We start from the raw sequence: 72,089 nt of genomic DNA on the forward strand, positions 1-72,089 counted from the left end.
TAAATTACTCAAAAACCTCAAGAACATGAGTTTACGGTCCAAGAACACCTTCATGGACCGTAAACACTCATAAATGGGGTTTAATGCTCAAAAATCCTTCCAAACCACTTATGGAGCTTAGCAATGACTTAGAGGCTTACAAGAAAGGACTTAGAACACCAAAATCGGGACAAATGGGGAGTAAACATGAGTTTACGGTCTAAGAACATCCTTAGACCGTAAACCTGTAACATCCCGAAATATCAAGAGTAGAGTTGAAGGGCTAAAAGAGTAAATTAAAAAAGGGAACTCGGCGAGTCCATGGGTGGACTCGGCGAGTAGGGTCGCGAATGGCTTGCGTGTTAAGTGGCCGACTCGGCGAGTCAGCGGCTAGACTCGGCGAGTAGGCGCTGAGTGGAGAAAACCCTAATTCTCGGGCTTGAGCCCTATATAAAGATCATAACATCCATTCCCCCAGCCTCTTTACTCTTCCACAAGTCCATAAACCCTAACCTTCGTGTGTGAGTGGATCAAGTTGCATTTGGAAGCTTGGAGAAGCAATTGTTGAGGAAATCTTGAAGGGTAGGAGGCTTGGAGCCAGGGGCTTTGCTTGGATTCGAGTTTCCTTGCTGTTGGGGCGTTCTTTTGAGGTATTATCTCGTTCTTGGGCTGTTACTCATATAGATTCTTCATTTTTGGAATGGGTGAGAGGTTTGGCTTGTGGTATCTTGGGATTGAAGGATAGATCTGAGGTTGCTACCTCAGATCTAGTAGGGAGAAGGTCTATAGTGCATTAAAGTCCCTGTGTTTGAGTGTTTAGTGAAGCCATCATGTCCTAAACCCTAGCCCTAAAGTGTAAAAGGCTTAGATCTCTTTGGATTCACGTAAAGTTTGCCACTTTACGTGATGGATGGGTTGTAGGAGGCTAGATCTACATTTTGGATCAATTGCATGGCCTGGAATGCTTCTGTATGGATTCAGACCGGTGGTACTCGGTGAGTCACATGGGTAGACTCGATGAGTTGCTTGAAGATGAGCTGGAACTCGACGAGTTGGAAGAACAACTCGGCGAGCTGGATGAAGATGGTCTGGAACTCGGCAAGTTATAAGAACAACTCGGCGAGTAGGTTGAATATAGCCTCAGACTCGGCGAGTCTGTTCTTGGACTCGGCGAGTCTTGTCGAAGAGTCCCAATCTTTTCTGGTTGAGCCGTGAATCGGTGAGTCAAGGGATGACTCGGTGAGTTGTGTGAGTGTGGACTCAGAGTTGTTGGACTCGGCGAGTCTCGGGGTGACTCGGCGAGTGGGGTCGCGGATTAAAGGAATGCTGAGCATGGGGACTCGGCGAGTCATCGGGTTGACTCGGCGAGTAGAGTCAGTCAGGGGTTGACTTTGACCTTGTCCTTGACCAAGGGTTGACCAGTTGATTTCCAAGGTCATTTTGGTAATTGTTGGATATTGTTTTGAGTTCAGTGCTTTGGGGGTTGTCCAGTGGTGGAGATCGTATCAGTGATCGGAGCAGCTTGGGTTATCTGTTCAGTCGGCAGTTTCAAGGTGAGTTATCCTCACTATATCAACAGGGTCTAAGGAACCAAGTCCGGCCCTTATCGGATTGAGATCCGGGTATTTGTTGTTATGTTATTGCTTGATATGGTTGCATCCTGGTAGCTAGGATGGTATATGTTAGAGACCTGGTTGAGATCAGTACCTTGAGAGATAGGGTGATGCTATGCTAGTGACCGGTTAGGTCGGTATCCTGGTTAGGATGATGATATGTTATGTGATCTGTTTGATCTGCTTCTTGACTGTGAATTGCTATATGATTGTATGTTTATGTGCACATGGTTGTTTGGACTGGAGTTGGGTTGAGGCGGGTCCTGCTTTGGGTTGTAGGCCAAGATACCCAGGGCGGAACGGTTGTCCCGAAGGCCCAGCGAGCGGTCCGGATAGGCTGTAGGCCCCAAGAGGGCGGACCAGACGTGCCGAGGCTCGGAGAGTGGACCAGGCCGACTGAAGGCCCGGTGCGGCGGACCAGTCATACAGTAGACTCAGAGAGTGGACCAGGTGGATTGAAGGCCCGGTGCGGGCGGACCAATCACACTGCAGACTCGATGTATGTGGTTAGATTCGGAGAGTGGACCAGGTGGATTGAAGGCCCGGTGCGGGCGGACCAATCACACTGTAGACTCGAGGTATATGCGTAGATTCGGAGGGTGGACCAGGTGGACTGTTGGCCGGTGCGGCGGACCAGTTCCACAGTAGACCCGAAGTGCATGGCTGTTATGTGATCGGATATGTATGGCATGTTATGCGTGTATGGTATATGTGGTTAGTATTTTGGGGATATCTCACTAAGCTTTCGGGCTTACAGTTGTGGTTTAATGTTTTTCAGCTTCTTCAGGAGACCGTGGCAAGGCGAAGGCGTGATCGTACCGCTCCTCGTGTTTGTATTGTGATGAGATTTTGGGAATACTTAAAATAAATTGTATTGAAAACCTATTTGTAATAACTTTAATGGAATCGGGTTGTTTTCGAAATTTTTTAAATTGGTTGAAATTTTTGGTCGTTACAAAACCCATCTTCATGGACCATAAACACTTATTTAAGTGTTAAGCTACCCATTAAACACCTCCAAGAGCTTCCATGAACTTCCTTGAGTGCATAGAACCTTATTTTCCTTCATGATATGCACCAAAACATACAAATATATGTCACACTTGAGTTTACGGCCCAAGAAGGTTCTTGGACCGTAGACACCCATTCTTAGACTATAAACACCCCCAAAGGGTGTTAAAGTGCCCTTAACACTTTGTATGGCTTGGAATTGGACCTAGAACTTCGTATGCTTAACCTACAACCACCAAAACACATGATTTATGGACTAACATGAGTTTACTACTATAAACTCATGTGTTTAAGGTAGTAAACCCCCCAAGAACATCTTCTTAGACCGTAAACACCTTTCCAAGGTGTTTAAGTGCCATTAACACCTCCCTATGCTCATATAAGTGACTAGAACCTTACATGCATGAGTTAGAACCACCAAACAACCAAAGAAATGGGAAAGGATGAGTTTACGACCGTAAACTCATGTGTTTACGGCCGTAAATTCCACAAGGCGGGGGGGTTAATGGACCGTAAACTCCCTAAAATGGTCCATTTGGAGCCTAAACCACTTCCTATGCCCTAGAATTGAACCTAGCCTAGTTCCATAAGTGTTTTAAGACCTTAATGCATCCAAGAACACACCACCCATGAGTTTACAGCCGTAAACTCATGGGGACATGGTCTTAGGGTCGTAAACTCTATAAAGAGTTTACTCTTGAAGAGTAAACTCCCTATCTAGACCATACACTCCCTTATTTGCAACCCAAAAGCCTCCTAGCACTTGACCAAAGTGTTTTCCGCTCGTTAGGATGCATATACGTGTTTAATTAGTATTATAATTACTAATTTTATGTAAACATATGTCATCATATGTTAATAGGTCACTAAGCGTGTTCAAGTCTTTACTTGATACCGAGCCACCCAACCGGCACTTTCGTTCAATCCGCTTACAACAGGTGAGTTCATACCCCTGAATTAACCTTTTAAATGTTTTTACATGCTTTTATGGGGTGGGGGGAATACAAGTTAAAACATGCTAGTTATCATATCAATCATATGTGATTGATAACCCGCATGCACAAGGATTATTACACTGTCAGCTGTTTTACCAAGTATGGTACTATAAATGGTTTTCCAAACGCCTTTACTTGTTTAAATCTTTTCTCAAATTGACTCTCGCTCGGTATGTTTTACTACAAAACCAGTTACAGCAGTATTATAAACAAAGGTTTTTTTTTTCTTTACTTATATTTGTTTTATCAAAATTACATTCAAAACTGTTTATGAAAGGTTTTCAAAGGATTTCTAAAGGTCTTCAAACTTATTTTACAAAAGGATAACAAGTCACAATTTTATTAAGTGTAAAGGTTTTCCAAAGTTTTCGTTAAAGTTTTCTTCTATGCTTCTATACTTCTGCTTCGTTAAATACTTCTACTTCGTTAGATGCTACTACTTCGTTAGATGTTTCTACTTCTTTAAATGCTACTACTTCGTTAAGTGCTTCTACTTTGTTAAATGCTTTCTACGTCGTTAAATGCATGCCTGTACTTGTATAGTTATATAAATAATATTTAAAGGACTTAGGAAGGCTTGTTCGCCCTATTTCCTTTTCCTCGTTGGGATATGATCTGGTGGGTATCGGATATCCGTCCGAAGGCCGTTTAAACATTAATTATATATTATGTATACATGTATAGACATAAAGGTTTACATCGATCAGTTCATTTCCCTTGGGTAGCAAGGGCATCCTCCCACTCGTCACTCATAGATAAGAGACACTAGTAACTACTATAGGAATAGTTAGGAGACTCTATCTCTCACTCTATCTCTCACTCTATCTTTCACTCTATCTCTCTCTCTCTCTCTCTTACTTTAGAATATGACACACTATTTCCCTCTACGGCGCTTCAGTGCACCAACGCCGTGTAACCAGTGTCTCCGGGAAGGAGAGCGAACATCATGTGTATAGATCTATACGGGACTGACACTCCCACACTCTGACTACTAGCTACAGTCCGTGCCGGTAAGGCCCATGGGTGACATAAAGCCACTACTACTACTGCCACTACCTCTACGCGTGACCTGGAGGGTCAGCGGATACTCTAACGTCGATCAGCATGGTTCCATACGAGTTCACATTCACCCTTTGTTTTAGACCTTGCTAGCTGTATCGTTCATTTGATACTGTCTGGGGTCTGTGTTCTTTTTGTTTTAGACCTTGCTAGTCGTATCGATCATTTGATACCGTCTGGGGTCTGTGTTTACTTTAGTTAGACTGAGCCAGACGTATCATTCATTCGATACTCTCCCTGGAGTCTATGATTTTCTTTTGCCTTAGTCAGCAGTATTTTTTTGCTGAGGAATATGTTATTTTCCCCTAGTATTTTTACTATTGATATTCTCCTACTTTCTTTAAATTCATATACCATATTTTGGGTAATGATAGTACTTCGGGAAAATTATTCTTAAAAACATAACTCTGTCGAGTCTTGGTAGAAGACTGGTTTTATTTAGAAAATATGGGATTTTCTGGAAAGGACTCTAATACACTATAGACTTTAAACTACTACTTTATATAAAGTTATTTTGGATAAAATGCTTACTTACACAAATGACACTAAATATTTATGAACTTGCCAGCATTTATAAAAATGTTGATACTCGCTTTCAAAATAACTTGTATTCTCAGGTCAGCAATAGACAGGTACATCCCAGGAGCTTTTGTGGAGACAGCCTAGTACCAAGCTGCACATATATTATTACTTGTATTACTTTGATGTTTCTATGCAATGTAAACTATGTAAAACTATTACTATTAATGCAATGGTTATTGTACTTTGATTACTATACTGCATATGTTGTGATACTTGACATGACGTCATCCACCCCAAAACGTTTCCGCCGTTCCGGTTTTAGGGTGTGACAGATTGGTATCAGAGCATTGTTTATAGTGAGCTAAGTATATCAATTCATAAAAGATATACAACCTATAAATACATAGGGATAAAACACTCTGACCAAGAATTTTACTTTAAAATATAACCATATTTACCAAAGTATAAGAACATCCAGAATCTAAACACTCGAACACAAGTATCACAAGAAGAACAAGAATAAAAGTCTTCGGATGTTGAGCATTACCGTCAAACCTGGGCAGTTATGTAATCGTAAGCTGGAGTAAATGTAACCTGGTCAACTACATTTATTCGAGATGCGATGAACGTGTGCTTGGGAGTGATAGTGGTGTTGCAACAGGTCTGAAACTTACCAACTAGGAATGCCAGAGCCAAACATAAAGTTTAAAATACTATGGGAGTATTTTGGAATACTAAAAGACTCACATTAATCCCATAATCATATTCAGAAGTTAAGAAACAAACAAGAAATTAAAATACCATAGGGGTATTTTAGGATCCATAGCTAACCTTGTGTGAAGAACTAAAAAGATCCTTATTGATATACCTACAATTACAGAGGGTATACTCCCAAGGTTATATATAATAAGGATCCCATAGGCTAAGAATGTGTGGTTTCGCTCTACTTCCTTTTCCTCGTTGGGATGTGGATATAGAGTAGTATCACATATTCGAAGGCCTATCGGATCTAAGTTATATATGATTTGTGTACCCTATGTAATCGTAGAAGGACTCGATATGGATCACCCAACGAAATGTTAATAATCTCTTAGGATTTTTTAGACATTTCCATTCTCGCACGAACCCTATAGAAAACCTTATCCACTTCAGTACTCGACAGAAGACTTAATTCAGACCCCGAAGAGGTTCATTGAGAAGATTTCTAGTTCGGAAATAAATGAACTAGGTCGAGAATATTGAAATCACCAAGTGCCTATATCTTTATAGGGACATCGGTGGGAAATTCGCCTGAACTTCCGAGATTTCCAGTCATCCATCATGAAGTGATGACACCCAGAGTCGGAATCGGAAGTAAGACGGAGTAGAAATTCAATAGGTCTATAGGAGAAGAGAACTCTAGGTAACTACCCGAAGGAAACCAACGCCGGTCCCAGTCAAAGATACGAGGTAGACAGAGGGAGCCAGTACATGGAACCCGATAGGTGTCTTTTCTTCGTGTTCGTCACGCTAATACACCCATAAAATAATACAATTTAGTGAGTTAGTGATTACACTACTCATGCTATGTGTTAGGTAAATCGCCTTTTCCCGTTGCAAGTAATATGATTAGAGCGGATCCCAACACCTCTATTGAGAGTGTTTAGCCATAAGTCTTCATGAGCCTTTCTTCCCGTGGTTTTCGTTCCGAACTGTTCTTAGATCTTTCCACGTCGGAGAGTGAACCTTTCCCAGTATAAAGGTAACTTAGTAGGAACGACTCCCATCTTATGGCTTTTTCCGATACTCATACTCCTACCTTGAATACCCGGACTACATCATAGGGATGTAGGTCGACACTCAGACAACCAATGATCGAGGAACGGGAAAAATTTATGCCTAATATAGTAAGGATAGATACGTCCAGGGTTAACCATCGTCTCTCATCAGCTTGTGTTCCTTTCCGTGTAGGAAGACCATGCCTCCGAGGAAGCGTAACCTATCCGCCGGCAAGAAACCGACTCTCCTATTCGATGAAGCTACGTTCCAGGCTGCAGTCTCGGCAGCCGTAGCAGCTGTCATGGCTCAACTGAATGCTAACAACACCAATGTTAGCAAGAGCCCTATCGGGACTTCCGATCCTAGCAATGGACAACGGCAACCAACACTTGCATACCCAACCACCCAAGAACCTCAGCCAACTCCACTAAAGAGAAAGCTCAAGAACAAGGAAGGAAGTACCTTGGCTCAAGGACCTTCCGAAGGGCAACGAGCTGAGACAGTCAATACCCCTGCCAACCCTTCCATCCCGACTTCAAGAAAACCATACCTAGGAAACCTTCTCCACTGCAGCAAGTGTAGCTACCATCATCATGGTATATGCCGGGAACTCTTTTGTGCTAGGTGCAACATGAAGGGGCATACTGCTCACGTCTGCAGAACCCCGGTTGAGTTTTTTACATCAACCACCAATGTGGCGACCAATACAGTTTGCCGCCTATGTGGTGAGATTGGGCGCCTAAAGCGAGATTGCCCAACAGAAAGAAAAGACAAGGACACAGGAGGAGTCTAACTCTAATGCTTGGGGAGAAGCATCAAGGGACCTGGTAGATTTTTGGTACGTCTCTCAATCTCAGATAACTAACCGAAAACATTAAAAGGCTAATTCAAAATGTAATTACTTCCCCGTTAAGGCGAGAGTCGCAGCACTGCTATAAAATTTAAAATTTCATCAGGTAAAACTATAATGGCTAGACATATACGTTACATCCATGTATAATTGAGATGGATAGACCTAGAGTGAGTGAGTGTCGCCTTATTTCCTGTTCCTCGTTTGGTTGTGGATTTAGGGCGGAGTCGCTCAGTCAACAGTCCTCCCCACCTTAATTATACATGACTAGTATATGTTAGGCGATTATAGAAAGGCCTCGTGAAAATCCATTCATGAAAGGTACTCTACTCAGAAACACTCAGGACCCTCTACAATTCTGCGTCGACTCTATCGGTCCAAGTATCCGCGACAGTGATACACGGGACGAAACCCGAGACGCCAAGAACTGGTGTGCCCGTTTAACACATGACCCTATCTATCCTCATTCTATGTCATGTCGATGTATGCCAACTTCGACACCTCTCTCAATCATGGTTCGACTTCGTGCAACCATGTGTAAATCCTTAGTGCTGTGTAAAAAGAACTTTCACCGTAGCCATTTCGGCAATTAAAGGTTCTTCCGAACCTAAGAAAATAAAAGTAATAAAGACTAATGCAATCCTTCAGTCGTCACTCTTATTTCAAAACCTTCCGAAGTACCCAGGAGAAGGGTACCGCGCGCTGTTAACCCACCCTTCTTAGACAGATAGAAACCGAAGCGAAAGACACTGCAGGTATTCCAGAAGACGATAACCACCCGAAGCATACTCCGTAGATCCCCCAGAAAGACCCTTCGCACCTCGCAATCAGGTTCGTGAATCAAGAGGATAGAACTCATGGGACTGACCACTATAACTGAGTATATGCATAAGGGTGGTATATAATTGAGATAAAAAAGATTTAAGATGTGTGCTTCCTCCCTACTCCCTGTTCCTCGTTGGGTTGTGGGTCTGGGGTGGAGTCGCACAACTAAACATCCTGCCGACCTCAATTATATACGGCTTGCATACACCAAGTATTAGTGGTTAAGCCAAGTATGAGCTCTACCACGAACCTCATAGTAAAACCCTTCATCCTATTCCATAGAATAGGAGCTAGAGTCAAGAGAACCACGGCGGGTTGAGCTACTATAATGACCGCAAATCCGAAATTTGTTGTCATCCCGGTTAAGCCAACATAGTAGCTAACACCCTCGGTTGATAAAGAAATCTGAGTCGTAAGAGTCAAGGACATTGACTACGACCATCCACTCACGCTTAATCCCATGAATTAAGCATCTCAGTGGATATCCCGGAAATCTTGAAGCTACGATAAGTTAAACTCTGAGAGGATTGGATGAGGAGATTAAAGTTCCGAGTGATGGAACCATATACTCACTAGATTTGACCTAGATCGAGAAAACTTAGAACCCTCGGATGAGTAGTTGCAGAAGATGTTCGCACTACCCAGGCACTTCGTCCACCCCGTTACCGACGAGTATTTCCTAGGACACTCCGCCCCCTTACGTGGAAGAAGTCACCGTCGCCCTGTAGACGATAGACTACATTCTCTGAAGTGAACACTAGAATACCAAGAACCACAGGATAACCTCCGCAGCCATGAATACTTGAATAAAGTGCGAGAGTAGGTTGCGTTAATCCTTATAACCCAGATCCCGAAGAGATTATAGACTTGACACCAGTCTAGGTGTTAGTCGATGGGTTATACAAGAGCACGCGCTTTCTGCAACTAAAATAAACCAACGCATTGGAGAGTAGGACATGTCTTAGAGATTCATTGGACTACTAGGTGTCCCACGAATACTATCTCGCACAGAAATAGTAGAACCACCTCCCGAGATAGTCCAACACTCGTCTGGTGAAACCCTATCTCCCCGACCCTGAGGGTTTCCGTTAGAAATATCTCAAGAATCAGAAGTGCAGGTTCATTTTGCACAAGATTGAGATAGACACTCTGCAGCAAACAGATAGCCGTAGACACGCAATCCATCCGATGATCTAGAAAACCTCGGAGAGCCAATCAACAAGGAACACGAATCTAAGGACAACCCGAACTTTCTAAGAAACAACCTGAAGGACTAGACTTCCAGTATGAGAGAGAATGTTTGGAACTTCGGAATGGCGATCACGCCAGTGATGATATCGCCATAGAAGTACACTATGTTCTAAGTAATGAAAAGCTCTACCCTTCCGAGAGCTTAGGACCATCTGAGATTCTTTACGAAGATTGGTCCAACCCTCGTCAGACCACTACTACTTTCGGAAGTTCCATAAGTTTCACCCCAGATCAATCCACTTCTTAGACTTGATAAGTGTTTGCCCGACGTCACTCTTTGTATCCCACTCATCTTGATAGAAACCATTGGGAACCCTAACTTCGTAGACGAACCAGTAGGAATCGCTAACTGCACGAATCAAAATCCGCATCCCGTAAGTGAAGTTCGTTAGAACGCCAAGCAAAGGCCAGAGTTCACTTGGGAGTGCGAGGACCAACCAAATAGGAAGTGCCCTCATACCTCTACTCGATCATTCATACCTACTTCCTTGCCTAAACCTGAATTTCGGGATGAAATTCCCTCTAACGGGGGGATGATGTGACAACCCAAAAATTTTCGTTAGTTTTAACGTCGAAATTAATTACGTCAAAAATTAGTCAAATTTATCCCAAAAATCTTTTTGACCGGAATAAACCCATTGGAATATTTTAAATAATATTCGTCAAGCGAACCAAAATTAAGGTGGTATAATTTTAAAATGTTGCCGTGTTTAACGGTAGTCGTTAAAAACCCCGTTCGCGGTTGGTGTCAGGTGAACCCCAACCAGGCCATAAGCTCCACCCTATATAAGGGTTGAGTGGGTTTCACTCCCACCTTTTTCCCCACCATAGACACTCTCTCTCTCTCTACTTTCTCTCTCTAAAAAATGGGTTTTGGTAAAAAAAAATCGCCCCTTCGAGCTCCAAATCGGTAAGTTAACCTTCCTATCTTGTTGTTTATCTTATCTAGCTTACAAATTTGTGTTTAAATTACCCAAAACCATCAAGAACATGATTTTACAGTCCAGGAACACCTTCATGGACCGTAAACACTCATAAATGGGGTTTAATGCTCAAAAACCCTTCCAAACCACTTATAGAGCTTAGCAATGACTTAGAGGCTTACACGAAAGGACTTAGAACACCAAAATCGGGACAAATGGGGAGTAAACATGAGTTTACGGTCTAAGAACATCCTTAGACTGTAAACCCATCTTCATGGACCATAAACACTTATTTAAGTGTTAAGCTACCCATTAAACACCTCCAAGAGCTTCCATGAACTTCCTTGAGTGCATAGAACCTAATTTTCCTTCATGATATGCACCACAACATACAAACATATGTCAAACTTGAGTTTACGGCCCAAGAAGGTTCTTGGACCGTAAACACCCATTCTTAGACCATAAACACCCCCCAAAGGGTGTTAAAGTGTCCTTAACACGTTGTATGGCTTGGAATTGGACCTAGAACTTCGTATGCTTAACCTACAACCACCAAAACATGATTTATGGACTAACATGAGTTTACTGCTATAAACTCATGTGTTTAAGGTAGTAAAATCCCCAAGAACATCTTCTTAGACCGTAAACACCTTTCCAAGGTGTTTAAGTGCCTTTAACACCTCCCTATGCTCATATAAGTGACTAGAACCTTACATGCATGAGTTAGAAACACCAAACAACTAAAGAAATGGGCAAGCATGAGTTTACGACCGTAAACTCATGTGTTTACGGCCGTAAACTCCACAAGGGGTGGGGGTCAATGGACCGTAAACTCCCTAAAATGGTCCATTTGGAGCCTAAACCACTTCCTATGCCCTAGAATTGAACCTAGCCTAGTTCCATAAGTGTTTTAAGACCTTAATGCATCCAAGAACACACCACCCATGAGTTTACGGCCGTAAACTCATGGGGACAAGTTCTTAGGGCCGTAAACTCTATAAAGAGTTTACTCTTGAAGAGTAAACTCCCTATCTAGATCATACACTCCCTTATTTGCAACCCAAAAGCCTCCTAGCACTTGACCAAAGTGTTTTCCGCTCATTAGGATGCATATACGTGTTTAATTAGTATTATAATTACTAATTGTATGTAAACATATGTCATCATATGTTAATAGGTCACTAAGCGTGTTCAAGTCTTTACTTGACACCGAGCCACCCAACCGGCACTTTCGTTCGATCCGCTTACAACAGGTGAGTTCATACCCCTGAATTAACCTTTTAAATGTTTTTACATGCTTTTATGGGGTGGGGGGGGGAATACAAGTTAAAACATGCTAGTTATCATATCAATCATATGTGATTTATAACCCGCATGCACAAGGATTAATACACTGTCAGCTGTTTTACCAAGTATGGTACTATAAATGGTTTTCCAAACGCCTTTACTTGTTTAAATCTTTTCTCAAATTGACTCTCGCTCGGTATGTTTTACTACAAAACCAGTTACAGCAGTATTATAAACAAAGGTTTTTTTTTTCTTTACTTATATTTGTTTTATCAAAATTACATTCAAAACTGTTTAAAAGGTTTTCAAAGGATTTCTAAAGGTCTTCAAACTTATTTTACAAAAGGATAACAAGTCACAATTTTCTTAAGTGTAAAGGTTTTCCAAAGTTTTCGTTAAAGTTTTCTTCTATGCTTTTATACTTCTGCTTCGTTAAATACTTCTACTTCGTTAGATGCTACTACTTCGTTATGCTTCTACTTCGTTAGATGTTTCTACTTATTTAAATGCTACTACTTCGTTAAATGCTTTCTACGTCGTTAAATGCATGCCTGTACTTGTATAGTTATATAAATAATGTTTAAAGGACTTAGGAAGGCTTGTTCGCCCTATTTCCTTTTCCTTGTTGGGATGTGGTCTGGTGGGTATCGGATATCCATCCGAAGGTCGTTTAAACATTAATTATATATTATGTATACATGTATAGACATAAAGGTTTACATCGATCAGTTCATTTCCCTTGGGTAGCAAGGGCATCCTCCCACTCGTCACTCATAGATCAGAGACACTAGTAACTATTATAGGAATAGTTAGGAGACTCTATCTCTCACTCTATCTCTCACTCTATCTCTCACTCTATCTTTCACTTTATCTCTCTCTCTCTCTCTCTCTCTTAATTTAGAATGTGACACACTATTTCCCTCTACGGCGCTTTAGTGTGCCAACGCCGTGTAACCAGAGTCTCCGGGAAGGAGAGCGAACATCATGTGTATAGATCTATACGGGACTGACACCCCCACACCCTGACTACTAGCTACAGTCCGTGCCGGTAAGGCCCATGGGTGACATAAAGCCACTACTACTACTGCCATTACCTCTACGCGTGACCTGGAGGGTCAGCAGATACTCTAACGTCGATCAGCATGGTTGCATACGAGTTCACATTCACCCTTTGTTTTATACCTTGCTAGCTGTATCGTTCATTTGATATTGTCTGGGGTCTATGTTCTTTTTGTTTTAGACCTTGCTAGCCGTATCGATCATTTGATACCGTCTGGGGTCTGTGTTTACTTTAGTTAGACTGAGCCAGGCGTATCATTCATTCGATACTCTCCCTGGAGTCTATGATTTTCTTTTGCCTTAGTCAGCAGTATTTTTTTGCTGAGGAATATGTTATTTTCCCCTAGTATTTTTACTAGTGATATTCTCCTACTTTCTTTAAAGTCATATACCATATTTTGGGTAATGCTAGTATTTCGGGAAAATTATTCTTAAAAACATAACTCTGTCGAGTCTTGGTAGAAGACTGGTTTTATTTAGAAAATATGGGATTTTCTGGAAAGGACTCTAATACACTATAGACTTTAAACTACTACTTTATATAAAGTTATTTTGGATAAAATGCTTACTTACACAAATGACACTAAATACTTATGAACTCACCAGCATTTATAAAAATGTTGATACTCGCTTTCAAAATAACTTGTATTCTCAGGTCAACAATAGACAGGTACATCCCAGGAGCTTTTGTGGAGACATCCTAGTACCAAGCTGCACATATATTATTACTTGTATTACTTTGATGTTTCTATGCAATGTAAACTATGTAAAACTATTACTATTAATGCAATGGTTATTGTACTTTGATTACTATACTGCATATGTTGTGATACTTGACATGACGTCATCCACCCAGAACGTTTCCGCCGTTCCGGTTTTGGGGTGTGACACCTTGGGACCACTTCTCTTTGCCATTGTGTTGCACCCGCTCTTGCATAAGATTAGAGACAATTGCAAGCTTCTTCTCCATGCATGGTACTTAGATGATGGCACACTTATCGTAGATTCAGAGGAGGTGGCCAAAGCATTGGACATCATTACGGTGATTGGCCCAAAACTGGGCCTTCAGCTGAATATCAAGAAAACTGAGCTCTTTTGGCCCTCGTGTGATGGTAGGAAGTTACGGGAGGGGCTATTTCCGGTGGACATCGGGAGGCTGCCTTTGGGGGTGAAACTTCTTGGGGGAGCTGTTAGTAGAGATGCTAGTTTCATTCACAGCCTAGCCATAAAGAGAGCCGAAAACGCTGTAAATTTGATGTGCCTTCTTCCATAATTGTCTGACCCCAGAGTGAGCTCCTTCTTATTCGGTCTTGTATGGGTATTGCTAAGCTTTTCTTTGGGTTGAGGACGTGCCAACTCGTTTACATGGAGGAGGCGGCAATGGACTTTGACAATGGATTGCGCGGGCGATTGAGGACATTATGGTTTGTGGGGTCCCTTTCTTTGGTGACAAACAATGGAGAATTGCTTCCTTACCCATTAGGTTTGGGGGTTTGGATTTATACTCGGCAGTAGAGGCTACCTCCTATGCTTTTGTTGCCTCAAGGGCCCAATCTTGGGTATTGCAAGACCACATCTTACGGGATAGCGGTATACTTGGTATGGATTCCGATTATGATTGTGCCTTGGCATCCCTTCGCAACAAGCTTCCAGATTTTGACCTTAACAATTTTACTACTAAAGACACCCCCCCCCCCTAAATCCCAGAATACACTGGCGAGTGCCTTTTTTCGTAAAATTGTCCAAGATATGGAAGTGCATTTCGACATGACGGCTCGGCAGAAAGCGGTTTTCCAGTGCTTACGTGTACCACATGCTCAATATTTTCTTCTGGCTATCCCTATAGATGGGCTTGGCCAACACATGTCTCCCGTGGAGTATCGTACTATTCTCAAATATCGACTCATGATTCCTATTTTCCCACCTGACAAGATATGTCCTGTGTGTCGCAAGGCATGTTTGGACTCTTTTGGGGAGCATGCAGTTCATTGTAAAGAACTCCCGGGGTTCAAATACAAGCACAATATGGTTAGGGATGTTTTGTTTGACATATTTAAGCGTGTCGGGGTTTCCGCTAAGAAAGAGGCACCTGTTAATTTCTTGACTGACCCGACAGAAGGAAGGTCAACCCTCAGACCAGCTGACATTTTGATTTTTGGATGGGTCGAAGGGAAACATGCATGTGTGGATCTTACAGGGGTATCCCCTCTCGTGGGACTGAGGGCTGGGGGTTTCACAGCGGGACATGCTGCTTTAAAAGCAGCCACAGGCAAAGTCACTAAACATGAGAGATCGTGCCTGGAAAATCAACATGTGTTCATATCATTTGTATTTGATACGTTTGTTTTCCTCGCACCGGATGCGGTAGAGCTTCTTAAAAGAGTACAACGAATCATGCATAGTAATGTTATATCTCCTAGATCTTCGGATGTAGTCTTTAAAAGAATTAGCTTTACCATTCAAAAAGGTTTAGCGGCACAACTTGTTGCCCGTTTGCCATCTCACTCATTGTATGATGACTTTTAATTTTTTTGATGGAAAGTATAGAAACTATTATTATTATTTTGATTCAATAGATACATCAATTTGATCAATGGGAAATTAGAATAGCAACAAGCAAACCTATGTATATTCATTAGCATCTGTCTCAGATGTTGTTCGTCAAAGCCCTCAAATTAACGACAAAAAAAAAAACTTACTTTTGAAAAGATACTAGAGGTCGTCGGATAATATGCATCGGAGGTCATGAGTGGTGGAAGATATTGTTAACTGTTGGTTACCGGAAACATAACAGAAGGTGACGATGAGTGTCAATAGGCGAGGTGTCAAAGCAAGGAAACAAGGCGTTGGTTCAACGCAACAAATTACCTAAATTAATGATTTAAATTAAGATATAATTAATTTGTTATTGTGTTATTTTACAATAATGCCCTTTTCTAGGTTTTAAATTGATTGGTTGAGAATGAGTTATATATTTACACAATACTTGTTAGGTTACATATGATCTTAGCTCTCTCTCTCTCTCTCTATATATATATATATATATATATATATATATATATATATATATATATATATATATATATATATATTATAAGTTAGTAATTCGTATGAGAAAAAATATATTAGAATTTATAAGATAGTTTTTTTTATTGGGAAGGTCACTATAATTTGTTAAAACCATAAAGATGTATCTATTGATTTTAGATAAAGTTTCACAAATGGTCTTTTTTGCTTTTTCATTTGTCCCTGAAATGGTTCTTATGAAACTTTTTTCCCTGATATGGTCCCTACGGCACAAACATTGCACACAAAAGGCCTTATAACTAAATTTGTTAGTAAATTATGTTATGTGTTTGTGAAATGATGAAAATACCATTATTTTTGTTTTTTATTTATTTTGTATATTTTGTCATTTTTTAAATTTAAGGGACCAACTTTTACCTATTTGGTCTCATAACCTCAGTCGCTACATCTCTCTCTCTATAATTCTAGGGCTTCTTTCTTCTTTCATTTTTTCTTCTCCTTGATTTCATAGTAATCATACCATATTCGAGATATGTGTTCGATTTCGCTCCCCGATCCTGATGAATCAACTCAGTTGTTGTGCAAAGCGTTTGATTCCAGTGATGGTTGATTCAATTTTGGGGAAGTTGAGGGTTTTGGTGACGAAGAATGTGAAGAAGAGTACCAAAGAGACTGCTAAGAAGTGGAAGGAGAGTTTAGACCAGCATGGTAGTATTGAGAACATTAAGGCTCCTGAAGTCCATACCTTTTTCTAGCATTTAGTGGCAAGTGGTATGGTGGCAGGTGGGTGTAGTGGCTATGAAGTTCTAAAGATAAAGAGAAAAGGGATTTCGATCCTGATTGAATTGTTCTTCAATGTAATCGACAAAAGATTGTAACTCAAAGAAGGGTATTTTCGATCCTAGGATTTAAAGGCAGAAATTAGAAATTTGTCCAGTTTCCCCATTATTGAAGAACTTGTGGGTCTTGAATTTTGTTGAACTTGAAAAAGGATTCTCAAATCTCCTATATTTATTTTTTTGTTGAAAATTGCCCGATTTGCATTTTCTAATACAAATAGTTTCCTTATTCTTGAGGATATTAAATAGCTAGACATGGGCATACCTTTATATCTCGCATTTGATGGATAAAACAAAATATTTATCCAAATTAGAGCCAAGAACAGGAAATTGTTCACCCTGATCGTCTTTAGAGACGAATCAGTTACTTCAGAAAATTTATCATCGTCATTCACCACAAATTGCAAAGGTCTTGAACTTCCGAGCACATTGGCAGTGTCACACCTAAAAACCGAAACGGGGGAAACGTTCGGGGGTGGAGGATGTCATGTTTAGTATAACAAGACATGCATCATAGTAATCAAAGTAATAAACAATCATTTCTTTAGAAAGAAAGTGTTTACAATGTGTGTGTTCACAAAACATAAAATACATATGTAAATAACAAAACAAGACTCAAAGCTATTATGCTCCATCTTCTGGATTTCCAGTGCAAGTACCTGTCTACTAGGTTCCTGAGAATACAAGTTATTTTGAAAGAGTTGATCAACAATTAAGCTGGTGAGTTCATAAGATTTTAGTAATGTAATTATGTTGTAGAAAGTTGTAGTAAGTTTGTAAGTTTTGTTTAGAAAAGTTTGTCTGTTCCCCCAGAAAATCCTATATTTCTTGCTTTAATGAAAGATAAGTAAAAATGACTCTACAATCCTTTCTATGAGTACTGAATGGATACAAGTTATATAAAACTCAGAGTAAACAAACAATCGATTGTGTGTATCTACCCTAAGCCCACAACCAAACAAGGAACAGGAAATGAGGCGGATGGCACACATCCCATTGGTTGTTAGATCATTGTTGTATATAACCCTGTTGTATTCACTTGGTACTCACAAAGTTAGCTGTAATAGTTCCTTTATATTTGATAAGAAGATTCTTTAAGAAAACCCTTATTTCTTATAATAAAATAGTAACCATAGTGGTTTCTTCTATAATCACTTAGTTTATACTAGCTATATATAATCTAATATCGAATAGATAGTTAATTGTGTGAATCTGCCCGAAGCCCACAACCAAACAAGGAACATGAAATGAAGTGGAAAGCACACATCCTATTACCTGTCAGATCCTAGTAATATATATCCCTTGATGTATACATTAAGGAATCATAAGGTTAGCATTATGGTCCCTTTCTACTGAATGTGCTAGACCCGACTGTTCTGTTTGTCGTTTGTAAAATGTAAGTTTTCCCTAGTTTATAACTATCTTGACTCAAAAATAGTTTGCATTCACTTTCAAGTGGAACTGTCACAATATGAAAGTAATAGGAAAATGTAAGTACACAGTTGTCTTTTAAATTGACATCTTGACGTATTGATTACCTTAAAACATGTATGTTTTATTAAGGTCATAATGTGAAGGCTAGTACCCATACTATACGCTCTCCTTGTCAAGAGATTCTGGGAACCAAACGCGACTTCAGCAAACCAGTTGCTAGGCCGTGTAATCCACATTAATGTTATGTGATCATGTATACCCAATTTAATTATCACCTTTTGTTTAGAACAATGAGTTAGCGATTCATTGGTATAATTAGATCATGTAGTTGTTCCATGCCATAGCATCTTAGTATGTTCGTTCTGTTATAATATCTTAGTATGTTCCTTCTGTTACCATGTATGGTGTATAGTATGTCTCTCTGATGTAATGTATCTACCTCCCCGTTTCTCTTTATAGTGTGCTCTAGTATCTAGTATGAACTGAACCTCTAAACTATACCCCTTATAGTTTACTAGTGTTTTACTTGAACTGTTATTGAAAAGACTCATTTTACTACTAAGTTATGCTTGTACTTTAAAAACGAAGTTTTGTTAAACTATACAGTAACATAACTTTAAAAGAGTTTTTGAAATGTTTTGATCACTTATAAAAGACATAAGCAATCTTTTGAAAGATGTTTATAACAAACATTTACACAATTAACATTGTGTTCAACTTGTATTCCCCCCACCCCTTAAAAGCATTTAAAACAATTAAAAGATTCATTATAGGGGTATGAACTCACCTTATGTGGGTGATTCAAATGAATATGTGTGTAAGGATGAGAAGTTCCACGAATGAAGTCCCGAGACTTAACGGGTCCTAAAAGATATATAATGGCATATATTGGCATAAATATAGTGTTTAGAAGCAATCATATGCAATGAAACACCTTTAGGGACTAGGAAACACTTGTAACGAAGTGTTGAATCACATGTGATTGATCAAAGAAGGGTTCACGGCCACCATTAGGTGTTTACGGCCATGGGTTTACGGCCATGGAGTTTGCGGTCGTAAACTCATGGTAAAAGGTGCATGAAAAGGTGTTTCAAGGTCTTACAAAGCACAAGGGAGTGTTCTAGACTCAATTCTAAGCCTTAGGAAGAGTTTAAGGCTCAAATGCACCACTAACTAGGGTTTACGGCCAAGAGAGATGCTCTTGGCCGTAAACACCTCATGTTCTTGGGAAAATGCTTGATTTCAAGGAGTAATTCAAGGGTCTTTACAAGGTAGTAAGTATATAAGGGGATACTTACAATGTAGAAGCTAGAAAGGGTAGTTTTCGGCCCAAAGAACAAGAGTGTTCTTGATGTTCTTGAGGATCTTGAAGATCTAGACTCAAAAGATGAAATTCATGGATGAATTCAAAGATGATTCAAGAATAAGAGATGTATCAATGATTCAAGGGAAGAACACTTACAATCTTGAAGATCCAAGAGTAAAAATCAGATGCTAGTTGAGAGAGAAATCAAGTTATTGAGGTTGAAATAGTAAAAGTGAAGAAAGATGGCCAAACTTCATACTTATAGCCTAGAGTTTACGACCACCATGAGTTTACGGTCGTAAACTCATGCGGCCTGGCCGTAAACTCCTCATTGAGGGGTTTATGGCCTGAATGTTGCATAGTCTCTAGCAGGTACTTCCTAACACTCATTTCTTGAATGTATTAGGCTTAAAACACTCAAACAGACTCTAAAAAGTGCTAAATGATAGCAGGAGTGAGTCTAATTTAAGGTTGATTGGCTTGACTTTACAAGGCAAAAATTTTCAGGTTGTCACAGACAGTCATCAGAAACCGCTTGCTCTTCACACTCTGGTTACAAGCAAGTCATGATGGGTGGTTCTTCCATTACATCTCCTTCATCTGCAAAACACTAAAAAACAGGCTTAAATATTATCTTTTTTTTCGATGATGGTTATGAAGTTCTAAAGAGAAAGAGAAAAAAGAGTACACTAATGGTGGAAAGGTGGTAGCGTGTGGCTGTTGGATATATATATATATATATATATATATATATATATATATATATATATATATATATATATATATATATATATATATAAACAAAAGGTATTTTTGTCATTCATAATAACTTAACATAATTGGTTAACGGTGTTAGTTATACGGACCATTTATGTTCAAAGTTTGTTTCGTGTGGACTATCTCAAAAGAAAAAAATTCATAGGGACCATTTCAAGGACAAACGGAAAAGCAAAATGACCATTTGTGAAATTTTTTCTTGATTTTATTTTACAAGGGACCAAAAATACAAATTGGACTAAATGATAGGGACCATTTCTGTAATTTACTCTATATATAATTTATATATAATTTGGTTAAAAGAATGTAAAAAAGGGTTGGCTAGAAAAAAGCAAAATAATGAGATGCTTAAGGTATTATTTGGGAGGGGTTGGCTAAAAAGACACTTTATTTTTCCATTTGGACATCCTATTTGATTTTTAAGGTTTTTTTATTGGCTAAAATTGCATTGTTTTCTGAAAAAGATGATTATAACTAGTTATCTATAGGTTTACTTTTGATAAATGTATGTATAGTATGTCTAAGGGGTGTTTCTAATTAGAAGGTGTAGGTATCATGAAAAAGAAGCACGGTTTCTGCAAATGTGATTTGGGAGCATCATTTTGCCGCTAATCAGCCTACCCTGTGTGTGCTTTTCGGTGCCCCAAGAAACTTTTTTTAACATAATTTTCAATTAATAAATACAAGAATTCTAAAAGTAAATAAATATTTGTGCATTTTACTTATCGAGAATTCAAATTAATTCAAACATAAGTTGGAGTTTGAAAGTAATTTAACAAATGTTTATCATGATTCTCTTAAAAGCTTATAATATTATTATCTTTTAAGTTGTGCTAGCAAAAATATGAAAAATAATCATAGTATTATAATCATTTACATATCATGAATACATATCCTATAAAAGTTATTGTAGATGATGCCTTTTTATACAATTATACACCATTAAACACGATTCAAACGAAACTTGTGTTTTTCAAATTAAACGAGTCTTATTAATGCTTTAATCTCTTTTTCTTTTCTTTTCTTGCTCGTGCTAGGAGAGTAATGATCATGTGACCTATTAGTAGCTTAATAGACTTTATTTAACATTTAAAGCTATGGTAACAATCGACCATTAAAAAAACAGTTTTCATCAAATTAGAAAACAGAGTGAAAACAAAGAAAAGAATTTTGTGCAACAATTTAATTTAAAAATAAAAGATTAAAATTTGAAGAAGGCTAGACACGTGTCATAAGGATAACACTAGTCAAAGGGTAAAGATCGAAACAAGAACACAATATGAACATAATATGAAGGGATAGGATTTGAATCCTCCTTCGTCTTTGGTCACCTACATACAACGGCTCCACACTGTTTGAGTCGACTTCTAAAATATAGATTTTTTTTTTTCTAATGTCATTTTCTTTATTTCAAGACTCAATTATCGTCATCATCTTCTCCTTGTTCTTCCTTAAATTCTGCCAGACTTTTCAAACAGCCACAGTTGCAACTCTTTGAGGTCCCATCTTATCTTCTTCCCTAATCCAATTTCATCTCGAAAAACCCATAAATTCCCATCTGGGTTTTCTCTTTTTCTTGAGAAAAAACCCAAAGAAAGTCGTAGATTTCCACGATTTTAGCTAAATCTCCTGTCACGTTTCATTGTAAATCAGAAACCCGCCGGAAAAGTTTTGAGCTTTACTGATAATACACAAATCTCGATCTAAGATGAGCAGTTACCATGATTCGAATGTGGTAGAGCTCGCCGGAAAAATCTTGATAGTGTCAATCGTAGTCTTGTCTGTGGTTTTGATCTTCGTTTTCTTTATTCACCTCTACACCAAGTGGTTCTGGCACCGCCGTGAGGAAAACCAGAACGGCTCCAACACCCTCCGTCGCCGTCGTCGGGGAGATTTTACCGCGGGTCACCAGGAACAGCAGTCTGGTGTCACCGTTCTCCGTCGTGGACTGAACCCCTCATTCTTGAAAACGATACCGGTTATTCCGTTCGACCCGAAAGACTTCAAAGATGGATTAGAATGCGCTGTTTGTTTATCAGAGCTCGATGAAGGAGAAAAAACTCGAATTCTACCAAAATGTTGCCATGGATTTCATGTTGAATGCATTGATATGTGGTTTCATTCACATTCGACTTGTCCGATTTGCAGAAACCCTGTTTCCGATCAGATTGAAATTTCAGTCGAGCATTTACTTGAAATTCGTCAAACACAAGAAGAATCAACAGAAAATGGGGATTCACAAACTTTCCCAACAAATATCTTGTTTTGGGGAGATGAAACTGAAGTTAGCACGTTGACTTCTCAATTCGAAGAAGCCAATAATCATCATCAAACACCTATTTCAACTTCCGAACCATCTTCTTCTTCACCATCAAACGCCATTAACAACCAATTAAGACCAGTTTTAGTGATCGACATACCACAACAGATTGACGATGATGAAGATCAAAAATCACCAGTTTCTTATCGAATGAGATCATTAAAAAGAATTTTGAGCGGCAGTAGAAGGTTTATTAACCCCTTTGGTCCCGCTACTACAAATGTCGAACAAAGAACCAGAAGCGATCTATGATCAAAATTTCTTTTTTTTTTTTTTTTGAATATTTTTGCCCAATTAGCTGGTGAAGAGGATACTGACTCGGTTAACCTCTCCTGCTATGTTTTCTTCTTCTTCTTCTTAAACAAGTCTGTATATGAACACATTGATTAAAGATGTTCTCTTGAGGTATTGAATATATTTTAGCTTAGAAATCATAGTTGTATTCTTGAATCTTAATCGAAAATTACCCTCTTTTAGCTATAAGAATGAGTAAATTTGAATTGCTTGCAAGCAACGGTTACATTGTTACGTGTGGAATCCAGGGAGTTGACTCGCTACAATCTCCAAAAACTAACCTTTCACTATCTCAACTACATCAAAAATAAAGATACATAAAAGATTACAAATTTTATCGAATCTGACTTTGATATATTTTCACTATGTCACCAAATATACAGGACCATAATTTGAAAGATTCTCAGGACTCTTATTAAGCTTCCCTAGTGATGTATATGGCATCTGAAACTCTTCCATTTTCGTTCTTTGATGAAATAGACCCGATAAAGGTCCTGAACTTTGTCGTTTAAGTCGTTGAGTTTTGCAGCCTTTGACCCCATTTATTGGGCCTGAAACATACCCTTGTCTTCTTGTGGGTTTTCTGTATTCGGTTTTTATCGTTAGTTGTTGTTGTTGTTGTTCCTCTTTCTTGTTGGCTTTCATCCATGAAAAAATAGAAGCTTTCCATGATCTTTTAGCCTTTGTTTTTTCCTTTGAATCCTTTCGACCTTCTTCTTCTTCTGATGCATGTGTTTTTGCTTCCTCCAAGAACTGATCAAAAGTCAAAACAAACACCACATTTTAAAGCTTTACATCTTATGAATATTGATATTAAAAGATATCATATTGCATATCATGTGAATACCTGTGCAAAATCCAATTCTGGGTCAAACTCGTTCATTATTAACCTGAAAGATAAGATAATGAAGAACAATTGGACCACTGATTCTAGAAAATGATCTTGACAATTCAATGAATGTTTAATGGGCAATTGGGTATAGATAAGAAGTGAGAAGTGACCCTCTGTCTACGGAATTTAATGATATTTAATCAATGAGCTAGACGAAATAGCTTCCCTAGTACAGGAGTTCATGATAACAAATGAGTAATTAATGAACAAAAAAAGGTAGTTGCTTGTTAGTTGTTATGTATAATGTATACCTTTTCTTGGATATCACCAGTACTATGGAGGAATGGGAAGAAGACGAAAGAGGACTGTATGGATTAAGTCGATTGCGTAAATTAGTATGTAAATCTAAATGAGGAAGAAGGTTATAGACTTATAGTGGCATACATAGCTTATTATGCGCCGTAGGTTCCGGTATACAGGACCTTTTTTAGGGGGAAATGGCCCACACTTTCAACTTACATTCCAAATTATATAATTATTTGCTACTTTTATAAAATAAAATAAAATAAAAGCATTCTTTTTCACGAAACGATTTCAAATTTGTTAAATTTCCAAATCAAGTTATCTGGCTAACATTTGAAGAAACAAAATGACGTGCAATCTAACTTGTGAAAAAAGGAATTACCAGAACAAATTAATACCGATTTTTTAACTTTTAAAGGTTATGGGTTTTTGGAGGTCGAGGGTTCTCGTAAAAAATAAAAAAGACATGAGGCTTCCCTTGTACTTTTTGGCTAAAAAAGTACTATGTTTTGCAGAAAATTTACAATGTTGTTTTTAGTGTGAACTTATGTAGAGGAATAAAGAATGACATTTTATTCAAGGAAAAAGATTAACAATGATTATAGTGAACAACATGGGACCCTTCATATAATGCTAATTGACTAATGAAGATGAACAATTAATAGTTCGTTTTTTTTTTCAAAATTATGAACTTTAAGTGAGTTACAAGTTTCCATAAACAAAAATTGAAATGGTCCTTTTTGAACATGTTATATGAAGACAAAATGTTTGGTACTTCATTAGGTAACATAAGAGGTTAGAGGTGGGAGAAAGGTAGTGGAAGAAGTTGTTGATTTTTCAAGTCGATGTTGGTTTTCAAGTGTTACTTTGTTGTCTTATGTCGTTTGCTTTTAACATCATCTTCTTGTTGAAGTATTTGGTGTTAATAAAACTCAAGAATGTTATTGCTAGTGTTCAAGTAAAGACGTTGAAGAAGCTATCGAGGAAGAAACTAAGTTTGTTCAAGTGAAGATGTATACTTATGTTACTACTTGTGTTATTAACGTAGTATATATTGTATCCAATTCAATAAAGAAAAACCTATTAATACATTAATTATTCAGTCGTTTTGAGCACTATGTTAAAATTCCAAACACTGCACGAAATATGCATATACATATACACAACCAAAATCCCAAAAAGAAAAGGATTAAACATATCCAATTCTTCCAACATTATGCAACCGGATTCAACTATTATAATACTAAAATCGGTAGCATTTTTAACTCCATTAAAAACACAAACCCACTTAAGTTTGTAACATCACCAGGACTAGACATCCTGAAGAAACTACTAAATTCTTTTTTCTTTTTTTTTTTTTTTTTGTAAAAAAAAAAAAAAAAAAACATCAAAGTTGAAGCAGAGGCAAAGCCATTACAAGACCAACAAATGAAACTAGCAACAGCAGCATCCAAGTCGGGAATGACTGTTTCCGGGCTTGTTTAACTTCCTCCTTTGCCAATTCCATTCTCTTCACCTCCTTTTTCTCCACCAATGGTTGTAAATTCTCCTCCTTCCTTGCAACCACAGGTGATCCCTCCACCTCTTCCACAACAGCTTGTTCTGATACCCACTGTTCTTCATATTTCTCCACATATTCAGGAAACAGTTTCCTAAACGTTGGGCTGTCAACAAATAAAATGATAAATATTGTGAAATTTTGTGTTTTGGAATGTGAGGGTAGTATGGTCATTTATTAAAAAGGAAAGGAAACTGACTTTTTGCAATTGAAGGCCATAGATGCTTTTGCAAGACGTTGCTTCTCTGCAACAGTTGTATTCACACTACCAGTGGTAGGACTGTTGTCCATCTGCATAAATAAATGAAAATTTATTGGCAAATATAAAAAAATAAAATAAATAATGGGAAAAAAATGAAATTGAAAATGTACACTAAACTCACCATGAAGGACAGGAGTCCTGTAAGGATACTGAATGAGAAATGAACAAAGAAAATGTCATAAAGATGACGATAATAATAATATTTATAGAAAAAAAAAGCATGAGATTTTTTATAATAAATTTTAAAAAAAAATGATTTATTTTAAGTATAATGCTACCTTGAAACAGACCACATAGGGTTCCAACTTTCTGGATGGACTGGAAATGGATTAAGAGAATATTAGTTAATGTAATTATTTATATTTTAAAAAAAAAAAAAAATTTAAGGACTTACAATCACTCATTGATAGGCAGATTTTCTTTTGTGTCATGAATCGACCATTGGGAGTGGTCATGCTACAAGAATGTAAATAAAAATATGAAGTTAATAAATCAGAATACATTCCAAGATTAATAATGGAAGTCTGAGGTCATGTTTTGTAAATACCTGATTCCTGGAGGTTTAAATGGGTAATCTGAAGGGAACTTGATTTTTCCATAGTAATATCCACCTGCAAAAGGGGTTCCCTGGCTTCCCTCCAATACATAATCTGAAATAGAAATAAAAGAATTTGTATCACACAATTGCTATAAATAATGTGCTGAAAAAAATGATGATTATAATGATAATGATAATGATGATCAGATGATGATGATGATGAAACTTACGCCACTCAAGAATGTCATTTGGGGAAGGGCGAGCAACAATATGTGAAACAGGTTCCTGTAATTGAATAGAGAAAGAAGATGAAACATGTTTTAAAAACATAACTTAAGATTTTATAAGTATAATGGATACAAAATACAAAATGGAAGGAAAAAAGGTATACTTTACAAAGTGCTCTATACTCCTTCTGAAGACGCTTTACACATGCTCTTTCAGCCATCTCAAGGATTTAAATGATGGATAAAAACTAGAGGTCGATTGTCCTTTACTTTGGGATTCACCTCAAGAAAATATAATTTCCTGTAAGCATTATACATATTTTTAAACAATTCCAATGTGAAAACATACCTAAGAAAGGATATTGATAAAGAAGCAACTCAGTATTACTTTAAAGAAACTACAAATCGGTCAAAACAAAATAAAGAAAAAAATTAAGTGATGTTATGGGCCTTCAGCTTTCCAGAACTCCAGTTTTACTTCTGTATATTTAGAGGCGTTTTGATGAGGTCTCCAAGTAGTATAAACAGTTCTACCATATGTCATCTGATGATTCATTGATTCTTGTCACACTTTAGCTTCATCAATTCCAAATAACTATTTTAGCAGTGATCTTATCCTAGTAATTGAAGAAATCACAAAATAACATGGGGATAACAAGGATGTGGTAGCCATGGTCAAAAATGGTTATGGTTTTGAACTAAAAATGTCACTTTGTTAAATTACGTTTCGTCTCTGACACAATGATATCATTTCCCCTAAAGACTACAAGGGTCGAAAGGGCTGGTTGTTACACCCTTAATTGCTTGAGTAATTTTCCAACATTGAAAGACAATTTAGGCGATGACGAAAAGGGGGTTTTCCCAATTAACCAGCACACAAACCCTAAAGAAACATATCAATTAATTTCATCACTCCTTAACCCTAGCTAAACCCGTGCATGATGGTGTTTCAAAACTTCTCCATGGTTTTACCTAAATAATTAGGATCGAAAGCGAAACACCTAATAGCAAGTGAAGAAGGTTGGAATTTACAGAAATTAAATTAGAAAATCATAAAGTGCGATTAAGAACGAAGCGATCACCAGAAAACGACGATGATCAAAACCCCTAAGCCAAAAATGGAGACATAGATCGAAAAACAGATAATAGATGGAACATGAGAACAAGATCTACTGTAACTTGAAAACAAGTAAAAGAAGGGATGGATTGAACTTACCTGACATGAATTAATGTAAAATCTACCCAATATTATGAAATTCCCCGAACCTCAATTTGATAAACGGTAGGAAACTCCAAGTCGGGCACTCCTATGGGTCTTGATTTCCGAAATTCCGAAAAGGAGAAACGCCTTTCTTTGGTTGTGGTGGGGGTTATACACTTGTGACAACAAGAATGTGACCTTCCAGGCATGGGATATTATGCAGCAAAAGACGATATTGCCCCTTAAGAAATTTGACTATTTGTTTGCTTTGTTGAGAAAACAATACAACGAATTTATATCTAAACTAAGTAACCAACTGATTTTGTTAAGTTCATCTTTTGTTTCTTTTGTTGTCGACACATAAATAAGAGAAATACATAAAAATAACCAATTTTTTAAAAAATAACCAAAAATTAAGAAATTATCAATCCAAATCTGACCAATGATATCGCAGATGAGCTCTTACCTTTCACGTAGATGTTGGTTGTAGACATAAATTATACGTTATTGAGTCCCTTTTTTTCAAAGGTCAATAAATTGGATAAATTTAACATTTTAATCTCTTTCATCCGGTAACCCTCGTTTTACCGGTTACAAATGTCTATGTGGCATTTTAATGGTGACTGTGTTGTGTACGTTGACTTCATTAGTTTAGGGTTATAAAATAAACCCATTTCGTCTCGTCTCGTTCTCGACAATCCTTCGATTCATCCAAACCCTCATTTAATCCAAAGATTTTGTAGATGGATGAAGTATTTGAGTCGGACACCATCGACGTTTGATTTTTTCAGAAGAAAGCCAGTTTCAAGATGCACAAATGAGTTTCTTAATGTTCTGTGTGAAGAAAGTGATGATAAAGCATTGGGAGGTGAAGGAGGGCATTCTTAAGTGGAGTCCTACGGTGTTGGTGAAGTAGATGATGAGAAAAACACTGAAGAATCTAGTGAGGAAGATAGTGATAAAGATGTATTCGAATATGTCATCCATGATCCGCTGGTCAAATGGAATGTTATGAAACCAGTTCTTGGAGAAAAGTAGGAATTCAGACATCAACTGAAATTATGCTTAACAAATTATTCCATCCATAAGGGTTATAAAATTCGTTTCAAGAAGTGTGATAATGTTAGAGTAGTGGTTGTATGTGTAAGTGGTCCAGAAAATTGCCATTTTATGGTTCGCGCTTCATGGATAAGTACTGAAAAATCATTTTAGATGAAAAAGATGAATAATATGCATACATGTGTTAGGAGTTTTAGTAGTTCATCACTTATGAATCCAACTTGGTTAACAAAGCAATCTGTAAAAGAACTAGTAAGGAAACTAAAGTTAAAATGCAAGGAAATGCAGGCAATAATTGAAAGTAAATTTCAATGCAAGGTCTCATGGTCAAAGTGTTATAGATCAAGGTGTAGGGCATTGTCCTTAATTGATGGAAAATTGATTAACCATTATGCAAGAGTGTTGGACTATGGACATGAATTGACGAGGACTAATCCAGGTAGCACAGTTAGGATTTCGTTAACCTTAACCCTGACCAGACAACAACTTTTCATATAATATATGTGTGTTTTAAAACAACCAAAATGGGGGGGGAGAGAGAGAGAGAGAGAGAGAGAGAGAGAGAGAGAGGATGTCGTAAGGTTATAGGGTTGGATGGTTGTTTTTTAAAGGGACAATGCAGGGTGAGCTACTAACTACAATAGGTAGAGATGCATATAATCAAATTTACCTTAGTGCATGGGTTGTTGTTGAGGTTGAGGTTGAGAACAAGGTTAACTGGAAATGGTTCTTGGAACTAGTTAGTGAAGATCTTTCATTGGATGTTGGCAAGGGATTATGTGTCATTAGTGATCAACACAGGGTAATGACATATTTCTTTATTTACATATCATTTATTACACTTGCTAATAACAGTTACTAATATAGTTGTTAATGTACTAGGGTCTTCTTGAAGCAACAAAGGAATTTCTACCTGTAACACTGTAAATTTCAAGACAATTTTTCTTTTGAAAAACATATGATTCTCAATACACATTTCATAAAACATCATTTGTTTAGTTTACAAAACACAATCCCTTCTTAATTATTTAATAATCCAGGATCCTTGAAACATAATTCTTTCACTGGTGTGTACAATCAAGCTAGTGTCGTCCCGAGATACTACGAAAACCTTAAACACATAACACATAACACGGTAAGCACGAAGCTTAGTGAGTTCCCCAAAATACCACATACAACACATATTAGCCACTCGAGGCTATAACTCTGTGGACCCTCTGGTCCTAACTCTATGGACCCTCCGGTCCTAACTCTGTGGACCCTCTGGCCCTAACTCTATGGACCTTTAGGTCCTAAGCTCGTTGGACCCTTTGGTCCGGTCTATAAACTCCGCATAGCATAAATTACAAAGACATAATGCATAGCATGTCACATACAAACAGGATAACATAATACTCAATGTAAGCACATAAGACCTTTCGGGCACACATAACTACCACTCAAGGTAAAGTATATTGAGAAGACTCGCCTGAAACAGTAATCATAAGATATGGACCACCAAAGTGGCTAATATGGATTTCCAGTCCTCCGAACTCCTAAACCATGCAATTATCCCTTGCTTAGCTCGAAATTTAGATATCACTTAATAACATGTCTTAATACACTTATATTCATCTTTTGTTTATAAAATATGATCGCAAGCCAAATCCATAAACTAGATGACTAATTAAATTTATTTAGTCAAATTATATTTATTTCCCTAAAATGGATTCCATCAAGAAGCTAAAAATGGCCCAACACAAAATCTCCATGGGCTAATTTCATTAAACTTAAAACAAAGCCTACTAGATTGATTAATTAGCCCAACATCCAGCCCACTTAAATGAGATAGTCAATAAGGTCAAAGGGTACCTCACTTTATTCCCCATCGTGCAACAGATGTGCATCCAAGGGATCTTCCGGCGAGTAATAGGTCTTCGGCGACGCCCCCTACTCCGGTGGTGCTTTCTTCCTTCGGCAACAACAACTCTCTTCTTCTTGTCTCTCCATCGGAGCTCCTGATATTAGCCCCTCTTCTGCACTTGATTGGATGAAGAGAACCACAATCTCAATTTCAATGGAGACATCCTACATAAATCCCGATTATTTCTCTCTCTTTAGGCAGCTGCAAAATCCACAACAGAAGGGATTTCAAGATAAACATGGATATGATCAAGACTTTTATTGAAGGTGCTTATGATCATCTTATAGATAGAGACCCTCAATCTATGGCATATTTTGGTGGTGGTTTGGCATGTAAGGCTGTAGAGAATGGGATGGCAAAGTGTTTTAATGCAATCATTGTAGATGCTAGAAAGAAGCCTCGCATGGCTATGCTTGAAGAAATAAGACTCTATATGATGGAAAGGTTCTACAACTTAAAAGAGGAAGTACAGAAATGGGACGGTGATGTGTGTGAAGCAACACTTTTGAAGATGGAGGAATTTGCTGAGGATATTAGGTATAAATTGTATTTGATATATAAATGTAGGCTTTTAATTGACTATTTATACTAACTTAAGTGCTTCTATTTTCAGGACTTGGTATGTAGTGCTAAGTGGTGTCAATTCATATGAAATTTGGAATAGCTTTCAGAGTTAAGGAGTTGACTTGGTAGGCCATTACTGTAGCTGCAAACTGTGGAAGATATCACGAATACCTTGTGTGCATGCACAAGTAACAATTTTATACACCAACCAAGATCCAAAGGAATTCATAAGCACTTGGTTCAACAAGAGTAACTACCTAGCTACATATTAGTCTAACATGCTTCCAGTCAATGGAAGTAACTTGTGGAAAGTTCCTAACTATACCAAGCCCCTTCCACCTATAACAACAGGATGCCATGACGACCCAATGTCAAAAGAATGAGACAGAATCTCAAAACTGAAAGCTTCTATTTGCCCGGCTCCTAGAGACCTCAAAGTCTTGCAAACATTCCCTAAATAATAAGAGAAATTTGGGCTAAAGAAGTAAAAACTCGAGAGATAAGGATAAGAGAAGTGTGGGGATAGAATGAGTTGAAACAATCTATTTATAAGGTTGAAAACGACCATGCACGCCGCGCCCATCAGCCTTGCTAGCTCCCAGTACCTTTTGTCATGTGTCGCCGAATTGTTGCTCCACAACACCCCTTTCTAGAAGTTTCCATCTGGAGTGTTCCTATGGAGCCATGTTTTGGCCTTTTCATGGTGCCACATCACCATGTCTTAGAAGAGGGGGCACCGAATAGGTCACGTGTCACCTCTATAATGTGCCAAATCATCAGCACAATGTATTTTTGTAGATCTTCGAATGACCATATTTTTTGCATACGAGCTCCATTTTCGACGTTCTTTATATCCCCAGAATCCTCTCGAAGAGTTCTACAACTTTCATTATGTCTTCAACATCTAATTCTTGCTCTGGCAAAAAATTCATTTTTACATTGGTTTAGATTGTTAAAGTCCGTGCGAAATTCATAACTTCTTCTTACGAACTCTGTTCTCGACTTTCTTTTTATCGACAGGTTCATATTCACAAGATCTTCAATTCTCATTTAGATTGTTTCGGCTAACAATAGACCGATTAGAATTTTGATTTTAGTGCCTGCACTGTTGCGTTGAAATTTTAAAAAATCATAACTTCATCTTACAAAGTCATATTTGGACGCCCTCTATATGCACGCTCTCGATTTTATAATTACTACGACTTTCATTTAGATCACTAAGGCTAAAAGTAATTTATTAAAAAATTTACTTTCTTTGATACACAGAGTCGTGCTAGTTTAATCGCGAAACTTCAAAGAAGTATAACTTCTTCATACGAAGTCGGATTTCAGCATTCCTTACATCTCCAGAATCCTCATCTCGACTACTTCATCTTTCATCAAGGATATTTGTCCTAATTATTGTTGTATTTTGATGCGTATTTTATTCCTATTTTTATTATATCATTATAAGTACGTATATTACATATATATATATATATATATATATATATATATATATATATATATATATATATTATATATGCACAAAACACACAATACTCAATAATCCCTTTTATTTATTCCATATAAAAGTTACAATTGTTGACACTAACTATTACATCATCTTATTAATGCCTAGCGGGAAACGTGGGCATTACAAGTACCCCTAAGTGTCTTCCAAGGGAAGAATTGTACAGTGCAAAAATTTTCTAGCTTCTTGCAAAAATCCAAAGGTTGTCCTTGACCCAAAACCCAAAAAGAAAATAGACAGGCCCAGGTTGGATCCTGATTTGACTAACTAGATAGGATCTAGAAGAGGTGATAGAGGTGTAATTAGAGGCATGGGTAGTGGATCTGGTGGAAGAGGCAATAGAGGTGATGGTAGGGGATCTGGTCGAAGAGGGAAGAAAGGTGGTGGTATGGGATTTGCTAGAAAAGTGAATATAGATTTTGGTGAGGGAAGTTCTTGATAAGTTTTATAGGTTATAAGTGAAGGGTTTCAGAGGTTATAAATCTACTCACGAGGCAAAAAATTACTTAACTCTTAAGTTCACATGCAACCTATTTGGATCTATGTTTCCCATATTGATAGCAATAAACTTTGAACATCAAGAACCCTAATGGTAACCTATTATATTTGAAATATACATAAGATTAGGGTTACATACCTCTTGATTATTGTAGCAAATAATCACACAAATATCCTTCTTGAAAACCTTGGAAAACAAGCACCAAACGTTTAGTGCCTCTAATGGTTTGTACCCAAAACCCTAGAATGAAGAGGAGAGAGATGAGAGGGATAGAAATTTCGTTCCTAATAATGTATGTAAAGGTATGAGCGAAAATAGTGAGCCAAAGGGGTCCTATTTATACTTTAGGTAATGTAACGCCCGGTATCTAGGTAAATTCTTTTTAAATTCAAAGCGTTTAATTATTTTACATTTGTGCTAATTATGCTAGGCATAATTAAGGTACACAGGGAATACCTTGTCGAGTCTTGGACATGGCGTTTTCCTCATGGTATTTTGGGTGTACCTAGAGTATGCAGGGTGTACTTGAGTCAGGGGCAAACCTAAAATTTAGATTTCGGACCCTATATAAGCACCTTATAACCTGAAGACCTCTTCTATTGTAACAGCCCGGATTTCCAAGTATCTTTTATGAATATATTTTTGGTGTTATGTGAGGGGACTCGGCGAGTTGGAGCTCAAACTCGTCGAGTAGGATCGCGGTTCTGGACGCGGGTTCGCGCCTGGACTCGGCGAGTCCAAGGGATGGACTCGGCGAGTCCACGCTGTTTAATGAAACCCTAATTTCTCGGGTTTGGGACCTATTTAAAGGGCCTTAAGGCCGTCATTTGTGCTCACCAGTCCCCTGAGTGAAACCCTAGCGAGCTTGAGCGTTTGGAGTAAATCAAGTAGCCATTATTGACCTTGGAGGTGTCATCTTGCAAGGGAAAGGAAGCAATAGCCAAGGGGAATCAAAAGGAGCCACTTCCTGAAGATTTGAGGTCCAGAACATCACATTGAGGTACTACCTTCGAGCCATTCTTCGTTATGTTGATGTTTATATTGATTTAGGGCTTATTGAGCCCTTTTATGGCTAGATCTAGTGCTTCCTTGGTCCCTTAAGCGAGTTAGGTTCTAGATCTGGACCCTTGGAGGTCCAGAGTGTCCCTTTGCCCAAGCTTTTTATGAATCCATGGGGGTTTTGGATTGGGGTCTTTGTGCTTAAGGTCAAAACACCATTTATGAGTCATGGGGTGTGTTATGAGCACCAAGACATGGACTTTACATGATGAATAAGCTTAGGAGGGCCATATCTATGAGTTGTTGGAGCAGATCTGACCTCAGAAGCAAGTTTGAGTTGATGCATGGCATGGACTCGTCGAGTCTGAAGAAAGGACTCGGCGAATAGCATGAAGATTGTCATTAACCACTCAGTGAGTGGTCCTGCCGAGTTATGGGTTGACTCAGTGAGTCAGGGAGAGTTAGAGAGGGTTGACAGGTGGACTGAGTCGAACTGGAACTCGCCGAGTTGTTCTTGAGACTCGGCGAGTTGAGTCGGGGTGGCCCCACGATTCATACCAGGTGGAACTCGTCGAGTCAGGGGAGTACTCGATGTGTCAAAAAGGGAATCCTAGAGAGTTGGTGAAAACGCTTAGACTCGCCGAGTCGCTATAGTGCACTCGCCGAGTCCGGTCAAAGTTGACCGTTGACCGTTGACCATTGACCAGAGTTGACCAAGTGTTGACTTGTAGGGGTAGTCAACCTTAGTGGTAAAAGTGTTAATTAGAGACATATGATGTTATAGGAAGATTATAGCTCGGAGGATCGAGCACGAGTGATTTCCAGGATTCGCGAGTTATCGAGATACACGAGGTGAGTCTTCTCACTATACTATACCTGGAAGGGTTTGACTGTGTGACCGGAAGGTCGGATATGGTATGAGATATATGTGTTATGTGTGATAAGTTAATCGTTATATGTGCCATGTATGATATGCTTGATATGGGCCGGAAGGCATTATGTTATGGGCCGGAAGGCGAATATGTTATGGGCCGGAAGGCGTTGTAATATGGATCGTAAGGTTGGTGTGGGTAGGACCAGAAGGTGTACCTAGTCGGGACGGAAGTCCCCTGAGACACATGGACCGGAAGGTCAGGGCCTGGAAAGGCGTATGTGCGTAGGTTGTATTTTGGGGAACTCACTAAGCATTTATGCTTACAGATTTTGTGATATGTGTTTCAGGTACCAGCGAGGACCGTGGGAAGGCGCCGGCGTGATCTGTACACACTGATGGAGGATTTATGATCTTGGGATTTATATGATTTGTATTATGACATGATACATTGGATCTTGATGACTTATTTTGATGAAAATATATTTTAAGAAATGAAAATTTTGTTTTAAAATTTCCATTGTTACATCTATCATCAGCTTCCTTCGTGCCAAAGTAGTTCCTACGTAACCCTGCCCCCTTTTTAGAGAGTATTGAGTCTCTTGTGTGTTTTGGTGCATCTTGAAGTAAGAAGAACACTTTGGAGAAGCACTTGTTGAATTGAAGCTTGTAGATCCAGACCTTGCTCACCTTGATCATTGTTTTGGAGGTATAAAGTCTCAACCTTGTTGATTCATCTCTTATATCTATCTAGTTTAGGTTTTTTGACATATTTTGGTCGCTTGGGTTAATTCGTGTGAGTATAAGCTACTACAGAAGCTTAAGATAGTAGATCTTGATGTTTTTGAGGTCCCTAATGCATAAAAATGGCATCTTGATGGATTTAACTTAATCATGCATGAGTTGATGACGATAATATGAAGTTAGAATGTTAAAAATGGGTATTGGACCTCTTTGAGCCATGTAAAGGCATCAAGTTGATGAATTTATCATTTAAGACGTTTCCCAGCAGAAACATTTGTGATTTGGATGTTTGGACTTAAGGCATTAAGTGATTAATTTGATTTTTGTCCATCAGGGGGTACGCGAGGCGTACATATGCATACGCTCAGCATAATGCATTCAACCTCGTTTCCCCTTCGTTGTTGAAGCTTGTACGTCGGGCTTAAGATGGTGGTATGCCTAGCATACTCACCAAAAGATCTTTAGGACATTATTGGGGCTTTAGGTCTTTATGGGTTTGAGTCATTGTTGGTCCTTAGGTCTTTAAGGACTTGGGTCATTGTTAAATGGGTAAATTGAGAAAAGGGTAAAATGGTATAATATCCTTAGCATGAAGATGATAATCTGGGCCATTTATTATGGGTTATTACCCTGATTATTTATTAGGGTTAATTTGGATATGTTTAGTGTGAGGAGTCATGGTAGCAGCAGCCCAAGAATGTGATTTTACTATCTTCAGATTGAGGTGAGTTTCCTCACTGTACTTGTGGGTCGAAGGCCATAATGTCGGCCTATTGAATTATGTTGTAGAATAGTAGTGATCTTGTGTGATACTTACTGATAAGTCTGTATGTGCTTTTTGTCTTTGTGACTGTTGCTAGTATGCCTGTATGCTTAGGTGTAGGGGTGAAACAGACCCGTACAGGTAAAAAGATACCGAAGGAGTCGGAAGGGACTCAGGGGTGAAATAGAAATGTTACATGTTTCATTATGATATTTATAATTGATGTATAGTATGTGGTAATTGGGGAACTCACTAAGCTTTGTGCGTATGATTTAAGTTTAGGTTTTAGGTACTTCCAGTTCGAAGGGGAAGGGACCGGCCTGATCGCAGCGTATCCACCCATGTTTCTACAATTTTATGATTTTGGGATTTGTACTTTGATAACTATTTTCACATTAGCATACTTAGATGGTTTGATTTGATGATTTGATGGATTTTGGTTGATTTAAAAATAAAACTTTTACTTATGATTTTTGGTGCGTTACACGTTTGTATTAGAGACTTGGTTTGAGGGATTCAAACACACTCTTGTGTGTGTGTCTGAACTCAAACTGAGTGTTTGGTAAGTTTTTCATAAAAAGGAATGATTTTATAAAGAGATTACTACTAGAAAGAAGGGGTTGTGATGCATGCAATTGGTCGAGCTCAAGTGAGTGTTCTGAAAATACCTATACATGTTTATTGACTCAGTATGTGAATATGTGAATAACATGCTAGATTAAGGCTACGGATCTACTCATGATTTTTATCATAGGAGAGATGCATTGTATGCTTACTTTATGAGTCCATAGGACTTTATGCTAGTATAGATTACTGATATGTTAGGACGGTCTGTTAGGCAGTGCTCTGGTTAGAACTCGATGCTCGAATGTTGCTTGCTTTGTGCTTTCAGGAACCATTCCTAGTGTTAGCTGACTATCAAGTGAATATGCTAGGTTACATATTGCAGAAATTAGGTAATTTTAGAAGGTTAGGTTTAATGCTATTGTGCAGCTCTTGTTTGAGTCCAACCGTTGTAGTGTAAGACCTTGTTGTCGAAGAATTATCTAGTGTTTGTTGCATGTAATTATATTCGTGAGGTAGTTAACGGGTGTTAGTGGGGGTTTCTTCTGCAGTTGATGGCGGAGAGTGGTGGGAAGGGAATCCTAGGAGAACCTAGAAAGGATTTATCATTGGCATATGCGTTGTTTAGGGAGTCACTTAGGGGAATCGAGACGACTCTTGAGGAAAGTACAGATAGGTGTGGAAGGTAGTATTAGGCCCGTACTAATGGAAGCATAGGATCCGTACTCGATTCAAGAGAGTCGCAAGGATACTAAGGAATTTGCTAGGTGTGAGGTTTCTCGAGTGTTTTCTGCTGGTTTGCTTTATTTATTTTCAGTATGGTGGTCACTCGAGGTGGTTCGGGTTCTAGTGAGGGATTGAATGTAGGCTCTAGAGTCGGATCCTTGGATGATTAGATGTGGGTGTTCATTTCGTATGAGATTACCCGAATTGTTCTAGAGTAGACTCCTGTGAACTTTGGTTCGATCCAGGAGGGAATTATGGAGTTGATGAATGAGCGTCTGAGCGCATTCCATACTGAGATGGTGGTTATAGTAGGTGCATGCTCTTTGACCTTACGGGAGTTTTGTGCTTGTGGGGATCCTGAGTTCTTCGGGAAGAGGACCCCGTTGCTAGTAGACAGTGGTTGACAGACATCAAGAACGCCTTCTGGTTTACTTCCCGAGGAAGCGAATGTTAGAGTTGCATCATGTCTTCTAAAGACGGAGCCCGTGACTGGTGGGAGGAGGCAGGCTATTTGGGAGTCAAGGATGTTAAGGCTATGACTAGGGATGATTTTGTTTTGAGGTTCAAGGCGGAGTTTATACTAGTAATAAAGGTCCAATAAATGGCAGGGGAGTTTCAGGACCTTCGGTAGACTACTGAGTCAATAGTGTATATTACTGCCATGTTCAGGGAGATGCCTTGCTAGTTATGCATTATGTCTTGGACGAGGAGATGAAGAAGGCTCGGTACCATGATACGTTAAAGGATGAGATATGAGAGTTTGTGAGCATGTCAAGCTACAAGACATTGGAGGATATGATAGCTTGTGCTCACGAGCGGGAGATTGATTTGGAGACCGTGAGGGAGGAAGCTGTGACATCCCCAATTTCACGGCCAGGAAAGACCGATTTTTTTTATGCTTTATAAAAGTCAGAGTACCTCTTTTTAATAAAAATGTGCGGAATTTGTTCCCAGTGAAACATGATAAATACGTTATCAGGGCATTTCCGAAGAAAAGTATTTTTTATTCATTTAAAAACATTTGGGATGTCATTGTCAATACAGAAACATCAGCATAAACATAACTTACATTCATTATCACTAGTGATTTATATATCCTTAATCTCTCAGTGTAATGTGACTTCATATCAACACCTGTGATATAAATAAACTGAGTGGGTCAGGTTGGGAATACTGGTGAGTACATAGGGTTTTCAACCCACAATAATATAATTATTATGTTTAATCATCAAACAGTTAACCCAATTACCCATCCCCATTATCTTCTTTACTCTTAAGGATCTACCCTAAGAATCAACTATTTCTCTCTCATTCATTCCTAAGGAATAGGTACGAAGTCCATCGTTGTCAATGACACAACTGCTAGTTCTATCACTTAGGCGCAGCTGCCAGAATTGTGACATTCTATGTGAGGCGTAGCTGCCAGTATTGTCCTTCGAGCACATCTGCTAGGGTTATATCGTTTATTGACAGTATTGTTTTTGAGAGTCCACTCGCAATACATGTCAATGGGTTTTTAGAGTACACCGGTGAACACATTGTTCAAAACACCTATAGGTTGCGAGCCTGCTAGTGTTCCACTGGACTGTCTAGAATAGTCTGTGGTTGTCATCCATACTCTACTAGATGACGGGGCCAACATTTGGGAACAAGGCTTCTCACATCGTCCACCTCTCACCCTTACCTCATGGTCTATATCACCTCTCAACTCATCATCTAACTCATATTTCATCTACCCTTGTTTTACCCAACATATTACGTAGATATAAATACATATACAGTTTAAATCATATAAAACTTGTATAAAATCGTTCATCTAGCATAGATACCAAGTATACAGATAATATGCACACATAACACGTAGTTTATATAAAATACTTCATATCTATGTGTAAGATGAAAGGGACCCTACACTCACTTGAAAAGGTGGTGATTCCGAACTCAGACAGCGCTTCGCTTCTTAAAAAAAATAATTTTCTTCGACGAAGGCTAGTATTATTTGATGGGTTTGAGCCATAAGAACACTCCTATGTGCACATACAAACCCTAATTCTTGGATCTAGGTTTCTCTAATTGAACATGCAATGTATCCAAGACTTTGATGATAGATCTAGTATAATAACACAAGGAAAAACAGATCTGAAAGATTACCTTAAGTTCCTTGCTTGAATCTTCTTGTCCTTGGAGCTTAGAGTCACAAATGTCACTCCTCTAATGGCTTACAAACACCAACTTAGCAAGAGGATGATTAGACAGAGAGAGAGGAGAGGGGATGAAGTCAGCCAGGGTTTCTTCAAAAACAAGAGTGCCGATTTCCTTGACCCCAAGGGTCTATTTATACTAGTGAGGCTCCTAGGGTTTCACCCTTAAACCCTAATTGGATAACTTAGGCCCTAAGCAATCCAATCCCCTTATGATAAGCCCTTGGACAAATTCTAGGCTCTTCCAAACCCTAAATTCATCCACCCTTTATCCCTAAGGAGTCACTGCTCAAAATACAACTATCAAACAATTGACAGTTTATACCCCTTTATTCAATTAATCTCTTTAAGTCACCAAATTAATTCCTAATTAATTTATGACTTATATTAATCAAATAACAATATTATTATTCCTTATATTATTCTCATAATATATTAATAATATTTCTTCTCTCATTATAAATCATCATGTCAAGTTGCTATGGTGAAGGCAACCCGAAAGGACCATGCACAACCGGGTCAAATACTTGCCTAATATAGTTGCAGCCTTAGACACTATTCCAACAGTCTCCCACTTGGATAAGTCTAGTAACTATATACACAAGCACAATCCGATTAGCAATCGTAGCTCTTAAAGACGCTGTCAAACTCTGATCTTATCAATCTTGTCCTTTAGATAAGGGATCGTACAGTCCTCTGTTTAGATATCATGTGGACAATTCTATGAAACCAATTTGTCCAGCAGTTGGTTTCTCGATCTCAGATTTATTTGACATGGAACTTAATCGAACACATCAATTCAGTTCTGACCGGGCCCGACACATAAGTCAAATCAAATCATCGAGCGGCCGAGATATCACTTTTACCCTCTTAGTATAAAAGTAACAGATAAACTTCGACTTATATGCATTTACTTATTCATTAATCAATTATACACAACAATGCATTTTATAACATCAATTTACTGATGTGGTTTCACATTATCAATGTACAACCAATTAACAAACAACAAACCATATATCTAGGTTTTAAGACCATATGATATTATCGTCTTGCGATCAACCTTTTCGTCAGATTCCATAAGGTGATTCCAGCAAGCGCGGGTTTGTTCCAATGCTCAAAACTAGTTCATAAGCACTCATGAACGTTGCAGCAAACTTTTGCTATGTCTAATACCATTTAGAAAATCTACACACCAATTCATGACAATCTTCATTCATACCTACTTCCAAAATATGAACAATTGTGGACTGTTTGAATAATTCGATTATTCTAAATAAACTCAATTATTCTGGAAGTCAAAACATGCAAAGTGAAACAATAGTTAAACAATTAACATAAGACAGTAGCTTTACTTATAAATAATACTCCTTTATTTAATCATCAAATGTTAATTACATTTATCTATTACAAGTTTCTAAAACTATCTAATCTAATCTAATATCATCTCTCAGTCCAATACTCCTAGCATGCTACAAATGCTTAACCCTACTCAGTCCTTTCATAAGCGGATCTGCTGGGTTATCTTCTGATGATATCCTCTTAACCACGAGTTGTCCTTCTTCTACACGATGTCTAATAAAGTGATACTTTTTGTCGATATGACGAGATCTACCATGATCCCTTGGTTCCTTGGTCAAGGCAACCACTCCTTCATTATCACAGAAGATTTCCATAGGCTCCTTTATGGCAGGCACAACTCCAAGATCACCAATGAAGTTCTTCAACCATATTGCCTCCTTCGATGCTTCGCTCGCTGCAATGTACTTTGATTCGCACGTTGAATCAGTTACGGTTTCCTGCTTGGAACTTTTCCAAGTTACTGCTCCTCCACTAAGGTTAAAGACCCAGCCCGACTGCGAACGGTAGTTGTCCCAGTCGGTTTAAAAACTGGCGTCACTATACCCTCGCACCTTCAAGTCATCACTCCCCCTGAGGACTAAAAACCATTCCTTGGTCCTCCGAAGGTACTTAAGGATATTCTTGACCGCAATCCAATGGGCTCTGCTAGGGTTCCCTTGATATCTACTAACCATGCTCAAAGCAAAGGCTACATCAGGGCGAGTACAAGTCATAGCATACATTATTGAGCCAACTGCGGAAGCGTATGGTACTCGGCTCATTTCTGCTATTTCGGCTTCGGTACTCGGACTTTGAGTCTTACTCAACTTGGCATTAATTTGTATCGGTAATTCTCCCTTCTTCGAATTTTCCATACTAAAACGTTTTAGTACTTTATCTAAGTAAGTGTTCTGACTAAGTCCTATTAGTCTCTTACTTCGTTCTCTCACTATCCTTATTCCCAGAATATAGGAAGCCTCTCCGAGGTCCTTCATAGCGAAGCACTTCCCGAGCCAGGACTTAACCTCCTGCAGTGTCGGGACGTCGTTTCCTATGAGTAGTATGTCATCGACATACAGAACGAGGAAACTTACTATACTCCCGCTGGCTTTGACATATACACACGATTCATCTTCGCTTTGTACAAATCCAAACTCTTTGACTTTCTCATCGAAGCAAAGATTCCATCTGCGAGATGCTTGCTTAAGTCCATAAATGGACTTCTCAAGCTTACACACTCTATTTGGATGCTTCAGATCAACAAAACCCTCTGGCTGAGCCATGTTAACATCCTTAGCCAACTTTCCATTAAGGAAAGCGGTCTTGACATCCATTTGCCAAATCTCATAATTATGAAATGCGGCAATAGCTAGCATCACTCTAATAGACTTTATCTTCGCAACTGGTGAGAAGGTCTCATCATAGTCAACTCCGGGAGTTTAAGTAAAGCCCTTCGCAACCAATCGAGCCTTATATGTGTGTACGTTTCCATCCACGTCGGTCTTTTTCTTGAAGATCCATTTGCACCCAACGGTCTTACGTCCGGGCACATTATCAACCAAATTCCAAACTTGGTTGTCATACATGGATTGGATCTCGCTGTCCATTGCCTCTTTCCATTTCGCAGACTCCGGGCCTACCATGGCTTCCTTATAGCTATTAGGTTCATCTAGATTTATTAGTGTACCATCACTAATATACGTGTCCCCTTCGGTAGTAATATGAAAACCATAAAACTGGGGTTGAACTCTAACTCTTTCGGAACGTCTAAGAGGTAAGGATTCGTCAATCGACTCAACCAGAGTTTCCTCCTCTGGTTGAGCACTAGCGGTAGAGGTTCCTTCATCAATCGATTCTTGAATCTCTTCAAGCACGATTTGCCTCCCACTGTCTCCTTGGCTTATGAGTTCTCGCTCTCGGAAAACTCCTCTCCTCGCAACGAAGACAACATTGTCCTTCGGTCTATATGTGACAACCCGATATTTCAACTCTTTGTAATGGCCTAATAATTCAAGTATTGTAACCACTTTTGAGTTAAAGAAATTAACTTTGATAATAAAATGTCCAAAAAGTTTCTATTTAACTACCTACTATGTTTAATATCATTAAACCGGGATCGTACGTAAAAAGAATGCCCAAATCCGGCATCGTATATTGAAGTTAAGATTTTTCCAAGTTTGGCTTAGCAGCAGACAGCTAAAAACTCGAATCGGAGATCGAGCGACTTTTGGCCGGAATGACCTAAATGAGAATCGAAGGTCTCGACAATGGTATTTCAGCGGTGAAAAGTCTGGCAAAAACCGACGTCAGATAAAGAAGTTATGAACTTTTAAAGAAATTCCTTAATCACATCATTTTATAAATAAATAATAAAAATAATTTCGGAATTTGCCAACGGAGTCTAAACGAAAGTTGTAGAGCGTAGTCTCATCTACGCGTGGATATAAAGACCATCGAAAACGGAGTTCGTATGAAGAAGATATGATTTTTTGAAGTTTATTAAATAAATTATATATAAATTTAATTCAAAATCCGGTAATATCCGAAGGAGTCAGCATCCTCATCCGAGTTACGCGCCTCGTAACCTCGTACGCCCCGCGTACGCGAGGGCCTTGGTCTCGGTCCGTCCACGTCGCCCCTATGCGAAGCTACCCCCTTTCCGTCCCATCCGAAGCCGAGGCAGTCGAGGACTCGGTCATGCATGACGTACGCGTACGCGCTGCGTACGAGCGTACGCCCCGCGTACCGAGGCGGTTCAGCTCCCTATAAATAGAAATGCGAGGGTTCCTGGAAATTTTGCTCATTCTCTCTCTATTTTCTTGCGTTTTGCCTCGTTTTCCGTGCCCGCACTACCCCGAAGCTCTGGTTTTTTTGCTCAAGTCCCGAGGGTCGATTTTACTCCCGAGATTCCCGAGAATCCCGAGAAAAATCCGTTTCCCGAGACGAAACTCTGCCCGGTTTTCCATCTCGCTATCTTCAAAACCTGACACCTTTGAAAGTGCTAAGGAACTGGCACAATCTCTGATTGACTACGGAGGTCATCAGAACTCAACCGTTTCTGCATCAGAACCACAGAAAGGAAACAACAACAACAACAACAACAACAACAACAACAACAGGAAGAGAGTATGGAATAAAGGGAAGGGTGGGTCTTCCCAAGAATCCACAAAGAAACAACTGGTTTCAGTGAATGCTGCCACTGTACCTACTACAGTCCCTACAAATCCCTACCCCACAAAGCCTTATGTAGGTAACCTTCCAAAGTACACCAAATGCACTTACCACCACCATGGACCTTGTTGGGAAATGCAGTGCGCCAACTGCAACAGAAAGGGACACACAGCCCGTTTCTGCAAGGACCCCGCAAAGCTGATGACTCAAGTTCCCAGTGCGGGTGTAGGCCAGACTTGCTACGGTTGTGGCGAGGTGGGCCACTACAAGAGGAATTGCCCTAAGGCAGCAGGCACCGGCGGTGTGGGACGAGTTTTGGCGATAGGCCACGACGAAGCTGTAGCTGACCCAACTGTAGTTGCTGGTACGTTCCTTCTCGATAATTCATATGCATGCATATTATTCGATAGTGGAGCGGAGAGAAGCTTCGTGAGTCAAAACTTTATTCATTCACTTAAACCTAAACCTAGCAAGTTAGAAAAATCATTCACTGTAGAGATGACCAATGGAAAAACCGAAAACACTAATTGCATATACATGGGTTGTACGTTAACTTTAGACGGCCATCCTTTTCCAATCAATCTCATGCCAGTCCAAATTAAAAGTTTCGACGTCATAGTCGGCATGGATTGGTTGAGTCTTCTTCGCGCCGACATCATGTGCTTTGAGAAAGCAGTCCGTCTTAATCTCCTTAACAAGGAAACATTAGTTATCTACGGCGACAAATCAAGTACAAACCTTCGCATCATTTCGTGCATCCAAGCTCGAAAGTGCTTGCGGAAGGATTGCGAGCATTCCTAGCGCACATCGTTGATACAAGTCAAGAACTGAAGGACATCAAGAACATTTCAGTAGTACGCGACTTTCCCGATATCTTTCTAGAAGAACTACCAGGATTACCACCACAACGCCAAGTCGAATTCAGAATCGACTTAGTTCCAGGGGCTACCCCAGTAGCGAAGTCGCCTTATCGTCTCGCACCAGCAGAGATGCAGGAACTTTCCAGTTAACTTAATGAACTCCTTCAAAAAGGATTTATAAGACCAAGTTTCTCACCTTGGGGAGCACCGGTCCTGTTTGTAAAGAAGAAAGACGGATCGTTCCGTATGTGCATCGACTACAGAGAGCTGAACAAACTTACTGTCAAGAACCGTTATCCTCTACCCCGTATTGACGACCTATTAGATCAACTTCAAGGAGCAAACTACTTCTCAAAGATAGATCTACGATCCGGATATCACCAATTACGAGTTCTAGAGGGGGATATTCCAAAGACAGCTTTCCGAACCCGTTATGGACACTACGAATTTGTAGTGATGCCGTTCGGATTAACCAATGCACCAGCAGTATTTATGGACCTAATGAATAGGGTATGCCGTCCTTACTTGGATCAGTTCGTCATCGTCTTTATCGATGATATACTTGTCTACTCCCGAAGTGAGGAAGAGCATAGTCAGCACCTACGAAAAGTCCTAGAAACACTGTGAACGGAGAAACTCTATGCGAAGTTCTCTAAATGCGAATTTTGGATTCGAAGAGTCGAATTTTTAGGCCATGTTGTTAGCGAGAAAGGGATACACGTGGACCCCTCCAAAATTAAGGCCATTGAGAACTGGTCGGCACCAAAGACACCTACAAAAATTCGTCAATTTCTAGGTCTTGCTGGCTACTATCGCAGATTCATAAAGAACTTCTCTAGCATTGCGAAACCTCTTACTATATTAACCCAGAAAGGCGTGGCCTTTGACTGGGAGGCGAAACAAGAGAAGGCGTTCCAGACGCTAAAACAGGCCTTGTGCACCGCACCGATACTATCCCTCCCCGAAGGGATAGAAGACTTCGTAGTGTATTGCGATGCGTCAAATCAAGGACTTGGTTGTGTTCTTATGCAGAGAGGGAAGGTTATTGCTTATGCCTCCCGACAGCTTAAGACACACGAAGTGAACTATACGACACACGATCTTGAGTTAGGAGCAGTGGTATTTGCTCTGAAGATCTGGAGACACTACTTATACGGAACAAAGAGTACTATTTTCACCGATCACAAGAGCCTTCAACACATTTTCGATCAGAAGGAACTCAACATGCGACAACGAAGATGGGTTGAGTTACTAAATGACTACGAATGCGAAATTCGTTATCATCCTGGCAAGGCCAACGTGGTAGCTGAAGCCCTCGGTTGAAAGGAATACACTGGTCGGAGGGTCAAATCTCTGACTATGACTATCCATTCCCACTTATCCACACAAATTAAGGCATCACAAATGGAAGCTTTGCAACCTGAAAATGTGGCGGGTGAATCCCTGCGAGGAATGGAAAAGAATCTAGAAGTCAAGGGTGGCAGAGCCTACTATCTCATGGACCAAATCTGGGCCCCGAAACATGGTGGTTTCAGAAACGTAGTCATGACCGAAGCACACAACTCAAAATATCCCGTTCACCCAGGTTCAGATAAAATGTATCTGGATCTTAAGAAACTATACTGGTGGCCTAACATGAAAGCAGAAATTGCAACCTTCGTAAGTAAATGCCTTACTTGCGCTAAGGTTAAGGTCGAGTATCAGAAACCGTCAGGATTACTACAACAACCGGAGATACCAGAATGGAAATGGGAGCGGATTACTATGGACTTCATAACCAAGTTACCCAAGACGATAAGTGGACTCGATACCATATGGGTCATCGTCGACCGATATTAAAGGTCTCACCGTGGAAGGGTTTAATACGCTTTGGAAAGCGTGGGAAACTAAATCCAAGATACATAGGGCCTTTCGAGATTCTTGCCAGAATCGGCCCTATGGCTTACAAGCTTAACCTACCGCGTGAACTTAGTAACATACATCCAACCTTCCACGTCTCGAACTTGAAAAAGTGTCTGTCCGATGAGACTCTTGTTATTCCACTCGACGAGATCGAGATCAACGAGAGCCTCAACTTTGTGGAAGAACCGGTAGAAATCATGGACCGAGAGGTCAAGCAAACAAAACAAAGTCGCATACCCATCGTGAAGGTTCGCTGGAACGCCAAGCGGGGACCTGAATTCACATGGGAACGCGAAGATCAGATGAAACAAAAGTACCCTCATCTCTTTCATGTTCACTAGTATCTTTACTACTTTAAATTTCGGGACAAAATTCCCTCTAACGGGGGGATGATGTGACAACCCGATATTTCAACTCTTTGTAATGGCCTAATAAGTCAAGTATTGTAACCACTTTTGAGTTAAAGAAATTAACTTTGATAATAAAATGTCCAAAAAGTTTCTATTTAACTACCTACTATGTTTAATATCATTAAACCGGGATCGTACGTAAAAAGAATGCCCAAATCCGGCATCGTATATTGAAGTTAAGATTTTTCCAAGTTTGGCTTAGCAGCAGACAGCTAAAAACTCGAATCGGAGATCGAGCGACTTTTGGCCGGAATGACCTAAATGAGAATCGAAGGTCTCGACAATGGTATTTCAGCGGTGAAAAGTCTGGCAAAAACCGACGTCAGATAAAAAAGTTATGAACTTTTAAAGAAATTCCTTAATCACATCATTTTATAAATAAATAATAAAAATAATTTCGGAATTTGCCAACGGAGTCTAAACGAAAGTTGTAGAGCGTAGTCTCACCTACGCGTGGATATAAAGACCATCGAAAACGGAGTTCGTATGAAGAAGATATGATTTTTTGAAGTTTATTAAATAAATTATATATAAATTTAATTCAAAATCCGGTAATATCCGAAGGAGTCAGCATCCTCATCCGAGTTACGCGCCTCGTAACCTCGTACGCCCCGCGTACGCGAGGGCCTTGGTCTCGGTCCGTCCACGTCGCCCCTATGCGAAGCTACCCCCTTTCCGTCCCATCCGAAGCCGAGGCAGTCGAGGACTCGGTCATGCATGACGTACGCGTACGCGCTGCGTACGAGCGTACGCCCCGCGTACCGAGGCGGTTCAGCTCCCTATAAATAGAAATGCGAGGGTTCCTGGAAATTTTGCTCATTCTCTCTCTATTTTCTTGCGTTTTGCCTCGTTTTCCGTGCCCGCACTACCCCGAAGCTCTGGTCTTTTTGCTCAAGTCCCGAGGGTCGATTTTACTCCCGAGATTCCCGAGAATCCCGAGAAAAATCCGTTTCCCGAGACGAAACTCTGCCCGGTTTTCCATCTCGCTATCTTCAAACTTTCAAGTGAGTTCATACCCCTTTATTAACCCTTTTTAATTATTCTAAATGCTTTTATCTGCTTTCTAAGGGGGGGAAATACAAGTAAAACACACGACTACTATCGGGTGTTATATATAAAGATTTTTATACACTTTTATTAAGTAGAATCATATGTGATTTATAAACTTTATAGGGAACTCTTGTATACAAAATATATTACAATAGAATCCTATCTTTAAAAATATAAATTGTTGTAATGCATGTATAAACTAAACATTTTCTTAGATTATATGTATACTTGTCTATCTTAGGCTCTACAAAAATCTATACATTTATAAAAAAAAGTGATTCCTTTTCTAGGCATTTTCTAAACAAACAAGTCACACTTTTAGAAAACTATAATAGGTATAGTTTTACGAGGATATTGCTAACTTTTACATACTAGAAACATGATTTTCAAGAAGTCACTTTCATATACAAGAACAAACGAACATTTTAACACGTAAATCTGTTTTTGTACCACGGTTTTGTGAGACATTAACTTCACGTACGTTTGAGTACACATTTCAAGTCCTGTATTATATACCAGAATCCCTTGGAGGGGGAGCATGGTGTTTGTGTATAGATCTATACGGGCTTGACAACCCGCGCCCTGACTGTTAGCTACAGTCCACCATTTGGGGTGACAAACGTCATAACATTCCAACGCCTGAAGAACGTTGTGTATAGGCATTCCGAGTCAATAGTATGGTTATAAAACTCACATGGGGTATTAAAAATGCATTGATTTACAAGGTTTTCAAACACATTGGTTATTTTACACTTACATACATTTTAAAAACAAACATTGGTCTTGAGAGAAGGCTACTTTTATACTAGTAGAAAATATAGGATTTTCTAAACACAACACAACCAAGGACAAAACATTTCATTTCATACAAACATTGTCATTTAAATACTTATGAAACTCACCAGCTTAAATGCTGATCTACTCTTTCAAAAATTACTTGTATGTCCCAGGGATTCAGTAACTACAGGTAACAATACGCTTTTGAAGAAGGGACGCTGCGGCGCCACTTAAATCTCACATTTTGACATCATATTGTAATTGGTTTTGAACATGTACTTTTTGACAAATGTAAACGTTCAATTATATATATGATGGTTGTATTGCTTTCTTTACTATGTATTCAATTGTTACGTTACCACATGAAGTCATCCGCCACCGAACGTGTCGGCCGTTCAGGTTTGGGGGTGTGACAGATTGGTATCAGAGCAATGTTTATAGTGAACTAAGTATATCGAACCACATAAGATATACAAACTATAAATGCTTAAGGGACTAACACTCTCTGACAAAACATTTTTCTTTTTACGCTTGAGCAGCGTTACGTTTAACTTAAATTGATAGTTCATTTAAGTACAATTACATGCATACAACAAATTATTTTCATGATATCTAACTATACAACAAGTATTTAGACAAGTTGACACTACGATTAAGACTCGATATATGTAATCAGATTTTGGACAAATATAGCGTGATCAACTATATTTGCCCGAGATTGGACCAACGTATATCGAGGAATGATCGTAGTAAGTAACAAGTCAAAACTTACCAAACCGTTACTAGAATCAAACACAAGAATTTAAATACTATAGGAGTATTTGCTACCTAAACTAGTTTAACTTACATGTTTTGCAAGTTTCAACTTTATTCAACTCTTATAACCCTATTTCTCGTACAGTCAAATGGCTGGATTTCACCACCCCGGCGACCCCTACTTTCCCAACCAAGGCAACGGAGGATGGGTCGAAGATGATCCCGAAGAGGACGAGGAACCCATAGAAGTGGATGATGACTCTGGTACCGACTCAGAACCGGAAGTGATCAATCCATCACCCGTTCAACCTCCCGTCTTCGTAAGGAACTTTCAAGGACCTACTCCCGTCTGGGGAAGGCACCTCCATCATTGGAGCCAACAACAGAACTTACGCCCTCCATACGGTATGTTCCGGGACTTCTATGATGTCCGCGGTGGAGGTTCGGTTGATCGGGCACTCCCAGTAATGGTGGGTAAGCTAGCCAATCAGTCCTATCAGTCCGGAGTTCAAGCTAGCCGACTCCGGGATGTCAACGTGGAAGTACAGGTTCACACTTCTGACATCCGTAGGCTGGACAAGATACAAGACAATGCTCAACTCCAAACCGAGGCATTCCAAGCACAAATGATTGCAGCCCTCGTTGAACTGAGGGAACAACAAGCCGCTTTTGATAGGCATCTAATGGAGTTGAAGCAATCAGATGCAGAGTCAAGCTCCAAGCGCAACCTACATCGCAAGTAGTGCTTGTCAAAGACTCAAATTTTGTTATAGCTTAGGACCTCGGCTAAAAGTCTTTAAATTTCTCGAACTTTTTAATCGGAGACCCTTATAGGGGTCAAATTTTCATGATCATTGTATCAACTTTTATATTAATATAAGCGACACTATTATTACTACGTTGAGTATTTCGTTCAAACCTTGAAAAGTCTTTGAGAAACCAAATACTTGTTTCATACTTTCAGTCTTACAAATAACTTTCATTCTTCTATTTTAAGACTCATACTAGCATCTGTTGTTGAACTATAGCAATTTAGTTCATGAGACACATTAATTTTCTATTCTATGGAATTCTTATCTTTACCTTTTCAACCAATAGTTGAAGGATGCCTCCGCGTAGGAATCCAAGGCGAAGAAACGGTGGGGAAGCACCTGTACCACCACCACCTCCACCACCTCAATTTGATGCTGTTATGTTCCAAGCAGCAATCACCGTAGCGGTAGCAGCTGCCATGTCACAGATCAATAACTCGAGTACTAATGGCTCGGGATCTGGCACACACCCATCCAACCATGGCGAGAGTCATGGACCACCCCGAGAATGCACCTATAAGGACTTTACTAATGCCAAGCCCCGGATGTTTTATGGATCTGGTGGTGTGATAGCCCTGAGACAGTGGATTGAAAGGACAGAGTCAGTCTTTGAAATCTGCTCCTGTCCCGAGCACAACAAAGTCAAATTTGCAACTTTCACCCTTATTGATAGAGCTTTAACTTGGTGGAATGGCCACGTTAAAGTACTTACCCTGATAGTGGCAAACTCCATAAGCTGGGAGAGCCTAAAAGCCATGATGATGAGAGAATACTGCCCACGGGGAGAGATTCAAAAGCTCGAACACGAACTATGGACTCTCGGAATGGTTGGTACCGACATCGCAACTTATACCAACAGATTCTGCGATCTGGCAATCCTTTGCCCATATATGATTGCTCCCGAGAGCAAGAAAATAGAGAGGTACATCTGGGGACTGACGCCCCAAATACGATCAAGCGTGTTAGCTTCCAAACCTGACACCTTTGAAAGTGCTAAGGAACTGGCACAATCTCTGATTGACTACGGAGGTCATCAGAACTCAACCGTTTCTGCATCAGAACCACAGAAAGGAAACAACAACAACAACAACAACAACAACAACAACAGGAAGAGAGTATGGAATAAAGGGAAGGGTGGGTCTTCCCAAGAATCCACAAAGAAACAACTGGTTTCAGTGAATGCTGCCACTGTACCTACTACAGTCCCTACAAATCCCTACCCCACAAAGCCTTATGTAGGTAACCTTCCAAAGTACACCAAATGCACTTACCACCACCATGGACCTTGTTGGGAAATGCAGTGCGCCAACTGCAACAGAAAGGGACACACAGCCCGTTTCTGCAAGGACCCCGCAAAGCTGATGACTCAAGTTCCCAGTGCGGGTGTAGGCCAGACTTGCTACGGTTGTGGCGAGGTGGGCCACTACAAGAGGAATTGCCCTAAGGCAGCAGGCACCGGCGGTGTGGGACGAGTTTTGGCGATAGGCCACGACGAAGCTGTAGCTGACCCAACTGTAGTTGCTGGTACGTTCCTTCTCGATAATTCATATGCATGCATATTATTCGATAGTGGAGCGGAGAGAAGCTTCGTGAGTCAAAACTTTATTCATTCACTTAAACCTAAACCTAGCAAGTTAGAAAAATCATTCACTGTAGAGATGACCAATGGAAAAACCGAAAACACTAATTGCATATACATGGGTTGTACGTTAACTTTAGACGGCCATCCTTTTCCAATCAATCTCATGCCAGTCCAAATTAAAAGTTTCGACGTCATAGTCGGCATGGATTGGTTGAGTCTTCTTGGCGCCGACATCATGTGCTTTGAGAAAGCAGTCCGTCTTAATCTCCTTAACAAGGAAACATTAGTTATCTACGGCGACAAATCAAGTACAAACCTTCGCATCATTTCGTGCATCCAAGCTCGAAAGTGCTTGCGGAAGGATTGCGAGCATTCCTAGCGCACATCGTTGATACAAGTCAAGAACTGAAGGACATCAAGAACATTTCAGTAGTACGCGACTTTCCCGATATCTTTCTAGAAGAACTACCAGGATTACCACCACAACGCCAAGTCGAATTCAGAATCGACTTAGTTCCAGGGGCTACCCCAGTAGCGAAGTCGCCTTATCGTCTCGCACCAGCAGAGATGCAGGAACTTTCCAGTTAACTTAATGAACTCCTTCAAAAAGGATTTATAAGACCAAGTTTCTCACCTTGGGGAGCACCGGTCCTGTTTGTAAAGAAGAAAGACGGATCGTTCCGTATGTGCATCGACTACAGAGAGCTGAACAAACTTACTGTCAAGAACCGTTATCCTCTACCCCGTATTGACGACCTATTAGATCAACTTCAAGGAGCAAACTACTTCTCAAAGATAGATCTACGATCCGGATATCACCAATTACGAGTTCTAGAGGGGGATATTCCAAAGACAGCTTTCCGAACCCGTTATGGACACTACGAATTTGTAGTGATGCCGTTCGGATTAACCAATGCACCAGCAGTATTTATGGACCTAATGAATAGGGTATGTCGTCCTTACTTGGATCAGTTCGTCATCGTCTTTATCGATGATATACTTGTCTACTCCCGAAGTGAGGAAGAGCATAGTCAGCACCTACGAAAAGTCCTAGAAACACTGTGAACGGAGAAACTCTATGCGAAGTTCTCTAAATGCGAATTTTGGATTCGAAGAGTCGAATTTTTAGGCCATTTTGTTAGCGAGAAAGGGATACACGTGGACCCCTCCAAAATTAAGGCCATTGAGAACTGGTCGGCACCAAAGACACCTACAAAAATTCGTCAATTTCTAGGTCTTGCTGGCTACTATCGCAGATTCATAAAGAACTTCTCTAGCATTGCGAAACCTCTTACTATATTAACCCAGAAAGGCGTGGCCTTTGACTGGGAGGCGAAACAAGAGAAGGCGTTCCAGATGCTAAAACAGGCCTTGTGCACCGCACCGATACTATCCCTCCCCGAAGGGATAGAAGACTTCGTAGTGTATTGCGATGCGTCAAATCAAGGACTTGGTTGTGTTCTTATGCAGAGAGGGAAGGTTATTGCTTATGCCTCCCGACAGCTTAAGACACACGAAGTGAACTATACGACACACAATCTTGAGTTAGGAGCAGTGGTATTTGCTCTGAAGATCTGGAGACACTACTTATACGGAACAAAGAGTACTATTTTCACCGATCACAAGAGCCTTCAACACATTTTCGATCAGAAGGAACTCAACATGCGACAACGAAGATGGGTTGAGTTACTAAATGACTACGAATGCGAAATTCGTTATCATCCTGGCAAGGCCAACGTGGTAGCTGAAGCCCTCGGTTGAAAGGAATACACTGGTCGGAGGGTCAAATCTCTGACTATGACTATCCATTCCCACTTATCCACACAAATTAAGGCATCACAAATGGAAGCTTTGCAACCTGAAAATGTGGCGGGTGAATCCCTGCGAGGAATGGAAAAGAATCTAGAAGTCAAGGGTGGCAGAGCCTACTATCTCATGGACCAAATCTGGGCCCCGAAACATGGTGGTTTCAGAAACGTAGTCATGACCGAAGCACACAACTCAAAATATCCCGTTCACCCAGGTTCAGATAAAATGTATCTGGATCTTAAGAAACTGTACTGGTGGCCTAACATGAAAGCAGAAATTGCAACCTTCGTAAGTAAATGCCTTACTTGCGCTAAGGTTAAGGTCGAGTATCAGAAACCGTCAGGATTACTACAACAACCGGAGATACCAGAATGGAAATGGGAGCGGATTACTATGGACTTCATAACCAAGTTACCCAAGACGATAAGTGGACTCGATACCATATGGGTCATCGTCGACCGATATTAAAGGTCTCACCGTGGAAGGGTTTAATACGCTTTGGAAAGTGTGGGAAACTAAATCCAAGATACATAGGGCCTTTCGAGATTCTTGCCAGAATCGGCCCTATGGCTTACAAGCTTAACCTACCGCGTGAACTTAGTAACATACATCCAACCTTCCACGTCTCGAACTTGAAAAAGTGTCTGTCCGATGAGACTCTTGTTATTCCACTCGACGAGATCGAGATCAACGAGAGCCTCAACTTTGTGGAAGAACCGGTAGAAATCATGGACCGAGAGGTCAAGCAAACAAAACAAAGTCGCATACCCATCGTGAAGGTTCGCTGGAACGCCAAGCGGGGACCTGAATTCACATGGGAACGCGAAGATCAGAAGAAACAAAAGTACCCTCATCTCTTTCATGTTCACTAGTATCTTTACTACTTTAAATTTCGGGACAAAATTCCCTCTAACGGGGGGATGATGTGACAACCCGATATTTCAACTCTTTGTAATGGCCTAATAAGTCAAGTATTGTAACCACTTTTGAGTTAAAGAAATTAACTTTGATAATAAAATGTCCAAAAAGTTTCTATTTAACTACCTACTATGTTTAATATCATTAAACCGGGATCGTACGTAAAAAGAATGCCCAAATCCGGCATCGTATATTGAAGTTCAGATTTTTCCAAGTTTGGCTTAGCAGCAGACAGCTAAAAACTCGAATCGGAGATCGAGCGACTTTTGGCCGGAATGACCTAAATGAGAATCGAAGGTCTCGACAATGGTATTTCAGCGGTGAAAAGTCTGGCAAAAACCGACGTCAGATAAAAAAGTTATGAACTTTTAAAGAAATTCCTTAATCACATCATTTTATAAATAAATAATAAAAATAATTTCGGAATTTGCCAACGGAGTCTAAACGAAAGTTGTAGAGCGTAGTCTCACCTACGCGTGGATATAAAGACCATCGAAAACGGAGTTCGTATGAAGAAGATATGATTTTTTGAAGTTTATTAAATAAATTATATATAAATTTAATTCAAAATCCGGTAATATCCGAAGGAGTCAGCATCCTCATCCGAGTTACGCGCCTCGTAACCTCGTACGCCCCGCGTACGCGAGGGCCTTGGTCTTGGTCCGTCCACGTCGCCCCTATGCGAAGCTACCCCCTTTCCGTCCCATCCGAAGCCGAGGCAGTCGAGGACTCGGTCATGCATGACGTACGCGTACGCGCTGCGTACGAGCGTACGCCCCGCGTACCGAGGCGGTTCAGCTCCCTATAAATAGAAATGCGAGGGTTCCTGGAAATTTTGCTCATTCTCTCTCTATTTTCTTGCGTTTTGCCTCGTTTTCCGTGCCCGCACTACCCCGAAGCTCTGGTTTTTTTGCTCAAGTCCCGAGGGTCGATTTTACTCCCGAGATTCCCGAGAATCCCGAGAAAAATCCGTTTCCCGAGACGAAACTCTGCCCGGTTTTCCATCTCGCTATCTTCAAACTTTCAAGTGAGTTCATACCCCTTTATTAACCCTTTTTAATTATTCTAAATGCTTTTATATGCTTTCTAAGGGGGGGAAATACAAGTAAAACACACGACTACTATCGGGTGTTATATATAAAGATTTTTATACACTTTTATTAAGTAGAATCATATGTGATTTATAAACTTTATAGGGAACTCTTGTATACAAAATATATTACAATAGAATCCTATCTTTAAAAATATAAATTGTTGTAATGCATGTATAAACTAAACATTTTCTTAGATTATATGTATACTTGTCTATCTTAGGCTCTACAAAAATCTATACATTTATAAAAAAAAGTGATTCCTTTTCTAGGCATTTTCTAAACAAACAAGTCACACTTTTAGAAAACTATAATAGGTATAGTTTTACGAGGATATTGCTAACTTTTACATACTAGAAACATGATTTTCAAGAAGTCACTTTCATATACAAGAACAAACGAACATTTTAACACGTAAATCTGTTTTTGTACCACGGTTTTGTGAGACATTAACTTCACGTACGTTTGAGTACACATTTCAAGTCCTGTATTATATACCAGAATCCCTTGGAGGGGGAGCATGGTGTTTGTGTATAGATCTATACGGGCTTGACAACCCGCGCCCTGACTGTTAGCTACAGTCCACCATTTGGGGTGACAAACGTCATAACATTCCAACGCCTGAAGAACGTTGTGTATAGGCATTCCGAGTCAATAGTATGGTTATAAAACTCACATGGGGTATTAAAAATGCATTGATTTACAAGGTTTTCAAACACATTGGTTATTTTACACTTACATACATTTTAAAAACAAACATTGGTCTTGAGAGAAGGCTACTTTTATACTAGTAGAAAATATAGGATTTTCTAAACACAACACAACCAAGGACAAAACATTTCATTTCATACAAACATTGTCATTTAAATACTTATGAAACTCACCAGCTTAAATGCTGATCTACTCTTTCAAAAATTACTTGTATGTCCCAGGGATTCAGTAACTACAGGTAACAATACGCTTTTGAAGAAGGGACGCTGCGGCGCCACTTAAATCTCACATTTTGACATCATATTGTAATTGGTTTTGAACATGTACTTTTTGACAAATGTAAACGTTCAATTATATATATGATGGTTGTATTGCTTTCTTTACTATGTATTCAATTGTTACGTTACCACATGAAGTCATCCGCCACCGAACGTGTCGGCCGTTCAGGTTTGGGGGTGTGACAGATTGGTATCAGAGCAATGTTTATAGTGAACTAAGTATATCGAACCACATAAGATATACAAACTATAAATGCTTAAGGGACTAACACTCTCTGACAAAACATTTTTCTTTTTACGCTTGAGCAGCGTTACGTTTAACTTAAATTGATAGTTCATTTAAGTACAATTACATGCATACAACAAATTATTTTCATGATATCTAACTATACAACAAGTATTTAGACAAGTTGACACTACGATTAAGACTCGATATATGTAATCAGATTTTGGACAAATATAGCGTGATCAACTATATTTGCCCGAGATTGGACCAACGTATATCGAGGAATGATCGTAGTAAGTAACAAGTCAAAACTTACCAAACCGTTACTAGAATCAAACACAAGAATTTAAATACTATAGGAGTATTTGCTACCTAAACTAGTTTAACTTACATGTTTTGCAAGTTTCAACTTTATTCAACTCTTATAACCCTATTTCTCGTATAGTCAAATGGCTGGATTTCACCACCCCGTCGACCCCGACTTTCCCAACCAAGGCAACGGAGGATGGGTCGAAGATGATCCCGAAGAGGACGAGGAACCCATAGAAGTGGATGATGACTCTGGTACCGACTCAGAACCGGAAGTGATCGATCCACCACCCGTTCAACCTCCCGTCTTCGTAAGGAACTTTCAAGGACCTACTCCCGTCTGGGGAAGGCACCTCCATCATTGGAGCCAACAACAGAACTTACGCCCTCCATACGGTATGTTCCGGGACTTCTATGATGTCCGCGGTGGAGGTTCGGTTGATCGGGCACTCCCAGTAATGGTGGGTAAGCTAGCCAATCAGTCCTATCAGTCCGGAGTTCAAGCTAGCCGACTCCGGGATGTCAACGTGGAAGTACAGGTTCACACTTCTGACATCCGTAGGCTGGACAAGATACAAGACAATGCTCAACTCCAAACCGAGGCATTCCAAGCACAAATGATTGCAGCCCTCGTTGAACTGAGGGAACAACAAGCCGCTTTTGATAGGCATCTAATGGAGTTGAAGCAATCAGATGCAGAGTCAAGCTCCAAGCGCAACCTACATCGCAAGTAGTGCTTGTCAAAGACTCAAATTTTGTTATAGCTTAGGACCTCGGCTAAAAGTCTTTAAATTTCTCGAACTTTTTAATCGGAGACCCTTATAGGGGTCAAATTTTCATGATCATTGTATCAACTTTTATATTAATATAAGCGACACTATTATTACTACGTTGAGTATTTCGTTCAAACCTTGAAAAGTCTTTGAGAAACCAAATACTTGTTTCATACTTTCAGTCTTACAAATAACTTTCATTCTTCTATTTTAAGACTCATACTAGCATCTGTTGTTGAACTATAGCAATTTAGTTCATGAGACACATTAATTTTCTATTCTATGGAATTCTTATCTTTACCTTTTCAACCAATAGTTGAAGGATGCCTCCGCGTAGGAATCCAAGGCGAAGAAACGGTGGGGAAGCACCTGTACCACCACCACCTCCACCACCTCAATTTGATGCTGTTATGTTCCAAGCAGCAATCACCGTAGCGGTAGCAGCTGCCATGTCACAGATCAATAACTCGAGTACTAATGGCTCGGGATCTGGCACACACCCATCCAACCATGGCGAGAGTCATGGACCACCCCGAGAATGCACCTATAAGGACTTTACTAATGCCAAGCCCCGGATGTTTTATGGATCTGGTGGTGTGATAGCCCTGAGACAGTGGATTGAAAGGACAGAGTCAGTCTTTGAAATCTACTCCTGTCCCGAGCACAACAAAGTCAAATTTGCAACTTTCACCCTTATTGATAGAGCTTTAACTTGGTGGAATGGCCACGTTAAAGTACTTACCCTGATAGTGGCAAACTCCATAAGCTGGGAGAGCCTAAAAGCCATGATGATGAGAGAATACTGCCCACGGGGAGAGATTCAAAAGCTCGAACACGAACTATGGACTCTCGGAATGGTTGGTACCGACATCGCAACTTATACCAACAGATTCTGCGATCTGGCAATCCTTTGCCCATATATGATTGCTCCCGAGAGCAAGAAAATAGAGAGGTACATCTGGGGACTGACGCCCCAAATACGATCAAGCGTGTTAGCTTCCAAACCTGACACCTTTGAAAGTGCTAAGGAACTGGCACAATCTCTGATTGACTACGGAGGTCATCAGAACTCAACCGTTTCTGCATCAGAACCACAGAAAGGAAACAACAACAACAACAACAACAACAACAACAACAACAGGAAGAGAGTATGGAATAAAGGGAAGGGTGGGTCTTCCCAAGAATCCACAAAGAAACAACTGGTTTCAGTGAATGCTGCCACTGTACCTACTACAGTCCCTACAAATCCCTACCCCACAAAGCCTTATGTAGGTAACCTTCCAAAGTACACCAAATGCACTTACCACCACCATGGACCTTGTTGGGAAATGCAGTGCGCCAACTGCAACAGAAAGGGACACACAGCCCGTTTCTGCAAGGACCCTGCAAAGCTGATGACTCAAGTTCCCAGTGCGGGTGTAGGCCAGACTTGCTACGGTTGTGGCGAGGTGGGCCACTACAAGAGGAATTGCCCTAAGGCAGCAGGCACCGGCGGTGTGGGACGAGTTTTGGCGATAGGCCACGACGAAGCTGTAGCTGACCCAACTGTAGTTGCTGGTACGTTCCTTCTCGATAATTCATATGCATGCATATTATTCGATAGTGGAGCGGAGAGAAGCTTCGTGAGTCAAAACTTTATTCATTCACTTAAACCTAAACCTAGCAAGTTAGAAAAATCATTCACTGTAGAGATGACCAATGGAAAAACCGAAAACACTAATTGCATATACATGGGTTGTACGTTAACTTTAGACGGCCATCCTTTTCCAATCAATCTCATGCCAGTCCAAATTAAAAGTTTCGACGTCATAGTCGGCATGGATTGGTTGAGTCTTCTTCGCGCCGACATCATGTGCTTTGAGAAAGCAGTCCGTCTTAATCTCCTTAACAAGGAAACATTAGTTATCTACGGCGACAAATCAAGTACAAACCTTCGCATCATTTCGTGCATCCAAGCTCGAAAGTGCTTGCGGAAGGATTGTGAGCATTCCTAGCGCACATCGTTGATACAAGTCAAGAACTGAAGGACATCAAGAACATTTCAGTAGTACGCGACTTTCCCGATATCTTTCTAGAAGAACTACCAGGATTACCACCACAACGCCAAGTCGAATTCAGAATCGACTTAGTTCCAGGGGCTACCCCAGTAGCGAAGTCGCCTTATCGTCTCGCACCAGCAGAGATGCAGGAACTTTCCAGTTAACTTAATGAACTCCTTCAAAAAGGATTTATAAGACCAAGTTTCTCACCTTGGGGAGCACCGGTCCTGTTTGTAAAGAAGAAAGACGGATCGTTCCGTATGTGCATCGACTACAGAGAGCTGAACAAACTTACTGTCAAGAACCGTTATCCTCTACCCCGTATTGACGACCTATTAGATCAACTTCAAGGAGCAAACTACTTCTCAAAGATAGATCTACGATCCGGATATCACCAATTACGAGTTCTAGAGGGGGATATTCCAAAGACAGCTTTCTGAACCCGTTATGGACACTACGAATTTGTAGTGATGCCGTTCGGATTAACCAATGCACCAGCAGTATTTATGGACCTAATGAATAGGGTATGTCGTCCTTACTTGGATCAGTTCGTCATCGTCTTTATCGATGATATACTTGTCTACTCCCGAAGTGAGGAAGAGCATAGTCAGCACCTACGAAAAGTCCTAGAAACACTGTGAACGGAGAAACTCTATGCGAAGTTCTCTAAATGCGAATTTTGGATTCGAAGAGTCGAATTTTTAGGCCATGTTGTTAGCGAGAAAGGGATACACGTGGACCCCTCCAAAATTAAGGCCATTGAGAACTGGTCGGCACCAAAGACACCTACAAAAATTCGTCAATTTCTAGGTCTTGCTGGCTACTATCGCAGATTCATAAAGAACTTCTCTAGCATTGCGAAACCTCTTACTATATTAACCCAGAAAGGTGTGGCCTTTGACTGGGAGGCGAAACAAGAGAAGGCGTTCCAGACGCTAAAACAGGCCTTGTGCACCGCACCGATACTATCCCTCCCCGAAGGGATAGAAGACTTCGTAGTGTATTGCGATGCGTCAAATCAAGGACTTGGTTGTGTTCTTATGCAGAGAGGGAAAGTTATTGCTTATGCCTCCCGACAGCTTAAGACACACGAAGTGAACTATACGACACACGATCTTGAGTTAGGAGCAGTGGTATTTGCTCTGAAGATCTGGAGACACTACTTATACGGAACAAAGAGTACTATTTTCACCGATCACAAGAGCCTTCAACACATTTTCGATCAGAAGGAACTCAACATGCGACAACGAAGATGGGTTGAGTTACTAAATGACTACGAATGCGAAATTCGTTATCATCCTGGCAAGGCCAACGTGGTAGCTGAAGCCCTCGGTTGAAAGGAATACACTGGTCGGAGGGTCAAATCTCTGACTATGACTATCCATTCCCACTTATCCACACAAATTAAGGCATCACAAATGGAAGCTTTGCAACCTGAAAATGTGGCGGGTGAATCCCTGCGAGGAATGGAAAAGAATCTAGAAGTCAAGGGTGGCAGAGCCTACTATCTCATGGACCAAATCTGGGCCCCGAAACATGGTGGTTTCAGAAACGTAGTCATGACCGAAGCACACAACTCAAAATATCCCGTTCACCCAGGTTCAGATAAAATGTATCTGGATCTTAAGAAACTATACTGGTGGCCTAACATGAAAGCAGAAATTGCAACCTTCGTAAGTAAATGCCTTACTTGCGCTAAGGTTAAGGTCGAGTATCAGAAACCGTCAGGATTACTACAACAACCGGAGATACCAGAATGGAAATGGGAGCGGATTACTATGGACTTCATAACCAAGTTACCCAAGACGATAAGTGGACTCGATACCATATGGGTCATCGTCGACCGATATTAAAGGTCTCACCGTGGAAGGGTTTAATACGCTTTGGAAAGCGTGGGAAACTAAATCCAAGATACATAGGGCCTTTCGAGATTCTTGCCAGAATCGGCCCTATGGCTTACAAGCTTAACCTACCGCGTGAACTTAGTAACATACATCCAACCTTCCACGTCTCGAACTTGAAAAAGTGTCTGTCCGATGAGACTCTTGTTATTCCACTCGACGAGATCGAGATCAACGAGAGCCTCAACTTTGTGGAAGAACCGGTAGAAATCATGGACCGAGAGGTCAAGCAAACAAAACAAAGTCGCATACCCATCGTGAAGGTTCGCTGGAACGCCAAGCGGGGACCTGAATTCACATGGGAACGCGAAGATCAGATGAAACAAAAGTACCCTCATCTCTTTCATGTTCACTAGTATCTTTACTACTTTAAATTTCGGGACAAAATTCCCTCTAACGGGGGGATGATGTGACAACCCGATATTTCAACTCTTTGTAATGGCCTAATAAGTCAAGTATTGTAACCACTTTTGAGTTAAAGAAATTAACTTTGATAATAAAATGTCCAAAAAGTTTCTATTTAACTACCTACTATGTTTAATATCATTAAACCGGGATCGTACGTAAAAAGAATGCCCAAATCCGGCATCGTATATTGAAGTTAAGATTTTTCCAAGTTTGGCTTAGCAGCAGACAGCTAAAAACTCGAATCGGAGATCGAGCGACTTTTGGCCGGAATGACCTAAATGAGAATCGAAGGTCTCGACAATGGTATTTCAGCGGTGAAAAGTCTGGCAAAAACCGACGTCAGATAAAAAAGTTATGAACTTTTAAAGAAATTCCTTAATCACATCATTTTATAAATAAATAATAAAAATAATTTCGGAATTTGCCAACGGAGTCTAAACGAAAGTTGTAGAGCGTAGTCTCACCTACGCGTGGATATAAAGACCATCGAAAACGGAGTTCGTATGAAGAAGATATGATTTTTTGAAGTTTATTAAATAAATTATATATAAATTTAATTCAAAATCCGGTAATATCCGAAGGAGTCAGCATCCTCATCCGAGTTACGCGCCTCGTAACCTCGTACGCCCCGCGTACGCGAGGGCCTTGGTCTTGGTCCGTCCACGTCGCCCCTATGCGAAGCTACCCCCTTTCCGTCCCATCCGAAGCCGAGGCAGTCGAGGACTCGGTCATGCATGACGTACGCGTACGCGCTGCGTACGAGCGTACGCCCCGCGTACCGAGGCGGTTCAGCTCCCTATAAATAGAAATGCGAGGGTTCCTGGAAATTTTGCTCATTCTCTCTCTATTTTCTTGCGTTTTGCCTCGTTTTCCGTGCCCGCACTACCCCGAAGCTCTGGTCTTTTTGCTCAAGTCCCGAGGGTCGATTTTACTCCCGAGATTCCCGAGAATCCCGAGAAAAATCCGTTTCCCGAGACGAAACTCTGCCCGGTTTTCCATCTCGCTATCTTCAAACTTTCAAGTGAGTTCATACCCCTTTATTAACCCTTTTTAATTATTCTAAATGCTTTTATATGCTTTCTAAGGGGGGGAAATACAAGTAAAACACACGACTACTATCGGGTGTTATATATAAAGATTTTTATACACTTTTATTAAGTAGAATCATATGTGATTTATAAACTTTATAGGGAACTCTTGTATACAAAATATATTACAATAGAATCCTATCTTTAAAAATATAAATTGTTGTAATGCATGTATAAACTAAACATTTTCTTAGATTATATGTATACTTGTCTATCTTAGGCTCTACAAAAATCTATACATTTATAAAAAAAAGTGATTCCTTTTCTAGGCATTTTCTAAACAAACAAGTCACACTTTTAGAAAACTATAATAGGTATAGTTTTACGAGGATATTGCTAACTTTTACATACTAGAAACATGATTTTCAAGAAGTCACTTTCATATACAAGAACAAACGAACATTTTAACACGTAAATCTGTTTTTGTACCACGGTTTTGTGAGACATTAACTTCACGTACGTTTGAGTACACATTTCAAGTCCTGTATTATATACCAGAATCCCTTGGAGGGGGAGCATGGTGTTTGTGTATAGATCTATACGGGCTTGACAACCCGCGCCCTGACTGTTAGCTACAGTCCACCATTTGGGGTGACAAACGTCATAACATTCCAACGCCTGAAGAACGTTGTGTATAGGCATTCCGAGTCAATAGTATGGTTATAAAACTCACATGGGGTATTAAAAATGCATTGATTTACAAGGTTTTCAAACACATTGGTTATTTTACACTTACATACATTTTAAAAACAAACATTGGTCTTGAGAGAAGGCTACTTTTATACTAGTAGAAAATATAGGATTTTCTAAACACAACACAACCAAGGACAAAACATTTCATTTCATACAAACATTGTCATTTAAATACTTATGAAACTCACCAGCTTAAATGCTGATCTACTCTTTCAAAAATTACTTGTATGTCCCAGGGATTCAGTAACTACAGGTAACAATACGCTTTTGAAGAAGGGACGCTGCGGCGCCACTTAAATCTCACATTTTGACATCATATTGTAATTGGTTTTGAACATGTACTTTTTGACAAATGTAAACGTTCAATTATATATATGATGGTTGTATTGCTTTCTTTACTATGTATTCAATTGTTACGTTACCACATGAAGTCATCCGCCACCGAACGTGTCGGCCGTTCAGGTTTGGGGGTGTGACACTATAGAAGAGATATCCAAAGGATTTATGCGGGTAGCCGATGAAAATACATCGCTCACTACGAGGTTCGAGCTTGTCATGAGTATCTCATCTTACGAAAGCCTCACAACCCCAAACCTTGATATGTGCTAACGAGGGAGCTTTCCCTGTCCACATCTCGTGAGGTGTTTTGGTAACCTTCTTAGTAGGGACTTGGTTAAGGATATGGGCGGAAGTCTCTAAGGCATACCCCTAGAATGAGATAGGTAGTGAAGCACGACTCATCATAGAGCGGACCATGTCTAACAAGGTTCGATTACGCCTTTCTGCCACACCATTCAACTGCGGTGTCCTAGGCGGCGTCAGTTGTGAAACTATTCCACACTCTTTTAGATAGTCGTGGAATTAAAGACTTAGGTACTCTCCTCCTCGACCGGATCGAAGCATCTTGATTTTCCTGCCCAATTGATTCTCCGCTTCATTCTTGAACTCTTTGAACTTTTCAAACGTTTCTGACTTTTGCTTGATTAAGTAAATATACCCATATCTACTATAGTCATCGGTAAAAGTCACATAGAAGCGGTTCCCATCCTTAGTGGTTGATCTAAAGGGTCCACATACATCGGTATGTATGAGGTCCAATAAACCCTCACCCCTTTCACATGTGCTAGCGAAGGGTGACTTGGTCATCTTTCCAAGTAAACAAGACTCGCATGTGTCATCTTCCCTAAGGTCGAATGACTCCAACACTCCATCCTTTTGGAGTTGGGCTATGCGCTTCTTATTGACATGTCCAAGACGACAATGCCACAAGGATGCTTTATCCATACTATTGGAAGAATCCACGCATAAAACATCATTTCCTAGGTTATCTACAATCATAACAGTTTCATAAATTCCATTACATGGCATTGCTTCAAAATATAAGACACCATTTAGATAAGCATAAATTGAACCATTCTCATTATTAAAAGAAAATCTAAATCCTTATCTAAACAAACCATGAAATGAAATGATGTTTCTTGCCGTTTCTGGCGAGTAGCAACAATTATTTAAATCTAAACATAATCCATTACTAAGCACTAGAGAATACACTCCAATCTTGGTCACAGGCGACGATCTTCTATTCCCTATGATTAGATTTATTCTTCCACGCTCCACATCCCTATTTCTTCTTAGTCCCTGCAATTCAGAACAAATATGGTAACCACACCCGGTATCGAGGACCCAAGAAATAGCATGAGATGAATCATTAGATTTAATTGTGTATATACCTGCGAAAGACGGCTTGATCTTTCCTTCCCCGATGGCTTGCAGGTATTCTGGGCAGCTTCTCTTCCAATGCCCTATTTTGTGGCAATGGTGGCACTCTGCCTCCTTTGGGTTAGGGTTAGGCTTAGCAGGATCAACTTTGGTGCCACTAGAAGAGGAACCATCTCGGGACTTTCCCTTGTGGTGGCTCTTAGACGGAGCCTTCCTTTTCTTGCCTCTTCCCTGCCCAATGGCCAAAACAGGAGCAGCGGGTGGATTGGGAGTGGGTGCAACAGACTTGTCCTTGAGGTTGCTCTCAGCAACCCTAAGGAGACCTTGGAGCTTACTTAGGGTAACCTCTTCCTTGTTCATATGGCAGGTCATCCTAAATTGGTTGTAACACGGAGGCAAGGAGTGAAGGACCATGTCGATAGCCAAGTCTTCCCCAAAGTCGACATACCTTTGCATCTTTTGCAAGTGTACGGTTAGAGATTCACCATGTCCCATTTTAGCGGAGATCATGTTAATGAAGATCTCGTAACGTTCCTGCCTCGCGTTTTGGTGGTATCTCTCTAACAAGTCTTGGTGCATTTCGTACGGATGCATGTCCTCATAGGACTTTTGGAATTCGACGTTCATTGTGGCTATCATGATGCAATGAACCTTCGTCGCATCACGTTCATGAGTCTCAAAAGCAGTCATTTCAGCCGGAGTAGCGATTTCTGGGTTGATCTTTGTAACGCCTGGGTTTCTGGGCTTGTCATTAATGTTGATATAATAGTCTAGGTTAACCTTTGTAACCCGTTTTGAAATAATAGAAGTGTATTATTTGAGTATTATGTGTTTTGTGCTTAATTGCTTAATTATGTGGTTTGATTAATTAAGATTAAAAATAAGCGTCAAAATTGAAGTGTAAAATAAACTCGTTATCTTTGGACAATGTTGTAGTAGTTGAAACGAGGTTTCCGAATATATATAGAACGCCCAAATCTGACTTCGTATGAAGAAGTTATGATTTATTGAAGTTTCGACTTAGCGGTATGCAGACCGAAATACTCGATTTGAGATCGAACGGTTTTTAGCCGAAACAATCTAAACGAGAATCGAAGATCTCGTTGTTGGTATCGAAACGATGAAAAGTTAGGCGAGAACGGACGTCAAATGAAGAAGTTATGAATTTATAACAAAGTTTTTCTGTCCCGGCCTACTAAAAATAATTAATAAAAATAAAATCAAAATTAGCCGACGGAGTTTAAACGAAAGTTGTAGAGCGTAGTCTCACCTATGCGTGGATATAAAGAACGTCGAAAAGGGAGTTCGTATGAAGAAGATATGAGTTTTCAAAGTTTATTAAATAATTAATATTTAAATTTAATTATAAAATCCGGTATTATCCGAAGGGGAGTCATCGGAGTCATCCGAAGTACGCCCAGCGTACTGCTGTACGCCTAGCGTATAGCGAAGCGTGACGTCCCTCGCACTCGAGTTCTTCGGATACGTAAGCAATGACGAATTCGGACGCGTACGCCCAGCGTACTACGAGGCTCCAGCCTCCTATAAATAGGATGCGAGGCTGCCGAGTTCTTTTGCTCTTTTTCTCTCTTCTCTCTCCCGTTTTGCATCGTTTTGCGTGCCAGAAGTACCCCGAAGCCCCGGTAATATTCCCGATCCCCGAAGGAAGTTTCGAAGCCCCGAAGATCCCGAAAAGTGCGATTCCTGAGCCGAATCTCTGTCAGCGAGAAGTTCGATTTTTGTGGAGATCTTCCAGATCTGCTGAAGAATACTACTACTGTAAGCCGTAGTGTTGTCCGATCATCTTCTGATCAAGTGAGTGTGTAGTTATTTTCTTCTAACGCATAATTATGAAGTATTTTATACGAAATACGTGTTATGTGTATAATTTTGTTGTTATGTGTGTGAATGTATATTCATTCTCTTCTATCTCATAGATCTGATTTATTTTCTATGAAATACGTGTTATGTGGGTGTGCCTCATCTGTTATGTGGAATATGTATTGAATGAAAATGCTATACAGGTTTTAAACTATGTATAAAAATATATATTTTTATCTACTAATATGTTGGGTAGAACATGGGTAGATAGTTGGTGTGTAATAAACAGATGAGAGGCCTCGATGTTGTTGTTGTTGATCTAGTTATTCAGCGGAGTATGGATAACGACCACAGACTCTTTCTAGACAGTCCTGTGGAACGCTAGCAGGTTCATAACCTGTAGGTGTTGTGAACGATGTGTTCACCGGTGTACTCTATCCCCCTCATGGTTGCCTTTAGGATATCTATTGTTGAGGAAACCCCTTTGCAGTACTGTCCGTCCTGATGAAAATCCTAGTTTAGGTCCCTTGAGATAGATGTTGTTTTAGGGACGTAAAGTGAGGATAACGGGAATGGGTAATCGGGATAGTGATTGGTTGGTGAAAATTAAATATAATTTATTTATTGTGGGTTGAAAACCCTATTCGCTCACCAGGCTCCCAAGCCTGACCCACTCAGTTTTATTTGGATTACAGGAAGTGACACAAGGGTGTAAGATGGATGAATCATCGAGTTGTTTTGTTTACAAGTCTGTATATGTATATATTTGTTGAATGACTTGTAATGTTATCGTTTATGCTTTATGGTCTGTATCGGAACATGACATCCCGAGTTTTGATTATATAATGAAAATGCATCTCTTGATGAAATGCTTTTATAAATATTATTTTATCATGTTTTGTTTTGGAACAAATTCCGCAACACTTTTAAATCAAAAGGATTTACTCTGAAATTATTTTAAAAAGCATAAATGAAATCGGTCTTTTCTGACCGTGATTTTGGATATGTCACAATCTTCTCGAGCTTCTCATCAAGGACATACTCCTTGTCCTTGTAGCGAGCAATCATGCGAATGTATCTTATCCATTTGCTAAAGTTTGTTCCATCAAAAGTCACCTTTTGGCAAAGGCTCATCAATGTGAACGAGCTAGCAGCAGCGTTGTTCGCCTTCGACATCTATAAATAGAAAGGACAAAGATTGATTAGAATTTAAAATCCCTAATTATCACCCAACAAGAAAAATTAGGGCTAGGATCCAACAACATTATTTACATACTAGAAAAGGGATGCTGTAATCCAACATGCAAACAATTTGAAGGTAAGTGAATGACGATTCACTAATTCTCTACCATGAAAACCTAACTTTAAGTTCTAAATGTATTGAGAATTCCTAAGTTTCGATGAGATTCATTGAACTTTTCAATGGCATGTTTAAATCTCGATATGCCCCTCTCGTTTGTGACTGGGATACCGAGGATCACAAAGTGGGTGTGAATAACCATGCAAATGTACATGGTGCCTTCATTGTAACAATCACATATTCGATGTGCTGGTAAACCACACACGCTCCATCGAACTATGATAAACAATGAATCACCCTTTGCCACCTTTGCTTAGAACCAATTAGTGTGCCGGTAAACCACACACGCTCCACTGACTTCTTAACAAGGGTGCAAAGTGTAATTTCATGGGATTGCATCAATTCACTTTCCAAAAGTAACTATGATTGGGGATTTGAAAAGCATGTAGTTACTTTTAATTTAATATTATACTTTTAATATGGAGATAGAGTTGCCCTATCCTACCCGTTCGGCTAACGACCCACCACCGATCAATCAAGCGGTGGGTGAGAGTGTAAACCCATTAAGCGCCATTTTATAGGCATCAACCTTATACCCACCTTATAGATCGACTTCGTGAATGAGGCCTACTAACGGTAAGACTAGCATTTTAATTTTATATATATATATATATATATATATATATATATATATATATATATATATATATATATATATATATATATACTAGTAGGGTACCCGCGCAATGCAGCGGGCGTCGATAATTTCGTTTCAGAATATGGTTTTCAGAAAATTACATAAATGGTCAATGTGGTTTACCAATTATCACAAACTTAGTCATTTCTAAAAAATTACGAACATAATCTGTATGGTTTTCAAAACTTGTATGAATGATCATTTTTACCACGTTAGTTTTCGTCCGTTAAGCCCTATCATGTGCATAACTTGTGAGCTTAATTTGATATTTCCATGTTTAGCAAAAGACCAAAATTGTGACTATAGATAAATTGAGATTTTAAAAAGTAAAACAGTGCAAAAGTCAAATGAAATGGTGAAATTAATATTTTATAAAGTTTAAAGTGGCTGGGTCAAATTGACATTTTAAAAAGTTAAAGGATGAAAAAATTAAAAACTCATAAACATAAAATATAAACAAAAAGTATAAAAATAGACCCCATAGCTTACTCATGATCACAAATCTGTCCCAACTATACCTAAAAATAATAAATTAAGGCTTAACGGGCGAAACTAACCGTATAAGCAAAAACGACTATTCTTGCAAGTCTAAAATTACAATGGCCTTGTTTGTAAAAAAAAGAAAAACTTAGTTTGTGACATTGAATTCGTTTTCTAATGTATATTTTGAAATAATATTAATTGATTTTTTTTTTTTTTTTTTTTTTTTTTTTTTTTTTTTTTTTTGTATTTTTCCTGTTAAAAAAACAAATGGTTGACAAACTATTCGGCAGAAGGTTATTGACATTTGTTGATAATCGTTTCTCGTAACATCTGTCAATATCCATTTGAATTTTGGAGCTCACCCGTGCTTCATGGCAATATTATAAATAAAATTAATCAAAAAAAATTGTGTTAATTGTTCATATTTTTTTTATGTTGGTACAATATTGCAAACGGCTAATTATTATTATAACGTTTAATAGCTTTTTATTGTTAGTATTTTCTCCCTGTTGTAAAAATTAAAGAATATTTAAATATGAAATAAGTATGTTTAGATATTATATTACAATATTATTTTGAGTATAAAATAGAAGTTTATGTGAAATCACAAACGAAATGAGGAATGTTTATATAGTATTATGTAAATGTTTTGAATACAAATTACAATCTTATAGTAAAAGGTGACCCAACTCATTTTTCGATTTTAGT

The 72,089-nt window shown here is 39.5% G+C and overlaps 3 protein-coding genes across 3 annotated transcripts; 1 reads left to right on the plus strand and 2 right to left on the minus strand.

Moving 5' to 3' along the window:
• The first annotated feature begins 21,834 nt into the window (after positions 1 to 21,834).
• Positions 21,835 to 23,269, plus strand: LOC145102811 (RING-H2 finger protein ATL60-like). The gene has a single exon (XM_079040284.1). The coding sequence runs from the start codon at positions 22,224 to 22,226 to the stop codon at positions 23,085 to 23,087; it is 864 nt and encodes a 287-aa protein (XP_078896410.1). The 5' UTR covers positions 21,835 to 22,223; the 3' UTR covers positions 23,088 to 23,269.
• Positions 23,270 to 23,306: 37 nt separating this feature from the next.
• LOC145102812 (uncharacterized) lies at positions 23,307 to 24,388 on the minus strand. The gene is made up of 3 exons (XM_079040285.1): positions 24,273 to 24,388; positions 23,977 to 24,019; positions 23,307 to 23,882 (listed from the first exon to the last, which is right to left on the minus strand). Exons 2-3 carry the CDS (start codon positions 24,010 to 24,012, stop codon positions 23,493 to 23,495), a joined length of 426 nt encoding a protein of 141 aa, XP_078896411.1. The 5' UTR covers positions 24,013 to 24,019; positions 24,273 to 24,388; the 3' UTR covers positions 23,307 to 23,492.
• A 1,048-nt stretch (positions 24,389 to 25,436) lies between these two features.
• Positions 25,437 to 28,227, minus strand: LOC145102813 (ubiquitin-conjugating enzyme E2 34-like). The gene is made up of 9 exons (XM_079040286.1): positions 28,066 to 28,227; positions 27,014 to 27,150; positions 26,853 to 26,907; positions 26,632 to 26,734; positions 26,479 to 26,540; positions 26,363 to 26,402; positions 26,206 to 26,233; positions 26,022 to 26,113; positions 25,437 to 25,928 (listed from the first exon to the last, which is right to left on the minus strand). Exons 2-9 carry the CDS (start codon positions 27,068 to 27,070, stop codon positions 25,652 to 25,654), a joined length of 714 nt encoding a protein of 237 aa, XP_078896412.1. The 5' UTR covers positions 27,071 to 27,150; positions 28,066 to 28,227; the 3' UTR covers positions 25,437 to 25,651.
• Positions 28,228 to 72,089: the final 43,862 nt, after the last annotated feature.

This window comes from Lactuca serriola, chromosome 4 (assembly GCF_051521515.1).
Source record: "Lactuca serriola cultivar US96UC23 chromosome 4, Lser_US96UC23_V15, whole genome shotgun sequence".
NCBI classification, from domain to species: Eukaryota; Viridiplantae; Streptophyta; class Magnoliopsida; order Asterales; family Asteraceae; genus Lactuca; species Lactuca serriola.

Bases quoted from the DNA above. Each gene is read 5' to 3' on its own strand.
- LOC145102811 (XM_079040284.1), top strand. From the start codon at position 22,224: ATGAGCAGTTACCATGATTCGAATGTGGTAGAGCTCGCCGGAAAAATC.
- LOC145102812 (XM_079040285.1), bottom strand. From the start codon at position 24,012: ATGAACGAGTTTGACCCAGAATTGGATTTTGCACAG. The intron at 23,883-23,976 runs GTATTCACATGA...ACTTTTGATCAG, and splicing joins CAGAATTGGATTTTGCACAG to TTCTTGGAGGAAGCAAAAAC.
- LOC145102813 (XM_079040286.1), bottom strand. From the start codon at position 27,070: ATGGCTGAAAGAGCATGTGTAAAGCGTCTTCAGAAGGAGTATAGAGCA. The intron at 26,908-27,013 runs GTATACCTTTTT...ATTCAATTACAG, and splicing joins AGTATAGAGCACTTTGTAAA to GAACCTGTTTCACATATTGT. The intron at 25,929-26,021 runs GTCAGTTTCCTT...ATTTGTTGACAG, and splicing joins ATGGCCTTCAATTGCAAAAA to CCCAACGTTTAGGAAACTGT.